Genomic DNA, 72,089 nt, shown 5'->3' on the forward strand with positions numbered 1-72,089 from the left:
GCAACATTAGGAAGTCATTAGTCTCCCACAAAGCCGAACTCCTTCGGTGCTATCTCTTTTACACCATTGCGAGACTCTTCATTTCTGAATGTGCAGTAATCCAAGCATGGCCAGAATAATGCTCACATTCATTACAACTCTTGTGATCAGTAAGAGCCCAACCCTGACATGCTTCCAAATACGTGATTGAATGAAGGCTGCCTCCAACTTGACAGAAACATCCATCAGTTCCCATGGTTTTGAAGTCCTTCATAGGAAAATGACTGCAGGAAATTCACCACCTTTTCATATATGCAAAAAAATAAATAAAACCCTGCGTGAATTTTGTTTTTACTTAGGATGTCTGAATAAATCCCTTTAAATAGACTCACCAGTCCTATATTTTTCATTACTGATTTACTATTTTACCTCAAGTGGTACAGCAATAATACCCCTACTTAATATTTATAACCATCTTCCACAACTGTGGAAATAAATTCAGTTTTTAATTTCTCCAGTAGCCTAGGTGAATTCATTTAAACTTATTCTCTTGACCTGTTTTTCGAATTTTATTCTTTTCTCTGAAGTATGTCGGATAAAATTCAAAGCAGCAGGAACCATCAGTTAGGTAGGTAAAAGCAACATGTTCTATGAAAACATTATTACAGGTGATTAAAGTGTTCTACCTTCCAAACTGTATCCTGTTCTAATTAATCTCTGCCTCATGATACTAATGTGTAGATGTTGTATATTCATTAATTCATTGTGAAATAGAAGCATTATTTTATAAATGATACACTCCTGGCCTTTAATTACATCAATCTTAAATGACAAAATATAAGATGGCTTTAGATACCATGAATAGATTAAACGAGAACATCCTGTTGTTCTCATCCTACACCCACTTCCAAAGCGGGAGCGGAAATACTGGGCAGACTGAGGTGAGCAGGAAGACCTGACAACCAGGAAATATTAGAATAGCTGAAAAAAAGTTGCTAGATTTGCTGAAGGCCTTGAATGATCTCTTTTTAAATCCAGAAGGCTGAGATCCTTATTTGGGCGATCAAGTCATTGCTCTGTGATAAACAGTTTACCTTAATGATTGACAGGAGTCAGTAAACATGATAAGGTAGATATATGAACTAAGGAAAATACCATGAACATGACAACCCGCTACTACCAATCCATCTTTTATCACTTTGATAAACCGTAAGGATTGTTTTTCTCTTTTGTCCTTTTTTGCTTTTCAAATGACAGAAATAATTTATTTTAAACATCTAGACAGTTTGAAGCAGCCCTATTCTGTAGAGCCATTTGTGAGAAGCAGCATGGCCTAGCGGGTAGAGCATGGGCCTGAGTGTCAGAAACACCTGGTTCTAATCCCAGCTCCACCGCTTAATTATAATAATAATAATATTATTATTGTGGTATTTGGCCAGCACTTAAAACAGTACCTGGCACAGAGTAAGCGCTTAATACCATCCAAAAATGCAGGCAGCATAATACCAAGAAAGGGGTAGTTTGGGGGCTATGTGGACTAGTGGGAATAGTGAGAAGCAGCGTGGCTCAGTGGAAAAGAGCCCGGGCTTTGGGGTCAGAGATCGTGGGTTCAAATCCCAGCTCCGCCCCTTGTCAGCTGTGTGACTCTGGGCAAGTCACTTCACTTCTCTGGGCCTCAGTTCCCTCATCTGGAAAATGGGGATTAAGACTGTGAGTCCCCCTTGGGACAACCTGATCACCTTGTAACCTCCCCAGCGCTTAGAACAGTGCTTTGCACATAGTAAGCACTTAATAAATGCTATCATTATTAATAGCACAGGCCTGGGAGCCAGAAGGACCTGGGTTCTAATCCTGACTCCACCATGTGCCCGCTCTGTGACCTTGGGCAGGTCTCAACTTCTCTGTGCCTTAGTTTCCTCATTTGTAAAATGGGGATTCAATACCTACTCCTCTTCCTACTTAGATTGTGACCCTGCATGGAAAAATGTCTGATTATCTCATATTTTCCCCTGAGTTTAACACAGTGCTTGACACATAGTAAGCACTTAACAAATACCACCTCCTCAAAACACTTGCCCCCACCCTTCTTCCCTCCCTGGCTGCCATATTATGTACATATCCATAACTTCATTCATTCAGTCAATTCACTCAATTGTATTTATTGAACGCTTACTGTGCGCAGAGCATCATCATCATCAATCGTATTTATTGAGCACTTACTATGTGCAGAGAACTGCACTAAGCGCTTGGAAAGTACAACTTGGAAACAGAGACAATCCCTACCCAACAATGGGCACACAGTCCAGAACTTATTTATATTAATGTCTGTCTCCCGCTCTAGACTGTAAGCCTGTTGTGGGCAGGGAATGTGTATATCAACTCTGTTGTACTGTAGTCTCCCAAGCACTTAGTGCAGTGCTCTGCACACAGTGAGTGCTCAATAAATATGATTGGTTGATTGACCATAATTAGTTCCAGAGGGAATTTGTTTTGGGGGAGGGAGGTAAATTTACATAATCAGGGGAATGAAAAAAGGGAAGAGAAAGGAGAGAATTTTAAGAGGAGAAAATATAAGACAAGGGAATGTACTACGTGAGGTGCTTGGTACTCTGCTTAGGAACATGGCTTAGTGGATCAACCATGGGCCTGAAAGTCAAAAGGACCTGGGTTCTAATTCCACCTCTGCCACTAGTCTGCTGTGTGACTTTGGGCAAATTACTTAACTTCTCTGGGCCTCAGTTACCTCATCTGTAAAATGGGGATTAAGAGTGTGAGCCCCATGTGGGACCCCAGTGCTTAGCACACAGTAAGTACTTAACAAGTACCATAATTATTTTATTATTTATTATTATTTTCTTATTAGTAAATGGAATTTAAATTGCATTTTCTGTGTGTGGAGCTGGGTCCCATAACCTTATGTCATGGGATGAATAGGCAACAAACTTTTCAGTCATGCCTGATCGCATTCCACTTTCTACCACATCCAAACTTCAACCAACAGGGAACTTCTTTGGGTTACCATTGTTAGTTTCCGGAAGTCATTCATTGACTTACACATTAAAAGGATTTAATATAGTAGGGAGATTCAACTTCTCTTATTTAGGTACAATTAGTCAAAAAAAGCATTTCCTTTGAATAACTAGAAGAGTAGAAAAGTAAAATATTGTTGATTTCTGGAATTGTGGGATCTCCTTTAGGTGCAGTTGGCTCCCTTTAGGTATTCTATGAGAGAAGTCAATTTCAGAAATGTATCGATCCCATTGTTTTATAAAAAATGTCTGCAAAAAAATTAGGGCAATTCTCTACCAACTCACTCAATAGCTTTTCAATTAGTCTTGCAATGTTGGCAGTTTTTTGATGCTTCCTGTAACAGTGTCATCATTTAGCTTTAAAACCATTGAATGCTAAAATGTGTTTTCATCATTTTCTCTATTCAAATTTATAATCTATATTATTAGACATGTAACCATATTTAAAAGATTACATGTTTTAATATAATATTCCTTTGTTATCTGAGAATACTGTACCCTGTCACTGGAAAATGCTCTTTTTATTTATGTATCTACTACATGTGTTTTATTAGGAAATTCTTAATTCTATTTAGTACTTTTATTCGCAGAGCACTTTCAAATTGTTTAATCTCAATTTTGCCCTCACAACACCTCTGTGAAATATGGAAAGGCAGGGGGTATTCACACCTTACAGATGAAGAAACTGTGGGAAAAAGTTATTTGCGCAGCAGAGCCAGGACTAGAATCCAGGTACTCCAACCTCCAGACTTGTGCTCTTCTAATACACCATGCTGACCATTGTATGATTTGCATTTCATTTTTCATCTTTCAAAATAATGTCTTGTATTAAGGTAATTATTTTTCTTTCTTGGGTAATGTTACTTGGGTCTTTAAATTATGTTTCATGTTACCATATTTGCAACATCAAGGTGAAATTAAGAAAATCTTATACAACACACCTTGTGCATTTGTTATGTCAATCGATTTTTATTATTATTTCATAAAAAAAGAGGAACTGGGTTTTCCTATAAGGAAATTTTCCAATTTGTAAAGATACAGTCCAGTCTCACTCTGTAGTTGAATCATATTGATGTTTGCAAATGAAATCATTTCTATGTGTTTAGAACTTCTTGATGATACTGACAATGATGTTGGCGATTCAACTTCAAATTTTCAGATTTTAATGAACTTGAAGTTAGTAATGTGGAAAAACATTTCATCCACAAATTCTGACTAGGGTTGACAGCCCAATCTTGCCTGCTGTTGTATCCCTCAGCCTTACTGTAAGCGTAGTATGGAAGACCACTTTTTTCCAAATTATTATTTGCTCCTCCTTAAAAGGCCCTACATGCACTTAGAGGACCAGTTTCAGGTTTCTCTCCTTTCCTTCCTTCTCCCACCTAATTGGGTGTGTATTGTGTTTGGGTGGGAAGGAAGCAGGCTTTCTGGTGATAAAGCAATACCCCTGGGAAAAGAACATTAACATGCAAAAGGGGTTTCTAAGCAGTATAAATACCTGCACACGACTTCCATGTGCCACCAATCCCTCACGATGTATTTATGCAAGTGGTAAGGACTGCATCGGCCATTGGCAATCTTTCAAACGCTCAGAGCTCTTTGGGACCGACCGATCATCTAGGTGAAGACATTCCTCCTTCCTTTCTTACTGGGGTTTTGGGAATGAGTTGCCAACCTTTTACTCCAGCTGATACATTTGTTCCTCTGAATTCGGACCCTTCTGCCGCTCTGCCTTTGATAATGCATCACAGTGCAGCTGAATGCCTGCCAGTCTCCAACCCCACCACCAATGTGGTTTCTACAGGTACTGATTATAATACTGCCTTTTGGGGCTAATGCTTTCACGGACTTAATGTATCCAACATTACGGACTGCTTAAAGCAGGAGGAATTGGGACATTTGTTGGGACATTTGACGGGCGGCTTGGGAACCATGAGTGGAAGATCTTGGGTACTGTAATTTAAGCAGAAAACGAAACTTTTTATGGTTGTGACTAGCCTCAACAAAAATTCCATAGGTTAAAACCTAAGGATTCTAAAGCACTAGAAAATGAGATAAAGTAGGACCAAGAAATATTGAAAAATACAGACAGAAGCATTAAAGTTATGCTTTTGGTTCGATAAATCAGTAGTTTGGTGTTACATTGCGATGGTTAGAGCATTTCTCATCTGGTTCTTTTTAGTAGAAAATTTCATAGTGCTAATTTACAAATGAGTTGGGATGATTAAGAATTTTAGAAGCCTGATGTTATTTCATGTTATATTTTGGACCTATGAAATGATTCAGAAAATTAATCAGTTGCCTCACTCTGGGTCTACACTCTATTATACTCTCCCAAGCGCTTACTACAGGGCTCTGTATGTATCAAGTGTTCAGTAAATGCCAATGATTAATTGATTGTGCTTTTCACACTTTATTTCAGAAAGCTAAAAAAGGAGAATGTTACTATTTAGAATGAGGTAGAAAAATTGAGTAGCTTCCATAAACTTTCCTAGCAGGTACTCATGAACAAGATAGATTATATTTTCGGTAAACAAATTTAGATTATCTTTAGTTAACATGAAACGCTCAGAAAAATAGACTCAGTAGTTTCTTAGGAAACAATGAAAGCCCTGAGTTTTTTTCAGTACTGCATTCCATTTCAAATAAATTTGACTCAGGTTTCACTCAGCCTTTCCTGGGACAATTCAGGTCAAAATACTGCCTTTAAGGAAAATAACAATTTGGAGTTTAAATAGCCCAAATTCATTGTCTATATTTATCCACTTCTCCTTGCCCATGTGCTTGTCACTGCAGGAAAATAAAATGCACCCCAACAAAGGATTATACTAAATACAAACACACACACACACAAAAAAGAAAAGTTTAACTAAATTTTTAACATGGGGAAATGCCCAAAATTCAGATTACAAAATAAGAATGAACGTATAGCTGAACTTTCTTAATGGATTTTTCTAAAGAAACTGTATCTTTATTTAATGAAGCCATCAGAAGAATTCATTAGTGCTAATGGAATAACATTTTAATTTAAATCAGTGCTTATTAATAAATTCATCTCAAACTATTTTATAAAGACTAGAGCAACCATATTTTATAAATAATGCAAATATTTTTAGATTGTACTTTGTAAATGTCTATTCACCATTGCTCTGAACTACTTACAAAATTACATTTCGTTTTTCTGTAGACTTCACCCGAATTTTTAATATTTGAATTGAGATGCAGAATATAATCCTAATTATGAAATTCCAAAGTACTTTCCTGAGTAGAATTTAAAATACGGAAATAGAATTTTAAGTACAAAAATACGAAAATTGATTGAGAAGATGGTAATACCTAGAAAATAACACGTGTTGATAAACTTTCTCCCCCAAATCCTTAGAGGAATGAAACAAGAGGAAAAATGATAGTGTACTGATAGGAAGGACTCTATAGTCTGTCCACACTTTTCTGGTTCTCTAAAGAAGGTCTGCAATTTTTCTGTTTGGGGAAAGAAAATCACACAGTGCTCAAACCCAGGTACCAAAAGTTATGGCTATGGCTTCTCACGCAGTTTGTGAAATCAATCAATCAATCAATCATATTTATTGAGCGCTTACTGTGTGCAGAGCACTGTACTAAGCACTTGGGAAGTACAAGTTGGCAGCATATAGAGACAGTCCCTACCCAACAGTGGGCTCACAGTCTAAAAATTCATGACAATTCAGAGACATGGAGCCACTCATTCATTCAATCGTATTTATTGAGCGCTTACTGTGTGCAGAGCACTGTACTAAGCGCTTGGGAAGTACAAGTTGGCAACATATAGAGACGGCCCTTACCCAACAGCGGGTTTACAGTCCAGAAGCCACTACTACTAAAGGGGTGGTCATAGTGATCAAGGTTTATAGCATCCACGAGGACTGGAGGCAGGTGAGTGTTAGCCTGGTGTGGGCAGGGACTGTCTCTCCTTAGTGCTAGATTGTACTTTCCTAGCGCTTAGTACAGTGCTCTACACACAGCAAGCGCTCAATAAATACAACTGAATGAATGACTGGAGTGAGGGGGAGTTTCGGGAAGGCCAATGCAATTAGGTACAACGGGGAAAACTGCTACCTCCTCCTCCTCCTGGAATGGTACCTTCCCAAGGAAGCTGGAGACCCTATTGTTAACAGCAGTGATGTTGTCACACGATACACCAATTCATACACCAGCAGATGTACACTTGTTGCAACTTTTTGGCTTTAGAATATGAAATGCATAATTGAATATCCCGCCAATATGACCAGTGAAAATAAATGATCATAATCATTCAAAGCCTTGAGCACCTCTTTTCCCCTCCATATCAAGGGTTCTGGGTCTTTGCCTGAATAAGTACGCGCTTAATGCATACGATTGAATGAATGAATAAATTAATTAAATTAATACACACATTGGTCATCCACTCTGTTTTCACTACCCTATGATCCAGCACTTTTAGTAGTAGAATGGATACAATTTGTTTGTTTTATTCTTACATCCATGATAGTTTAGTTGTTTTCCAAATGGCAATCCTCCCTTTTTTCATTCACTTACAAAAGGTTGTGATTAGGGAACCATTTTATGGCCCCTACTGATAGATGTATTGGTACCAGCAACTCAGTGAATCAATGCAAACAACTGAATGTGTGAAGTTCATTTTACTTACATACCCTACTTACCCTTCTAGCCCAAGTTATACCCTTCTTATGCCATAGAGCCGGTCACACCTCCAGGATGCAGGAAAGTTCTGTGTGCCATATTTAAATCTCTAATTGCAGTCAATGCTATTGAGTTTGGCTGCAGCATTAGCCACAAAAACTAATTCACCTTGCTGGTACTGGTAAATTTTATAGAGGTGTCCTAGGTATTTGAGCTTTATTCATTGCAGGGAAATTTGGAAAATCATTGTTTATATTAGTTAATTTCATTCAATCATATTGAGCGCTTACTGTGTGCAGAGCACTGTACTAAGCACTTGGGAAGTACAAGTTGGCAACATATAGAGACGGTCCCTACCCAACAACGGGCCCACAGTCTAGAAGGGGGAGACAGACAACAAAACATGTGGACAGGTGTCAAGTCGTCAGAACAAACAGAATTAAAGCTAAATGCACATCATTAACAAAATAAATAGAATAGTTTATGAGATTCTTTTGATGAAATTGTGAATTACCAAACAGATAATGTGATTAACATGCAACATGAAGAACAGCACAAATGTACACTTCTGGAATGAAATAATGTGTCACATTATCTTACCTGTCTCATCTGTTTTGCCTTTGGTCCAAACAAAATGTTCACATTTGCACTTCTCCTTGGCAACTCTGGGAAACGCAAAAGGACTTCACTATTCTGTTCCTTCTTGTCATTATGGAAACCAGCAATCGACCTATGGGGTGATGACAGGTAAGGGATGAGATTTATTTAAGGTAAGTTATTGGCAAGTGCTATCTTTGTGTATTAATGTGGTAGACTACCAAGCCAGAGGACATATTATCAAAACTACTGGATGAGTTTAGTACTGGGAATATGCAGTTGAAAAGTATGCAGCTCTTCCCTGGAAATTAAGTAATGAAGCAGGATTACAAGTATTATTGTTATGATGGTATTTGTTAAGTGCTTACTATAGGTCAAACACTATTTTAAGTGCTGGGACTAAAACAAATTTATCAGGTTGGATACAGTCCCTATTCAACTTGGAGCTCACAGTCTAAGTAAGAGGGGATTTAATCCCCATTTTCCAGTTGAGAAAACTGAGGCACAGAGAAATTCAGTGACTTGTCTAAGGCCAAACAGCAAGTAGTTAGCAGAGCCAGAATTAGAATGTAGGTCCTCTGATACCCAGGCATGTGCTCTTTCCACTAGGCCATGTTGCTTCCATGCAGCAGTAATATGCTCAGAAAGACAGATAGCCATGATAAAAAGACATTTGGCAACTTAAAAATGATTTTGGACATTCAAATTATATCACTTCTGCTGGCTCACTACCTGAGAAAAGTAGAGCAGCTTGAGAGACTCTATGCAGAAACCCACACTACTCCTCTTGCACGGTGGAGCCATATAAAATAGTGAGGCGTTAAGGCAGCAGCAATCTTCCACAGCTTTCCAATGGCCTTCTCTCTATAGCCCACAAGGAGAACAGAGCTCATCAATTCAGAAAAATACATGCTTAAGAAGTATAATTGCTGAAATGTGATCTCACTTTGTTACATGTTTCCCATTTTACTCTTACCAAAAGAAGACTTTCAGTGTGGTTGATGCTACTCGGTGAAACATTCACCTCACCCTAAAACCACATGTTGCTTAACTTAGGTAAACCCAGAGAAAGACAAACCCCTACCAAAGAAGAGAATTTGAGTCTAGGAACCCTTTCAGCACTAAATAATTTCATATCCCAGTGAAAAAAACTCGAGCGTCTTCAAGGGTAGTCAGTGGCTTATTCTTGAGAATTAGTAGAGCATTTTCAGATTATACTTACTTGAATCAGAGAGCATGGTAGCTCTTTCAAACAAATTTTGACATTTTTAGATCAACATTTACAGCGAACAGATACACATATATGAGGTGATACTTTTCTGCACATTCTTTTGTGACTGCCAATTTCCAATTAAAAATTATTTCTGCCAAAAAAAATTGAATGCTTTAAAATTGAAGTCATAGCATGACATTTTGAACCCATTTGTCTTTGGCTTTTCAGTACAATTCCAGTGAACTCAAAATTAGCCCTCCTCATCTCATATTTCAAAATCAAATTCTGCACAGCTGGTCAAATGAAAGTGTAATTAGGAGGCATTGGGGAAATAAATGTCTATTTTGAAATGTATGCTTTTAAAACTTATTAAGTGAAGTTGCATTAACAATGCTATCTGGCCCAGTAATTTCTAGCTACATTAAACTTTCATTTAAGTAAAATGATTTGTTCAATTCATTTTAAGCAGTTTTACCAGGCACAGAAGATTATTAAAGACATATTCTTAAAGATATCAATATGACTAACTAGTTCTATATAAAGTGGCATCATTTCAGGCATCTGTCATTTATTTATTTCCATTCACAGTTTTCCCTTTGAATAAGAAACGTGTTGAGATGTATTATTTCGCGCCCTGAAAGACATCTGCAAATGTTGGCAAGGATGTTACAAGAAATAGTCTATCTGAAATGTGGCAAAGTTAAGTTAGTGGCTATGATTAGTATGGTGAAGAATCTAGACGTAAAACCAGTATCCAGCAGCCAAAGTCAGGTGTTTGGGTTTTTTTGGGGGGCCTGAATTTAACATTAGATTAGATCCATTAGATCCCCCTGACAATCATTTTCCAGCAGACAAGGAAATTTGAATTTGATAGGATCGTTTTTCAGAAGTGAAACCAAAAATTTCAATGCTGGGCATCACCTTAAATAGAACAAAAAAAAATCTTTATTGCTGCAATGCACAAAAGTGATAGCAGGACAGGGTTCTCCCAAGCACCCAATTCAGTACTCAGTTAATACTGATGCTAATGAGGAGAGATGGCTATTGTGGACCAGGAATCTACCAATTTGTATGGTAATTTACCAAGCTCTCAGTACAGTGCTCCCTGGATGCAGTAAGTACCACTGATTGACTGATTAGGGATTACTGTGGAATTTGCCAGTGAGTTTGGCTCCTTGCAATTTGTAAACCCAGATAGAGAAAACCCCTTCTCTTTCTTCTATCAGGGCCACAGACCTGCTGAAATTGAGTTGCCAGATTTAGTACTTCAGCAATAAAAGGAAATCTATGAAACATTAATAGAAACACAGTTCTCTCACTTAAATCTTCAGTTTATTTCCAACATGCCATTTCCACATAGTCCTTCAACAGAGATCATCAAGTTGTCAGTCTACTAAGGTGATATTGCTAGCATCACACTCTATATGAAAATGAAGTTTCCAAGGAATCTATACTTCATGATAGTTCATTACTTTATTTTACTAGTGTTTATATGATTGCATAAACAAGACCCACTAGCTGAATATATATTGTAGAAGCACCTATTAATCAAATAGGACTCTAGAATGGGAGAGAGGGAGTGCACTGCAAATAGGATGATGTCAGAAGGAAGCTTGCATCCTGTCTCACAGCACATGGCTTTTCACGACCTATTTATTACTCCTCCGAACTCTGCTAGTGTTTAAGTTTTACCTGTTTAACTGTGATAAACCTCAGATGTTTTATGTGATAGCAATTCAGCAAAAAAACTCCTGAGGAGATTGTGGCGTGTAGTCATTTTTCAAGAAAAAAATAAATTAGCAGTGTAAAATGTAAGCTTACAGTTATCACAGGAATACTTTATTTGAACACAAAAATGTAGGAGAATTTACAATCCAATTATTTCTTGTAGAATTGTGTAGATGGGGGGTGGCCAAGGATGAGTCCTGTGAGGAGGAGAGGTATTAGAATTATACGATATATTCTCCCTGATGAATGTCTGTATCCTTTTTTAAGGCATCAAACCCACAACTCCCGAGATGTTGTCAGCTAGTCTGTCCCAGGGCCGCATGCTCCAAACCTGCAGTATGTCTCATCCCAATGTGGTGAATGGAGTCAGTGCCCTGCAAGGTGAGCCCCCTACTTGTCTCTCTCCTGAGATTTGAATTATGGCCTCTAAAAATCTCTAGTAAATACAATGCCTTGTGGACAAATGAACAGGGCCAAATTGTATGCTGGGGACCACCCAAATATGCCCAACAGATTTGTGCACTGCCAGAATTTCCATTATATTCAGGGTCCATAGTATTTACAAATATTTGTGAAACATTTTGCCACATCTATATCCTGCAAGAAAATATCTGTTCCTCTGCCACGATGGAAACACTTGTCGATTTAGATATGCTTGTCGGCCAAACAAATGTTTGGAACTGAAATATGCATGAGTTATTGAGGTGCTGAAACAGCTATTTCATGCTGTCAGTGTATATCAAGCTTGAGTGGAGGATTTCTATGCACAAGGAGCAAACTGCTCTTACTTTTAGAGCAGAAAAGAACAGTACAAAGAAAACAGTCAGCCTGCTTGGTACTGCTAATGTGTTTGCTCTGTGGGGCTTGTTTGTAAAAAGATCCACCAAGTAGTTGTCATCTAAAAGGGAAATGTTTTACTTTTCAGGTAAATTAATTTAACAGCTTGCCAGGAAATCTTTAGTCTGTAGCCATTTCTGGTACAACATGGTAGTTACATTCTTGTAAACTCCTGAGGACATAAAACATTATGTTGTTTCAACCACTGCTTCAATGGTTAAGGGGACGATAATAATAATAATAATAATGGCATTTATTAAGTGCTTACTATGTGCAAAGCACTGTTCTAAGGGCTGGGGAGGTGACAAGGTGATCAGATTGTCCCAACGCCGGTAGGGAAGGGGACCGGGGGCTCACAGTCTTCATCCCCACTTTACAGATGAGGGAACTGAGGCCCAGAGAAGTGAAGTGACTTGCCCAAAGTCACACAGCTGACAGTGGGCAGAGCCTGGATTTGAACCCATGACCTCTGACTCCAAAGCCCATGCTCTTTCCACTGAGCCACGCTGCTTCTCTAATGAGAAGATGATTCACAAACGTTAGAAATAGTATGCAGAGGGGGTTAGCAACCACTGGAATTCAGTATCAAAAACACACTATCTATATATTAGCATTTTACCAGGAACTCATTTGTAACAGCATAAGATCATTGCACTACGCATATGGTAACAGTGAATTTCAAACACAACTAAATATAATCCTGGGCAGAGACAAATTGCATTATAAGAGTGGCAGTTTCTTCCCCTATGCGTCTATCTGAATCACGTCAGGAAAACACATATTGTGCTTTGCAGATTTTCAAGAACTGCTTTCCTAAGGTGAGTGACAGAGTTCAGACTTATAGGACTAGGAGAAATCCTACTCTCCAATGGAAATGTGGAGGTTAGCAATGGTCAAAAGACCTTTCCACAAGCATTTTCTCATGGACAAAGGGTCAGTTTTTCCTCTGGTAACATGAAAAGTTGTAAAAAGTAACCTAAAAACAGGAGGGCATTTCTTCAAAGGATACAAAGAAGAGTTAGTACAGTGCTCTGAACAAAGTAAGTGCTCAATAAATAAAACTGATTGTTTGAAAGACAGGTAGCTCCTCTCATTTCATTCAATTGTATTTATTGAGCGCTTACTGTGCGCAGAGCACTGTACTAAGCACTTAAGGGGTGGTGTACTCCCAGCTAAGCCATCCTGAAAACAAAAAACTAGTAGTAATAATTGTGACATTTTTTAAGTGCATACTACATGCTACGCATGTAGTTCAATTGGATCTTGCATGGGCCTTGTCTCACATGGGGTTTACAGTCTATGTGGGAGAGAGAACAGGTACTGAGTCCTTGTTTTACAGATGAGGAAACCGAGGCACTGAGAAGCTAAGTGACTTGCTTAAGGTCCCACAGCAGGCAAGTGGCCAAACTAGGATTAGTAGTTTTTGCTGTTGTTCTGCAGATTTGTTACCTTGTCCAGGTCAATCGCTCACAAAGTAAAAGTAGAAATTTGGCAGTGGATTTAACCATTGGAAACAATCAAATCAGACTATTCAGGTTAGATGTATACATTTTTTTTGTTCCCTTTACCAGGTCTTTTTGAGATTGTATATGTATGTAAAAACCTGAATGTTCATAGGTGAATCATTATTTCAAACATTCACTTAAAAGGTGGTCAGGAAAAATGGCTTTTCAAAGTCAGAAATGTGTAAGATAATGCTAATTATCCTTTCCTGTCCTACCTTTTACTTTCTCATTATTCTAGAATTTACTCATTTCCGTAAAATGTAATATTGTTACTCACATTTTAAATACATAAAGAAATCACAGGCAACCATAGGCTCCTACAGCAAATCGCTTGTCATTCACAGGAGATAATTATTTTTCTTCATCTTCTCTAACATTGCTTGAATGTTAATTAAATCCCTTTGCAAAATTGTTCTTCACTGTGAGCCAGAATTTCTAAGATTAATTAACATGTACTTACAGACAGTGTAGTAGAAGCTACACTGATGAATGTCAAAGGTTGTTGTAAAGAACAAGACAAATTAAAAATGTGACATTCTCCTGCTTTATAGTACGCCAAAGTATGGCATTCTAAATTCATTCATTCAATCATATTTATTGAGCGCTTACCGTATGCTAGGAAGTACAAGTTGGCAACATATAGCGCTTAGAACAGTGCTTTGCACATAGTAAGCGCTTAATAAATGCCATTATTATTATATAGAGACGGTCCCTACCCAACAACGGGCTCACAGTCTAGAATCTAAATCTGTTACTGCCCTCTGCAAAGCGGTCAATGTCTCTGTGGAGCTGGAGTTTTCTTACTCAAGGATTACCCCCCAAGCAGCATGATCAGTTTATGGCTGAACCAAGCTTCTCTTTTATTTTTTTTTTTCTAGCTGCTGGTCCTCTCATCATCATCATCATCATCATCATCAATCGTATTTATTGAGCGCTTACTATGTGCAGAGCACTGTACTAAGCACTTGGGAAGTATAAATTGGCAACATATATCTCCCACACCTCTCTTCTTCAGCACGTTCTCCTGTGAGACAAGATTAACAAGAGTTTAAGGCAATGTTTCGTTGAGTTCAAATCTGGTCAGGGGGAGAGGGCAGAACACAGCCACAGTCTGGGTCCAGTCTAGCTCTGATGGAGCTGCTCTTTTGTGACACCTCCCTAACAGCAATGCATGAACTCAGCAACCTTGTGACAACCCAAGAACAGTGGTGTGTTAGGGGTTACCAAGTCTATCTGAGGCTGCTTCCTAGTGTAACTGTTCCTCTCATTCCCTCCCACTATAGGCCACCTCCAAAGGGTGTCCTAGGGTCCATGATATTAGCCCTCCCCAGTGAATAAATCATATCCCATCATGACAACTCTGTGCTAAAATATTTCCCATTAGCTTTTGGTGCTTTTCAACCCTTTTCTTTGTTCAAGGATTTTTTCCAAGGCAATTATTTACTCTGAAATTAGAAAGCAAATTTCTAATGCAATAGAGAACATACATTAGTTAAATTTATGTTTTCTAGGGACCTACAGATCGAGGCGGAAGTTGGCTGAATTGAAAACTTGTGTTAATTAGAATTTCAGAAAGACTGATTTCTTATAACCATCAGGCTTTGACTGCTAACTGTGCTAACATCTCTAAAAGATACCAGTTTCAGGGCACAGAGTCCAGTTGGATGCAATTTCCTTGGGTAAAGATACCACTTAGGAGGAAACTTGACCCTTGCTTTTCAGCCACCCTAATGCCTTTCTCCTAATGGGAATGGTCCATATCAATAATGTCCCATTACCATGGATAACTGGGTTTTGACACAACGTACACCCAAATGTGATGAATTTCTTGTATTACAATGTTCAGTGGTTATTTGTAATGTGCAATGTTGAGAGATTAATTTTGGCACCCTTCTGGTCAAAGTCAAAGATCTCTTTTCTAATCCGTATTAATGAATCCACTGCTTTTGTTAACTAACTACTCCCTCCTCTTTGAAATTCTCTAGTCTTAGAATTTTGCTGTCTAGAGCTTAGCACATCTCCCACCTCTTCATATTTACCATTTTTACTGGTTTGTCATCTTTTCCCTCATACTGAGTATCCTGTTAAGACACTTTTCAAATGCCACCTCAAAGACTCCCGAATCTACAGTTCAAACTAGAATATGCTACCTGCTATCCAGGCTAAAATTTCCTACTACTTATGAATCACCTCCACGTGGCTGTCCTAAAATTGTTATCTTACCTACCAATTTTCTCATCACCAGAGCAACATCAGTCTACCTGCACCCTAAAATGATAACCTTCCATAATCCTTTACTCCTCCCTTTCATTCACCACTCACATGCATTTTTTAATCAAATCTTGTTGATGCTTCAGTAGTATTTCACTAATATCCCTCCTGTTACATTCACCCCTATCACCACAACTCTGTCAAAACTAAACATTTTACACATAGTTTGTACAAACAGCCTTCTTACTAATCTTTCTCATCTTTTGCCTCTTCCTACCCTGCTGAAATTTACCCCTAAATCATCCTTTACAAATGTGGACCTGATTGTCTCACTCCACACCTCAAAGCTGCTCCCTACAGCTCATCATATCCAAGTAGACTATTGATACTGGGCTTCAGGCCTCCCTAACTAGCTTCTCTTCCCCCATTAATCCCTTACTCTCTCAGCTCCAGCTCAGCGAATCTCTAGGCATCTCTTATACTAATTCTCCTAACTGGGTCATTGAACATTCCCTTTCCCTCTAAATGGAATGCATACCCTCTCCCAAATCTGTTCCTCCTATCCTACAAAGCTCTAGTAAGAAACTCCAGAAGATTTTCTGAGTTGCCTTCATTCATCACACTAGATACATCTTTCAGGTAGCTAACCAGACAAAACCCCCCTTCTTAAGCCATGCAAATATATTTGGTATTTGTTTTTCTTGTTCTATTCTGTAGCTCCTGTACCTTTTGTCAGCTTTTACGTGTACATTTTGCCTGCCTCCCTGGAAGCAGCATGGATAGAACACAGGCCCGGGAGTCAGAAGGATCTTGGTTCTACTCCTGAATCTGCCAATTGTCTGTTGTGTGACCATGAGCAAGTTACTTATCTTCTTTGTGCCTCAGTTAGGTCATCTGTAAAATGGGGAACGAGACTCTGAGCCCTTTGTGGGACATGGACTGTGTCCAACCTGACTAGTGTCCATCTACCCCCGTACTTAGCACAGTGCCTGGTACATAGTAAGCACCTAATGAACAACAACAACAAAAAAAAATTTAGCTTCTCAAAATGGTCCAAATCTACTCTTTGGTAAAAAAAAAAAAACCCTACTGATTGCTGCTTCTAATTTTATCTGATTTTTTTTTTTGGCAGGCACCTTAACCCCCTGTCTTTATAAGTTTCCTGACCATGCCCTGGGTCACAGCTTTCCTCCCATGCACCAATCTCTCCTGGGAGAAGACCCTGTGGCTCTGGACTTCAAGCACGAATTCCGCAGGAAAAGCAAATCTGTTGAAGAATCAGTAGACATGGATTCGCCTGAAATCAGAGAACTAGAAAAGTTTGCCAACGAGTTCAAATTGAGAAGAATTAAGTTAGGTATGTGGTTTGCAGAGAAAAGAGATTTAGATGGTACAGCCTGTAAACTTAACTACAGTAGTTACATCACCATATCTCAGTATTCTTCTCTTGTAATTCTCCTCAGGGTTTAAATACAGTGTCTTCACTGCCCCAGTAAGTACTATTGGTGTTGACAGTTTTCATTTTAATGGGCCTAAAAGCTATCCATTCCCTATTTACCCTTTAAAGCTCTCAGAAATCTCACCAAAATCCTTACTTAGTGGCAAAAGTCATGTAATCAAAGAGTGACGTTACCTTGAGTCAGTGGCTGCAACACTCTTCTCCAAGAAGGAAGCTGATTTTGAAAAAAAATCAAATATAAGAAGGCATAAACATTTTAATAGATGTAATTAGTTTCTGCCTATGCTAAAGACATCATTCAAATATTTTGAATTTAAATATAATTGCAGATATGACAATTTCTTGCAGCTCAGAATGAAGTGGTTTCCTATTTTTCATCACCATTATTGCCCAACCTCTACAGCACAGAGATCAGCAATCACCATCAAATGATGGAAGAGACATGCCCTTATACAGACTAAAACATAGCATGAAATTATTATTTCCCGGTTTGGATTCTTTGGGAGAAAAATACTTTTGTTCCCAGAGCTATCAAATTGGTCACAAATACAATTCACTTTGTCATGGTTGAAATATAAATACTGGGCAAGGAACTGGAATTTGACTTTAAAAGTTATTTACTTATATACATGTAGTTCTCATTCACGTGAAGCAGAGGTATTGTTTTAGAAGGTGACTACAACACACGATGTTGGATTGAACATCGTGTCATGATAGACGTTTGAAGGAAACCACGTTTCTGTTAATAGTATGCTCAGCTTCTAAAAGGAGCAAATAACTCTATATGGCCAAGGGCCCAACTCACCTCATTTCATCAGAGGATCAGTGTTTCTTAATAAAAGTAGAATTTTTAACTCACATCTCTTCAGCTTATCAAAATAACCTGGTTAAAGATGCAGTAAGTTGAATAACTTCCAAAAATCTATAAGCTTTCTCAAGAACAGGTCAACATGGCTATTTTAAAGTGTCAAACTTACTCTTTTTTCTTCCTTCAGGATACACCCAAACAAATGTGGGAGAGGCCCTGGCAGCAGTGCATGGCTCTGAATTCAGCCAAACCACCATTTGCCGATTTGAAAATCTCCAGCTCAGTTTTAAGAATGCCTGTAAACTGAAATCAATATTGTCCAAATGGCTGGATGAAGCAGAACAAGTTGGAGGTACCAGAGATTGATTGTTAAGGTCTTTAGCCTCAAAAGTCACACTTTAGTATTTAGGAGGTGAAATGATACATCGGAGTTGCTCTTTCCCTAAAGGTAAAAATAGTTGATAGGGATAGACAAATTACACATTTGAGAAGGAAACACAGAAGATGTGTTTTCCTAATCCTTCTCCCCCCAGCTCTTTCTCCATCTCCCATCCTCTCCTCACCCCAAAAAGGGTTGTTCTGTTTTGACTTGGAGAAAATCTGGTCACTTTCCACATAACACTATTTTGGCCCATTAGAACCTACCATAATTAATCATGGGATTCCTGCCTTTTTTTTTTTTTTAATAACAGCTTTGTACAATGAAAAAGTCGGGGCAAATGAAAGGAAAAGAAAACGCCGAACTACCATCAGGTAATTATTCATTTATGGCATATAGCGATTGGTATTTTGTATTTTTGTAATGGTAAAACTGAGTACAATAGTAGACATAGTATGGGAAGTCTAGTTACCCCGAACTGTTCTCTAAGGACATTTATAAGAAACCCTCCAATCCATGGGCTTTTAGTTTGTGTTTCCGGTGATTTTGGAAAAGCCTCTGGTCTGGGACTTCTAGCCTCTTTTTAGCTTGGAGAGTGTTGCAGAATTAGTAACAATGTAGTAGAAGTGGTGAGGGCAAGGAATGTGTCTGTTTATTGTTATACTGCACATTCCTCAGTGCTCAATAAATATGACTGACTGAATGAATGGAGAGGACTTTTTGTCAGTCAAAAGTATTTATTGAGCACCTACTGTAATACAGTGCCAAGCACTTAGTACAGTGCCCTGCACACAGTAAGCGCTCAATAAATACGATTGAATGAATGAATGCAATAAGTTTTTGAAAATGTAAAAGATATGATCCTTGTCAATCAATCATATTTATTGAGCGTTTACTGTGTGCAGAGCACTGTACTAAGCGCTTGGGAAGTACAAGTTGGCAACATATAGAGACAGTCCCTACCCAACAGTGGGCTCGCAGTCTTGTCCACAAAGAACACTTCCCAGGCCAAGAGAGGTCATGTCAGTCAATAGGCTATTTTTCAAGAACCATTAACTATAAGAATATAAATAATTCCAGGGTCTAGATTTGAGGAAAAATGGAACGCAACGCTCCAGTGAATTTTACCAGAAGCATACTATTTCCTAGTATAACACCTAGTGTAACATCTAGCGGAGGATTTAGATTTAGAGAGTCAAGATTTTTTTTAAACGTGTTTTACATTGGGAAAATTAGGCCAGACTTTCATTGCTTAGTTTGATTTAGGTCAACAATATATTTCACAATTTGTGAATTTAAATAAATGATCTATATTCCATCTCCCAACATTACAAAGAACAGAGTGCCCTCTTGTGGAAAAACATCTGTAAAGAAACCCCAAAAAGTTTTTGTTCAGTTGCTTCATCCACGGCCCTTAGAAAAATCCGCAACAATTCAATTGGCAAAGAAGAAAGCTTAATGTTTCCGTTTCCCATATTATGATTCCGCCTTTAGGAGTGCATAGTGGATAGCATGACCGTGTTTTAAAATCTGAAAACCAACCTGTGTAAAAGCCTGAGTGCCCAAAAAACGAAAGCCAAAATTTGCTTTTTCCAGTATTGCTGCTAAAGAAGCCCTGGAGAGACATTTTGGTGAACAAAGCAAACCATCCTCTCAAGAAATTATGCGCATGGCAGATGGCCTGAATCTCGAGAAAGAAGTAGTGCGAGTTTGGTTTTGCAACCGAAGACAGAGGGAAAAGAGAGTGAAAACAAGTTTACACCAGAACACCTTTACCTCTATCACTAAGGAGCATCATGAATGCCGGTGATTTGCTCTGCTGAAAAAAAGCCATTATCTTTATCCTTAATTTTGTGTTGTTTCAAAGTGGACATAAGTTATTTGAGTTCCTCTTAATATTAGGGAGTTTTCAATTAGTAGACTTCCGCATGTATAAAATGTAGATTTATTGAAACAGGGCTCAGGTAAGGAAGTTTTATAAAGTTGATGCAAGATCTGGATTGGAGAAACACTATCAAGGTACAGGCTCCCTTTTCAAAATGAAAATACAAGAGTGGTTTGGGCTTCACAGAATATGTTCTTTACTGTTTCTATTTGGATTTGCCCATCAATTTGGTTATTAACAATAATAATTATGGTATTGTTAAGCGCTTACTGTGTTCCAAGCAATATACTAAGTGCTGGGGTGGATACCAGCAAATTGGGTTGGACACAGTTCCTATCCTGCAATAGGGCTCACAGTCTTGTTCTGCATTTTAAAGATGAGTTAACTGAGGCACAGAAAAGTGAAGTGACTTGCCTAAGGTTACACAGCAGACAGGTGGCAGAGCCGGGATTATAATCCATGACCTTCTGATTCCCAGGCCCATGGGCTATCCACTACACCATGTGTATCAATACCGCAAAGGCCCCTATCTAGCTATAAGCATCTGGAGTTAGAGAGAAGCGAGTCACCTTGATTCACTGTGGCCAAAAGTCACTGGAACAAAGCAAACCTATGTATATATCATATATATATGATATATCATATATATATGTAAGATATCAGTGACAATAGAATTAAGAGAAGACATTGCGGTGGAAGAAAACCTGGTCTCCTCTTGTGTCCCCAATCAGAATCAGAATTCTTGCATCCTGTTAACACTGCTCTCTGCTTTTAAGGGTTAGAAGATGCGGATTGATTTTCCTTCAATTTATACTTCACCTAGTGATGGTTCTACTTATTGAAAAGCACTTTTTTGAATTTAGTGGCAAATTGTCAATGCACCGTAATGTCATTTTGCTTTCATGTGGCTTTACTAAAATTTTAGAATATTTATTTTCTAAGTTATTTGACATCTAACAGCACTTACTAAACGAAGGCAGGCACTCTCAAGCTTTCTGTATTCATATATGCATATAGATATATTTTCGTTTTTCCAGGAAGGAAAACCATGCTAAAGAAAAACCTGGTTTACCTTTCATTTGTCAGAGAATAGTTCAAGCGCTCTGATTCTCATGATGCAGTGTGTACAATCAGAATCAAACGTTTGCTATATTGCTAGTGTTTCCATGTGTGCAGTTCGTAACAGATTGTTTCTACTCAGAAATACTGTGGGCATTCATATGTTATATGTCACAAGAGGCAAAATTGAATTTTAGAGCTATTATTTTTCTCATTAAATTACCACTATTACCACCAAAATTTAGGTTACGTTTTTGGTATACTAACACTCTAGATTGTTTTGGAGAGCCGCCTGCAAATACTTGCTCTACATAACTAAGAAATCACTTTCTTGGAAGATGAAAAATTTAGACATGAACTGTATGTAAAGAGATTATGGGAATAAAAGGCTTTATTGTATTTTTTCTTTTTACAAAATAATTTGTAAACAGAGATTCCCCCATAAGCAACAGAAGAAAGGATCCACATTAGTATATACAGCACAAATCCCAATCTATTTTGTGGTTTCTTCCTGGAAACTACAGTTGGCCCCTTACTGATCCAGAAAGTTACATGGACTGATTTCCCATACCGAATCCTCAGCTTTGAGCTAATTTAAAATGTGATTATGGCCAACAAGTTTCAGCACACCAAGCATGGTGGACAGGACAATCACTGAGGAAAAACCTCTTACCAGATGGTCAGAAGGGCAGGCAACCAGAAATAGATGCGTCAACTGGTCTTCTTTCAAGCCATTTTTCAAAACTACCCTATACAGGCGGACTTAAAAATTGTTTGTATGCTTAATCTTCCACTATGAACATTAAACACTACAGCATCTCCACAACTGACAAAAATAGTGCATAGTACAGTAACATACAAATCAAGTTTTAGGCAGGATCCTGGCAAAACTGTATTACTTTGCAATTAGTTGTTTGAAGTAGCTGGTTAGTTTAATATTTCCTATTTAACGGTGTGTGAATTCATAAATAATCTTTGCTTCATGGTAGTGATTTCAGTTTTCAAGGAATCAGGACTATGTGTGTCATCTGCAGAAAGGCACAAATCTGATGGGTGTTACATTACATTACGTCATTTGGTGCCCTTCGTGGTAACTTACGCTTAATCTAAAAGTAGGAACCCTGTAAAATAAAAAGGGGAATTTTCAAAAGGTTCTACACTATTAGGCAAACATTGATTTTATTCATGTGCACTCGGTATTTGAAGATCTGTAAACCTTTGATGCCCAAATTTATCAACGCTGGGTCTGCAAAGAAAACTATTATGAAACTTTTTAAGTCGGCTACAGAGAGGAACTTTCCTCTTTGAAAATTAAAAAAAAAAACTGCCAGGTCGACTCCCTTAAGATAAATACATCCATTCTAAAATAATCAACTATACAGTAGTAAAGGTAATGCTTTCATTTTTTTTTCCAAGCCTCTTCCAGTTAATGCCTGGTGGAGGGGAAAAATTCCTTAACATAGGCACAGTCTGGACTTAACCACTGACTTTAAATACTGTACCATGCATCAGGGAGATTTGCAAAGTTCCGGCAAATTAAATCCAAATTGCTTTTCTGCTGCATTATTCTTTGGCAAAAGATTTAAAACAGCCATTAAGTGTCAACAAATCCTCATTTACAGAGCCTGTTTTCCCCACAAAATCTATATAGTCTTGCAAAGAAAACTGCACTGTACATGTTGTATACTGACACCCATCTAAATAATTACAAATAGAAGATGATGGACATTTAGACTTTTAACTAGTCCACTCCCAAAGCTTTAAGTTGCCGTTCAATTTCTTCATCAGAAATGGTAGCAGCTTTTGATGACGATGTGGATGGTAAGCCTCTTGCAGCTGAGGGAGCTTTGGCCATCTATTAAGAAGAAAAATACAGAGAAAAATCTTTAAATTAACAAAAGGCTCAACTGGGTCACAAATGTTTCACACCTAAAAAAGTGACCTTAAAACAAAAATTGACATAATTCAAAGACTAGGTTTCTTTGATACCTTTCCAGATATCTCAATTCCAATTTCATCAAGCACTTGGTTCACAATGTCTTGGCTTTCTTCTTCATCATCAGATCCATCAAAAATATCATCCAGTGTATCATTTACTTACAAAGAAAAAACAAGAATAAAATTTTATTTCAAAACGATATAGTTCATGTGCAGTGATATGGATAATATAAAGCTGCAAGCTCACATTTACTAGTTGAATGTCATTGAATAATGACAATAAAAACTGTGGTATCTGTTAAGCACTTACTACGTCAGGCACTATATTAAGCACTGAGCTAGAGACAAGATGGGGATTACGATAACAGTGGTATTTGTTAAGTGCTTACCACGTGGCAAGCACTGAACTAAGTGCAAGAGTGGATACAAGATAATCAGATCCCACATGGGGCTCAGTCTAAATAGGAGGGACAGCAGGCATTAAATCCCCATTTTGCAGTTGAAGGAACTGAGGCACAGAGAGGGTAAGTGACTTGCCCAGGATCACACAGCAGATAAGTGGCGGAGCCAGGATTAGAACCTGGGTCCTCTGAAAGATCATCTGTTTATTTACAAGGATCAAAATTTGGAACTAGTTGTTCAAATCAATAACACAAGATGTCCTTTTCCCACCCAATAAAAGTCCTCAAGTTTTATGCTCATTTATATAGAATTGCAAAATATATCCATACACATATATCACAGTGCTGAGATTTTTTTTAAATTCATGCCATCCCTAAAAAGGTTAAACCTTTGCTTCTGTTGGGAAAAAAATGCATAAGAAAATAATCTTGGTATGCTCTAGGGATGTCATGAAGCTATTTTCTTCAAAACTGTTGGGTGGATTTTTTCTTTTAATAAACACAACGGCTTAGCCCCTTTTTAGAATGACCCACCTACTGAACTTCAGACACACTTGACTGAAAATGAATATGTTTCCTGAAAATACGGGTATATTGTAGACTATTTTCCCACAAACTTAACTGTAATTTCTTATTTTCCTGATATTCATTCATTCAATCGTATTTATTGAGCACTTACTGTGTGCAGTGCACTGTACTTAAAGCACTTGGGAAGTACAAGTCTGCAACCTATAGAGACAATCCCTACCCAACAATGAGTTCACAGTCTAGAACGGGGAGACAGACAACAATACAAAACATGTAGACAGCTGTCAAAATAACCAGAACAAATAGAATTATAGCTATAATGCACATCATTAACAAAATAAATAGAATAGTAAATACGTACAAGTAAAATAAATGGAGTAATAAATCTGTACAAATATATACAAGTGCTGTGGGGAGAGGAAGGAGGTAGGGCAGGGGGGGGATGTGGAGGAGGAGAGGAAAAAAGGGGCTCAGTGTGGGAAGAGCATTAGGTCTTACATGGGACTCACAGTCTAATTAGTTGGGAAAACAGCTATTGCATCCTCATTTTGTAGATGAGGTAACTGAGGCACGGAGAAGTTAAGTGACTTGCCTGAACTCCCACAGCTTGTAAGTGGAGGAGCACCGCCCCAAAGATAATTTAAAAGTATACTGTGGATCCCTTCTTTATTCCTAAAAACATTTTATATCCCCTCTTCCCCCCCCCACCAATTCTCCCCACCTCCTCTCACCCTGTTACTGGGGCCTCCTGCTATATGGCACCCATCTCTATTCCCCAGTATCCAAACTCTACAGCTCCCGACACCCTGCCCTCCTGCCTGGGAGTGAAGTGAGTTTATCAGTCCGTCTCCAATACAGCACCACATTAATGTTTATATATAAAATCAGGGGGCTGGGGAAGTAAATAGAACAAGGGGAAAATGGCCCTGTGCTAACTGGGCATAATTTCTGAGAAGGATATGGCTGTATTTTAAAAAAGGGTAAACAATACATTTAAATTGTGCAATCTCTGGACAATTTGCTTCCATTTTTTTTCAATCCAAATGGAAACAGGCTGTATTTGATGATGATGATGATGGCATTTGTTAAGCGATTACTATGTGCTGTTTGAAGCCATCCATTGAAAAAGAATGCATGAAACAGGACAGTAAGTCGTACCACCTGCTATTTATACTCCCTCTACAAATGGATGTCTCTGTTAATTTTAAGCTTAGTGGATTCTATTAGGAAAGAGGTTTAAAATTATAAAAATGCAAACTCCTGTCAACAAAATGCCAACATTAAAATTTTTTTATATTTGCCCCTTGGAACCACATGCTCCATGCAACCTAGAAACTTAGCCACTGATATTTACATTACTACCTAGGATTCTCTGAGATATAAGTAACAACATATATGACTCAAAGTTATGAGCAATGAATGTGACCACCAAAAATCCTGTATCACTTATAAAGCTACTGAAATGTTAATAAAAATTAAAGCTCTAAGATCTACATAATAGATTCTTTTTTCAGAAACAGAATATAAGAATCCTTTCATGAGAGAAGGGGAAGATTAGTGTTTTGATAAGACCTCCTCACACTTATGTCATCTGAGCCGTTGTTGCATAGGGACCATCTCTATATGTTACCGATTTGTACTTCCCAATCGCCTAGTACAGTGCTCTGCACACAATCAATAAACACGAATGAATGAATGAGTGAATGAATACTGCCTACGAATTTTCTGATTTCCCTCAATGGTATTTTTTGAGTGCTTACTAAATGTAAGAGCACAGTACTAAGTATTTGGGAAAGTACAATACAATGGAGTTGTTAAGCATTTAGTACAGTTTTCAGCTCAGAGTAAGCACTTAATAAATACCACTGATTGTACTGATCAATCAATCAATCGTATTTATTGAGCGCTTACTGTGTGCAGAGCACTGTACTAAGCGCTTGGGAAGTACAAGTTGGCAACATATAGAGACAGTCCCTACCCAACAGTGGGCTCACAGTCTAAAAGGGGGAGACAGAGAACAAAACAAAACATACTAACAAAATAAAATAAATAGAATAGATATGTACAAGTAAAATAAATAAATAAATAAAGAGAGTAATAAATACTGATAGTGATATGTTCCCTGTCCACAAGGTGTTTACAGTCCTGAGCTGGAGAGATTTCACTATCATTATATTTATAGAGTCCACATTATCAGGTGATGAAATGACTGGAAAAAAGGGGGTTATTTCCTACGGCATTTATATATATATACCCAAACGATTTAAACTTACTCATTTCTTCTGTCATTTCCATTTTCATGTTTTCTTTTTGAAAATTCTGCATTGTTTGTAACGTCTTCTGTGGATCCATCTTCTTGTTAACTGCTTGCATTGTCTTTTAGTGCAAAGAGAAGAGACATTTCAGATGTACAACCATAAAACAATTTACCCCCCCCCCATATTAAATTACAACATCAGTAACTGAAAGGAAATAAGTGGGATCAACTGATTTTTTTTTTAATGGTATCTGTTAGGCACTTACTATATGCTGGCACTGCTCTAAATGCTGAGGCAGATATAAGCTAATCAGGTTGGATACAGTCCCTGTCCCACATGGGGCTCAGAGTCTTAATGCACATTTTACGCAGCTGAGGCCCAGAAAAATGAAGTGACTTGCTCAAGGTCACACAGAAGACAAGTGGCGGAGCCAGATCCTTCGACTCCCAAGCCCATGTTCTACCCACTAGGCCACGATGGTTTCTCTATACAACAAGAATAGTTCAGTGGCAAGATTTTAAAACATCCTGATTCAAATATTCCTTCATTCAGAGAAGATCAATAAAAAAACCAAACAATTTACTAAAAACCAGTAAATTTTTAATGGCAAATAAAATAATTTTTTTAGGAAGAATGTGGTTTTGCTAAAGTGTACACCAATGTCCGGCTGAGTTTTTATATTCAAGTTACAGCTTTTCATATAAATTTACCTCCAACACTGAAGGCTTTTCAGATTAAGTCCTCCTTCTACTGGCCCGGTCAAGGTATCCACTTCAACATCTTAATTTATATCTAAGTATTAGCTATAGTCTAAATATAAGCAGCGTGGCTTAGCGGAAAAAGCCTGGGCTTTGGAGTCAGAGGTCATGGGTTCAAATCCCGGCTCTGCCAATTGCCAGCTGTGTGACTTTGGGCAAGTCATTTGACTTCTCTGTGCCTCAGTTACCTCATCTGTAAAATGGGGATTAAGACTGTGAGCCGCCCATGGGACAACCTGATCACCTTGAAACCTCCCCAGCGCCTAGAACAGTGCTTTGCACACAGTAAGTGCTTAATAAATGCTATTATTATTATTATTATTTTTGGGGACTTTTAATCCTGACTCATGCTATTACATACCTGTAGGTTTCATAATTTTACATTTGCATGTCTCAAGTGGATGTTAAGACCTTTGTCGGCCAGGGCCACTTTTCTGATTCCTTTTGTAATTTCCCTCCGTGCCTAGTACTGTTAATGCAAATTAGATGTTTAAATAAAAATTACTGGTGATAACTAATGTAAAAGTAGGTTCATATATTTGAGAAGGAAACCATGCCATCTTTCACAAATTTAAAATGCATTTCACTAAAACCAAATTTTTCTAGATGAAAACACTGTCAGATCTTGTATCAGACTATAGGAAAGTGGTTACAATTTGGTTTTTCAAAAGATCTCCAATTTTGGTAGAGAAAAATGCCAAAAAGCCTTTTGTAAAAATATACGCATATGTGTTCATAGTCCCATTAACAGAAATACATCCTTACTGTTTTATTCAGTAAAGCTACATCAACCTATGAGAATCACAGAGGAAGAACTAATAATGAGATATTTTGCAACCTAAACCCTAAACTAAATGAATGAGTTTGAAAGTACACTTTCAACAACATGGAACTGCATGTAATCAAATACTTATTTTAGGGAATGCAAATAAACAGTAGCTGCTCTGTCTAAATTATTTTGCACCTGAGTCAAATGTCATCATAAAACTCTTCTCTTGGGATCGAGTGGAATCGATTTTCTCAATTTTAATTCACCAGTCACTGCAGACTTTATCTACTGCTAAAAACATCTTCGAGGATGAAAAAAAATTTCCTGAAATGAAAAACACCTCTTACTTTTGCTGTAGTTGACATAGCTCCAGCCATCTTCATTTGGGAGTTCATCACTTTGGTTTGTGTAGACATAGAGGTCACTTTCGAACTTACAGCAAATGTTCTAGTCTTCTGTTTTCGCAGTTGCACTAGTTGCTTTGCTAAAACCTTGCAAGCTTCTTTGTTACCTGTCTTGGCCATTTTCTTAATTTCCAGCTCCTATTTTTGACATAAAAAGTAGCTGTCGGTCACTGTAAGGTTACGGTACCCAGTGTTTATTTCATCAAACGTAACGTGCGAGCTGATACTCCCGATTACCGGCCATAGGAGAGTGTAGAAGCAACCAGGTGGCGAGGTCCTAGTTTGGGACCCAAACTATTGTAACTCCCCCATCTTAGGGAATATTTTGGTGTGCTTCCTATAGAAGATCACTACTTCTACACAGCTCACACTCTACAAGGGGGATAATCATTGAGTACCTTCAGGTCTTCCCCCAAAGTATTTTCACTTTGCATTTTAAAAAAGTTATTAAAGTGTGTTAAACTCTTCAAGGAACACATTGTTTTCGGCCTTAAAAAACTTGAGCCATTTTTAATTGCTTGGTTACAATAGCACTAAAGGGAAAGGACATTTAATTTTTACAAAAATGGATGCTTTTTTTCCATGAGAAGAGGGCGCTCATTGGGTTAAGTTTAACCTAATTAAGGAAGTGTGCTGGACGGGGGAGGGGGGAGATAACTGATTTTGCTGAATAAATTTGCACACCTGATCCTGATAATCAGTTTTATATTTATATGCATCTCAGGCAACAAACTGCTTAGCATGCTTTCTTTGGATCAGCTGTTACTCAAGTGCTAACTCCCACACGAGCCCCAAAGAGAAATATACCTACTAAGCAATTAAGTAGTCCATTTTAAACCATTTTTCATTGTTTTCTAATCATTTGTTCATAAAACCCTATAAATATTTTAAAAGAGAAAACACAATCCTCAGCCAGTCAAATATATTACTATTACCCACAATAAATCAGTAACAATCAGGTGACTGGGAATTAACTCTCTTTGGTGTTTTCTGTGAATAGCTGGAATAGCCCTACTGGCCATAAATAGGGTTCTGATTTCTAGGATTTATATGTACGTCTATCTCTCTCTATAAATATGCCTACAGAGAGGGCTATATAAAGATATATAAACAGCAAGAGTCTCTTAAATCTATCGAAGGTATTTATTGAGTGCTCACTGTATGCAGAGCACTGTATTAAGCACTGGGAGGGTCCAAAACAACAGAGTTGGTAGACAGGTTCCCTGCCTGCGAAGAGCTCACGGTCTAGAGGGGGGATACTCAGTTCTTACCAAAAGTGTATTTTCATTCTGCCTTTTAAATTTAATACAACTGGAGAATTAGAGTTCTTCCAACCACACATGTCTATTTGGGTAGAGTGCAACCTGATATCTGCCAAAACAGACTTGAAGTTAACTTTTCTTTCTGGTTTAGTGCTAATTAAAAAAAAAAAAAAAGACTTGGATACAGAAATCAGGAGTGAGACCAGTGTTCCCACAGTAAGAGGGGACTAAACAGGGTACTCCAGTTACCATGTGCCCTAGTTTATTTAAAGCCTGCAGTAATAAGGGTGAAAAGGAAAGTTAACCCCATTACTTTATGGTGAGGCCAAATGCTTCCAGGGAGTTTTCTAGAAAGGATAAATATCTCATTCCTCAATCCTGCCCAATGAATCCACCTGAGAAACAATGTGATCAGGTCCGCTGAACAGACAGCAGTCTGACAGGTCCCAGGGAAAGGAGAGAACTAGTGAGTAGTAAGACTGCCGGTACAGAATTACTAGTATTCATGGCTAACCGGGCAGTCTGCTGAGGCAATACCGATGCTTGAACGCAGCCATCTTCAAAAAGAAACCAGGCCTGTGTGACCTCAACTAGATATTTTTTGGTCTTTCTCTGCTGAATTGCAAAAAAAAGTTCTTATAGCAAATAACCCTATTGTTCAGTATCAGCGTTAAAGAACATGGATTCCAAAATTTTCGATCCATCGCGAGGCTTCCTCAGTGCCATTACATCATCTAAAGGATACCTGAGGAAACTTGAAAGGAACAGAGAAAGTGATAGTCATGCCATTAAACTGTGCACTTTACAAACACATTCTTCAAGTCGGTGGAACAGGACTGCTTAATTTTAAAAAATCTGGTAAGGAACCAAATGAGGGGATATGCTGGATTCTGTCTGCTGCAGGCACAGAACTGTGGCAAGAGCAAGAAGAAGGCACTAAGTACAAAATTCAAAAAGTTACAATCACAATCCTTTGGTTTCCTTGCTGACCTGTAATCTCATTTCCCATTTGGTGAGCTATTTCCATACTAATTTCCTTTTTTTTTTTTTTTTAGTTAAAATGGAATTTAATGCTTTTCTTACCAGCTGTTTCTCCTGTTTCTCTAAAGCTGCTCGATCTCGGATTATGGCTCTCTGTGTACCTCGTAACTCTCGATTCTGTTCCTTTATTACATCTGAGACAATAATTAAAAAATCATATGTCAAGAAAATGGGAAAGAGTAAGAGGGGTCTGAGGAGGTCAGGATCTAAGGAAAAATTCATAGTGTTTATTATAATAATTGTCATAAAGTGTTTGCACAAGAACAAATATTATTAATGAACTTTAACTACCGTTCCATTATTTTCCTCCATTTCCAGTGTCCTATACAGATTCAAATTATTTTATTCATTCATTCATATTTATTGAGCAACACCTAAAGTCTAACTTTGTCTCTTATACAGGGTTATTTGATTTAGCAAGACCTGGGTGAGAAAATACACAAAAGATGGTATAACTTCAAGAATTTGGTGATGTAGTAGAAACTAATGACTTAAAACTATCCAGATGAAAACCTTCTGTGTCCTAAAAAACATCACTGAGTCTTTGAAATTTAGGGTTGAAAGCCTTTTTGCATCAGAAGGCAACAATGCATAGCCTTATGCTGAGGCCCCATAATTTCTGAACATACACATATTAAGCACATCTGTCTCTACAAAAATAAAATTGTGAGGAAGAGATATAAACTAAAAATGCATAATATGGCAAAAGGAATTTTGATTTCTATATACTCCATTCTTACAAACATTTATCCTGAACCTAACACTGTTTCTGTTCCTTAGCATAACAAAACAATGAAAAAAATTAATTACTGCTGAGTGCATGCTCGTTAATAGGCTGATTAATATTTAAACAGTTCAATGCTATAAAATGATGAGTTTAATGATAGTAAAATAGTCATAACACTTAAAAACACGTTATATCTGCAACATCTTTTCCCAAGACATATACAATGAAAATGTATTTTGTCTTGCCGGGTTTTTTGTTTTTTTTTTACTGTTTTTAATGTATTCACACTTCTTAAAAATAAGAAGGTTAAATGATATTAAGAGATTACTTGAGAGCCACATTTTTTCAAAACTCTAAAGACAAGCCATAGGAGATGCTGTCTCACATGGCATTTGACACAAGGAAGAAACCTTAAAAATGACTGCGAAACTAGGAAGGCAAAAATGGTGGAAAAAAATCAGACAATTCAGATTTGCAGCAAATATCATGCCGATTTTCATCTTAGGAAAGCGGCGTCACTTGCACGTGAAGGACAATTCCAGTTTAAGGCAGAATCCCATTTGCTTGCCAAGAGAATGGGAGTTCATTCCCACTTCCATTCACCTACTGAGTGGCAATCTTAGGTGTAACATAGTATCAATCAATCAATCTTATTTATTGAGCGCTTACTGTGTGCAGAGCACTGTACTAAGCGCTTGGGAAGTACAAGTTGGCAACATATAGAGACAGTCCCTACCCAAAAGTGGGCTCACAGTCTAAAAGAACTTCCAAGGCCAACTGTAAGAATTACAATGTGCCTTTAAGGTGCCTCTGAGTGAGCCACACTGAAAGTGTACCGTCAATGCAAAAGGACTGAACTGCTGTGGGGTACACTGTGTTTATATAATAATAATAATAATAATAATAATAATAATAATAATAATAATAGTATTTGTTAAACGCTTACTATGTGCCAAGCACTGTTCTAAGCACTGGGGGGATACAAGGTGATCAGGCTGTCCCATGTGGGGCTCACAGTCTTAATCCCCATTTTACAGATGAGGGAACTGAGGCACAGAGAAGTGAAGTGACTTGCCCAAAGTCACACAACAGACAAGTGGCAGAGCCCGGATTAGAACCCAGGACCTCTGACTCCCAAGCCCGGGCTCTTTCCACTGAGCCACGCTGCTTCTCTAACACAGTTGTGCTACGTGTTTCCAATCTAGTCTCCTCAAACATAAAAACCATAACTGCCAAAACACACCAAATACTTCTGTGCCTAAAGTACCCAAGACTTTTGGATTGCATTTAGATTTCTTATTAGGCTGTCATTAGGCCAGGATGACAAATTCCTATGGCATCCTGTTTAACAGGTTCATGTATAAGTTTCATAAACAGGTGGTCATGGATTCCTAATGAAAAAAAGAAAACTTAAAATATGTTCACTAGGAAAAAAAATTCATACTCCATATCCTTAGCCTTTTCTCAATTTAAGCCACAGCCTATTGTGAGGTAGAGTGTCTTTTCCTCATTCATCTGTATACAGTATAGTACAGACTGTACAGATTTATTCATCTTTGTGTCAATAATGAATTAAACATGAATTTCAATGGTTAGAAATGCTGTATTACTTCTTTATCTTCGTGTAATTTACATGAACAGCAGTTCTTACTGATACAGTGCATAACTCTTCCATCCAATCCAAAGGGGATGAAAAAGATTCAAATTCCCTCTCAGATAAATAAGAAAGATTATTTCTTTCATATTTCTATCAACAAGGATTTTATTACAACCAAAATAGGTGAAAAGACGACAAAGCAACAATAGCTCTTGTGATCAACAATCACCAAGTTAAAGATTTATCTGGAGACACATAAAGCAGCATTAAAAAAAACCTGATAGATAGCCTCATTACCGCTTAACATTGCTTTCCTGGCACCTGAAAAAAAAAAATCTTTCTTTCTATAAAATACGAGAAAATAAAATTGCTTCCATGGTATTACACCGAAATAATGAAAGAACAGGTTTCCTAGATGACAGACTGACAATATGAAACGCAAGGTGGGCAATCGTTCAAGTAGAATAAAAGCCTCTCTGCCTGCAGTGGCAGGGAAGACTAGAAGAGAGTGAGTTGGTGGAAACGTAGGTATCATTCCCCGCTGATTTCTGGGCCTACTTTGGATTTTGTAGTAAACAAAAGACTGTCGAGGTCAAAAAGTACCTGCAAGAATAAAGCCAGACTCGGTTATTGTTATCGCCAAAGCATCACTCAATATTTAAAACCTCTATCAATTGCCCCAGTTTTTCCAATTCCAAGCGAAGCAAATAAGTCTCTCGGGACACCTAAAGAACTGCGGTGCACAGCGCTGCAGATCACGTTCAACAGAATCCTAAAGCAAGAAATAAGTAGTAGAGATTCAAGTGTTACTGCCTGGTGTTCTCAGAAAAAGAAAAAAAAGAATTCAGTGGCTGTAAACCCAGAAAAGTACTATGGCTTTCTAAATGAACCCTGTCCCTTGAATATTTTCAGGTGTAAAACTTGCTAACTATATCCATCCCAACAGTGTTTACTCATTAGCTGTCCCTTCTTCCCTATGTCATAAATAATAAGCAGATCTCTCTCTAATGCTACTGTGAGATGAGGCTAAATTAGAGGAAAAACTGAATTTCCAGGTGGATTACGCGAACTATTTCCAGGTCTGGCGGGACCCTGTCGGTGCCAACCGCTGTCCATCCCCTATTGCTTCTTTGTAGTTGGGTGAGGAATCCTACAAAGACGGGATTCTTTGGTCATGAATTACTCGGTCCCACCCCCTTCCCCACCGAAATGTCAAATAAGAACGTTAAAAGATTATTAAATAAAAGTACTAATGAATCTTCCGGGTCCCCGGGGGGGCGTTCCTTTCATTCCATCGGCCTTGGAGATTTAGGTGTATTAATTGCCTGAAACTTGCCTTTCCTCTCCCCTAAAACTGCCATTAATTAAACTCCTAATCCAATACGACCGGGCAGGATGGATGGGTTTGAGTCCCCCAAAAGAGTTGGAGAACCGACGGGTTTGGGGAGAAGGGAGTTCTCAGTTTCACATTGAAGAAAAGGGGATGGCCTAGATTTCTTTTTCTTTTTTTCTCCCCCTTTTCTTAGGATATCCTTGAAAAAGCCCACTACTCTAGAGACCCGCGATGGGGGAAAGTGTCTCCTGGTTCACCCCGGGGTAGGGGACAGGGCCTTCACGAGTTGACTGGAGGGCAGAGACCCGTCTCAACTAAGTAGCCACTTGGCTAGCAGGTGTCCACAGCATCGAATAGAGAGAGAAACCTCCATTTGGGGGGCGGCACGAGCAGCCTTGGGGGGTGTGGGGGCCTGGTTTCGGCACCCGCGGTTCTTTCCGGGTCGTGCCTCCAGTGCCTGTTTGCGCCAAGACACTGCGGATTTCTTTCTTTTTTTCTTTTTTGTAATAAATCTGGGCAGCCCGACCAGAGAGCCCGCTGAAATGCAGCTCCAAGTCGAAAGAACCCAAACGGAGGGCACGGCCCAGCCACGGAAAGGCGGGGGCGGGTGTGTGTGTGTGTGGTTGGGATATGTGTGTGTATGTGTGTATGTGTGTGTGTGATGGGGGTGTTTGGGTGTATAAGTGTGCGTGTCTTGGGGGGTGTATGTGCGTTTGTTGGGGGGTGCGGGTGTATGAGCGTGTGTTTGGGGATGTATGTATGTGTGTGTTTGGGGGTATGTGTGTGTGTTTGGGGGTATGTGTGTGAGCTTGGGTGTGTGTGTGTGAGCTTGGGAGTGTGTGTGTTTGGGGGGATGTTTGTGTTTGGGTGTGTGTGTGTGTTTGGGGGTGCGTGGTTGGGGGGGTGTTTGAAGGGGTGTGTGTTTGGGGTGTGTGTGTGTTTGGGGGTGCGTGGTTGGGGGGGTGTTTGAAGGGGTGTGTGTTGGGGGGGTGTATTTAAGGGGGGTGTGGTTGAGGGAAGGGGGTGTGTGTGTGTGGTTGGGGGTGTGTGTGGTTGAGGGGGTGTGTATTTGGGGGGGGTGTTTGACGGGGTGTGTGTTTGGCGGGGGTGGTTGAGGGAGGGGTGTGTGTGTGGTTGGGGAGTGTGTGTGGTTGGGGTGTGTGTATGTGGTTGGGTGTGTGTGTATGTGGTTGGGGGTGTGTGTGTGGTTGGGGGTGTGTGTGTGTGGTTGGGGGTGTATGTGTTTGGGGTGTGTGTGTGTGTGTGTTGGGGTGTGTGCGTGTTGGGTGTGTGTGTGTGTGTGAGTGTGTGTCTTTCTGGGGGTGTGGCGATGTTTGGGGGTGATTGGGGTCGGGGGGTGTCCCTCCCGTGTGCCAGGGCCCTGGGGCCTCAGCGGGCGGAGAGCGGAGGGGGGCGGAGGGGGGCAGCGGGGGGCCCGTCCTCGGTGACCCGGGGCCCGGTCCCGCCCCCGGCCTCGCCCGCCCGCCCTCACTCACTCCCGCACTCACCGTCTACCGTCTTCTTCTTGAACAGGCAGGCCATGGTGCCGCCACGCCCGCGGGACCGAGGCCGGCCGGGGCCAAGGCCGGGGCCGAGGCTTCCGGCCTCCCCGCAGCGACGCTGCCGGACGGACGGACGGTCGGTCTGTCGGTCTGTCAGTCAGTCTGTCTGTCAGTCTGTCTGTCTGTCAGTCAGTCGGTCTGCCTGCCGGTCGGTCTGTCGGTCCGCGAACTCAGGCTCACTTTTTTGGGAGGGGGGGCGGGGGGCGGAGGCTGAAGGGCTGAGGTGGGCTGCCCGTCGCCCCGCCCCTTCCCTCCCGTCCCCTCCCCTCCTTCGGGCGCTTGCGCAGTGTGGCGAGTCTGCGCACTGACAAGGCTGAAGCAGCTTCCGCCCGCCCGCCTACCCGGACCCTCGGCTCATTCATTCATTCATTCATTCATTCATTCATTCATTCATTCATTCATTCATATTGATTGAGCGCTTACTGTGTGCAGAACGCCGTCCTAAGCGCTTGGGAAGCACAAGTTGGCAACATCTACAGACGGTCCCTACCCCCTCCTCCGGCGGGGCTGCCTCCCACACCTGGCGTTAATAATAGAATAACTATCATTCTATCTATCATCAGAATATCTATCTATCGATAACTATCAGAAGCAGCGTGGCTCATCATCATCATCATCAATCGTATTTAGTGAGCGCTTACTGTGTGCAGAGCACTGGACTAAGCGCTTGGGAAGTACAAGTTGGCAACATATAGAGACGGTCCCTACCCAACAGTGGGCTCACAGTCTAAAAGGTAGTCACAAGGTTTCTGCTGCATAGGGACGGGGCATGGACCTGGGAGTCACAAGGTTTGCTGCCATTTGTCTGCTGCATGGGGTTAGGGCACGGGTCTGGTAGTCGTCATCATCAATCGTATTTAGTGAGCGCTTACTGTGTGCAGAGCACTGGACTAAGCGCTTGGGAAGTACAAGTTGGCAACATATAGAGACAGTCCCTACCCAACAGTGGGCTCACAGTCTAAAAGGTAGTCACAAGGTTTCTGCTGCATAGGGACGGGGCATGGACCTGGGAGTCACAAGGTTTGCTGCCATTTGTCTGCTGCATGGGGTTAGGGCACGGGCCTGGGAGTCATCATCATCAATCGTGTTTATTGAGCGCTTACTGTGTGCAGAGCACTGTACTAAGCGCTTGGGAAGTACAAGTTGGCAACATATAGAGACAGTCCCTACCCAACAGTGGGCTCACAGTCTAAAAGGGGGAGACAAAACCAAACATACTAACAAAATAAAAGAGCCCGGGCTTTGGAGTCAGAGGTCGTGGGTTCTAATCCCGAGTCCTCCACTTTGTCAGCTGTGTGACTATGGGCAAGTTACTTCAGTTCTCTGCACCTCAGTTATCTCATCTGTAAAATGGGGATTAAGACGGTGAGCCCCCCCCGTGGGACAACCTGATCACCTTGTAACCTCCCCAGCGCTTAGAACAGTGCTTAGCACGTAGTAAGCGCTTAACAAATGCCATCATCATTATTATTATTACTATTATTATTATCATGATGGCATTTGTTAAGCGCTTACTACGTGCCAAGCACTGTTCTAAGCGCTGGGGAGGTTACAAGGTGATCAGGTTGTCCCACGAGGGGCTCACAGCCTTAATCAATCAATCAATCAATCGTATTTATTGAGCGCTTACTGTGTGCAGAGCACCGTACTAAGCGCTAGGGAAGTACAACTTGGCAACATCTAGAGACGGTCCCTACCCAACAGCGGGCTCACAGTCTAGGAGGGGGAGATGGACAACAAAACAAAACACATTAACGAAATAAAATAAATAGAATAGATATGTACAAGTAAAATAAATAGAGTAATAAATACGTACAAACATATACATATATATATATATATATATATATATATATATATATCCCCATTTGGCGTTCATTCATTCATTCAATTGTATTTATTGAGTGCTTACTGTGTGCAGAGCACTGTACTAAGCGCTTGGGAAGTCCAAGTTGGCAACATCCAGAGACAGTCCCTACCCCACAGCGGGCTCACAGTCTAGAAGGGGGTGACGGACAACAAAGCAAGACATATTAACAAAATAAAATAAATAGAGAAGCAGCGTGACTCAGTGGAAAGAGCCCGGGCTTGGGGGTCAGAGGCCGTGGGTTCAAATCCCGGCTCTGCCAGTTGTCAGCTGTGTGGCTTTGGGCAAATCACTTAAGTTCTCTGGGCCTCAGTTCCCTCATCTGTAAAATGGGGACTATGGGCCCCACATGGGACAACCTGATTGCCTTGTATCTCGTGGCTCAGTGGAAAGAGCACGCGCTTTGGAGTCGGAGGCCAAGGGTTTGAATCCTGCCTCTTCCACACGTCTGCTGGGTGACCTTGGGCAAGTTATTTCTTAACTTCTCTGTGCCTCAGTTATCTCATCTGTAAAATGGGGATGAAGACTGTGAGCCCCACGTGGGACCATCTGATTATCTTGTATCTACCCCAGCGCTTACAACAGTGCTTGGCACATAGTAAGTGCTTGATAAATACCAACATTATTATTATTATTATTATTATTATTATTATTATCCCCCCAGCGCTTAGAACAGTGCTTTGCACATAGTAAGTGCATAAAAAATGCCATTATTATTATTATTATTATTATTATTTTATTATTACCCCAGCACTAGGAACGGTGCTTGGCACATAGTAAGCGCTTAACAAATGCCATTATTCTCCTTCTAGACTGTGAGCCCGTTGTTGGGTAGGGACTGTCTCTATCTGTTGCCGACTTGTACTTCCCAAGCGATTAGTCCAGTGCTCCACACATAGTAAGCGCTCAATAAATACGATTGAATGAATGAACAAATACCATAAAAAAAAGGATGGGATGAATAAATTAACCTCCCTCCCGGGGAACCCGGCCTCTTTCTGGCGGGGGAGCTGTTCATCCAATTCCCGCTTCTGTCATGCCCTCAAAACGGGAGGGAAAAAAATCCGGTTTTACTTCCACTTTAAATGATGAGTCCATGATTTAACCTTGGCTTCGATATCGAAGGGGATAGACTGGCTTGTAAATCTCTGCCTTGTCAATATTTCCAAGGAAAAAAACAAAACACCTGCATTTTTTACTGCGGGCAAATCCCAAATAGTTTTCACCGTCCACTCCTCGCTGGCATTCCAATAATAATAACGAAATGACTCGATGGAATTGGAATTGGAATTGAACTTTTGTACTTCCCAAGCGCTTAGTACAGTGCTCTGCACACAGTAAGCACTCAATAAATACGACTGATTGATTGATTGATTGATTGACAACAAAAAAAAGCTCAACTCTAGACTGTAAGCTCATTATGGGTGGGAAATGTGCCTGTTTATTGTTATATTGTACTCTCCCAAGCGCTTAGTACAGTGCTTTACACGCAGTCAGCGCTCAGTAGATACGATTGAATCCAATGAATATTTGTTAAACACTTACAATGTGCCAAGCACTGCACTAAGTGCTGCAATCCTTGTGTCACTATGTCTCTCATAGTCTAAGGGGGTAGGGAGAGAGACAGATCTTTAGTTCCCAATTTATAGACGAGGAAGCGGAGGCAAAAAGAGAAGTTGTGACTTGTTCAAGGTTATACAACAAGTGGCAGAGCCAGCATTAATAATAATAATAATAATAATAATAATAATAATAATGGTATCTGTCAAGCACTTACTTTGTGCCAAGCACTGTTCTAAGCACAGAGGTGGACACAAGAATGTGAATCCTGGCCCACATGGGGTTCACAGTCTCGATCCACATTTTACAGAGGAGGTAACTGAGGCACAGAGAAGTGAAGTGACTTGCCCGAGGTCACACAGCAAACGAGCGGCGGAGCCGAGATTAGAACCCATGACCTTCTTACTCCCAGGTCCATGCTCTGTCCACTACACCGTGCTTCCCTATCGGGTTGGACAGTCACTGTCCCACATAGGCCTCACAGTCTTAATCCCCATTTTACAGATAAGGCAACTGAGGCACAGAGAAGTTAAGTGACTCGCCCAAAGTCACACAGCCGACAAGTGGCGGAGCCAGGATTAGAGCCCATGATTCCCAGGCCCGTGCTCTATCAAGTTAGAAACCAGGTTCCTATTTCCAAATCCTGTGTTCTTCCCACTGTCACACTTGCTTCTGTATAAAAAAGCTTTACGTTAATCCATCTGTGAAAAGAAGGAAATCATATCTGGGTAGATGTCAGGAAATAAAAAAAGCAATCCTTGGGTCAAGTGTTTTTTAAACTTCATTTAAAACTCACTTCATTTTAAACATTATGCCAAAGTTGTTTAAAAAATTATTTTCTAATTTTCAAGTCCTTTTCTATTGAAAATCCTTTATGACCGGCGCTTTAATACACACCTCCAATGGAGGGAAAATATTTGCTTGCTATCATATATGATGATGGCTTTCATTGGGTGTGAGACTGTTGATGCAAAAGGCCCGGAAAGATTGTAGTAATGATGTCCGATAGTATCAGCTAGCTGTGGATTTATGTGTTATGCCTCTAGGACTTTAAGTATTTGAGAAAATTTCAGGCTTCCTTTCTTCGCTTGATTTTCTACTAAGATGGCAAGGTCTGGATAATGTAGCCCTCAGGGCCATCCATAATATCATTACTAGTGAGAAGTGTATGTTACCGCTCATGGAAAAACTCTCAGAATGACTTATAGTTTTATCTAATTTCCACTACTTAGGGAAGCAGCATGCGCTAGTGGAAAAAAAAAAACACAGGTCTGGGAATCATGAGGTCTGGGTTCTAGTCCCAGCTTTATCATTGATCTGTTGTGGGTCCTTGGGCAAACCCTAAGGGCCTCAGTTACCTGACCTACAAAATGAGGATAAAATACCTGCTCTCTCAGCCTCTTGGACGGTGAGTCCTAGGTGGAACTGTAGCTGTGATCTGATTGTCCTGTATTTGCTGCAGCATTTAGCACATAGGAAGCACTTGATAAATGGCATTAGTATTGCCTTGTCTGAAGTTCTCATTTCTATTGCAGAAAGAAAGGATTAAAGAAGGAATACTGGACTAAGCCATCTGAGCTTCACTGCAATGAAAGACAGCCCTCCCAGCTGCGCCATGGAAATAAAAAGAGTGCAAGTGGCCACCAACCCCGGCCCCCCTCAAAAATGGGGAGTTAGCTTGTAAACTCCTTAAAAGTGGGGATTGTGTACTCAAAGCCTGCAAGAGGCCTTCTCTAAATCCTCATTTCCTCTTATCCCACTCCCTTCTGCACCACCCTTGTACTTGGATTTGTACTCTTCATGATATCAAATATTTCTTTCTGCACCAAATATTTAAGAGACATCTATAAGACTGTGTTGAAAATACAACTGAGACTTTTTCCTCTTGGCTGGGTCACCGCAACACTATGTTAGGAAATATTTGGACAGTGTTAACAGCCACTGGAAAACGTTTAGTACATATTTACTATTCTTTTTATTTTGTTAATGATGGGCATAGAGCTTTAATTCTATTTGTTCTGACAATTTTGACACCTGTCTACATGTTTTGTTTTGTTGTCTGTCTCCCCATTCTAGACTGTGAGCCCGTTGTTGGGTAGGAACCGTCTCTATATGTTGCCGACTTGTACTTCCCAAGCGCTTAGGACAGTGCTCTGCACACAGTAAGCGCTCAATAAATATGATTGAAGGAATCGGCCCCCCATCCCCAGGGCACTTATGTACATACCTGTAATTTATCTATTTACATGAATGTGTCTCTGCCTCTGGATTGTAAGCAACTGTGGGCAGGGAACATGTCTACCAACTCTTGTTATAGCATACTCTTCCAAGCGCTTAGCTCAGTGGTCTGCACTCGGTAAGCGCTCAATAAATACTAGTGATTGATACTGATTACCGACTCTAATGTACTTTGCTACATGTTTAGTTCAGTGATCTGCATACTGTAAGCTCCCAGTAAATGGATTGATCAACGGGGAGTGTACAGGCGAGAGGAGACACAGATATGCTGCCTCAGTTCATCCCACAGTCACTTAGAGAAGCAGCGTGGCTCAGTGGAAAGAGCATGGGCTTCGGAGCCAGAGGTCATGGGTTCAAATTCCGGCTCCACCAATTGTCAGCTGTGTGACTCTGGGCAAGCCACTTAACTTCTCTGGGCCTCAGTTCCCTCATCTAAAATGGGGACTGTGAGCCCCACGTGGGACAACCTGATCACCTTGTGTCCCCCCAGTGCTTAGAACAGTGCTTGGCACATAGTAAGCACTTAACAAATATAATCATTCTTATTATGGGAAGAAGGGCAATGTATGCACAGCAGTCTTTTAGACTGTGAGCCCACTGCTGGGTAGGGACTGTCTCTATATGTTGCCAACTTGTACTTCCCAAGCGCTTAGTACAGTGCTCTGCACACAGTAAGCGCTCAATAAATACGATTGATTGATTGATTGATTGATAGCAGGGGGGATATGTTACTGCCCTGCTCATGCCTGCTCTATATGGTATATGTCACTGCCCACATGCAAAATCTTGCTAAAATTAGCAATAGGAGGGGGCAACACAAGTGCCTTAGGTAGCATTTCCTGGTACATTGTCCAGGGCAAAAATCAAAAGGTTAGAGTCTCTCCAATTGAGGCAAAAAAGTATAAACTAGAGTATAAACTGTCTGGAATTAGATGTTTGGGTATGGGAGTCAGCAGACCCAAATTCTAGCTCAGTACTGCCAATTACCAGCGTTGTGACCTTAGACAATAACTTGGGCTCTCTGTACCTCAGTTTCCTCTTCTGTAAAATGGCGATAAAATGCCTATTCTTCCCTTCTCTTAGACTGAAAACCCTCTGTGAGTCTGTATTTGCAATATTGATCTTGCATCAATTCAGTATTTAGCACAGGGGTTGGGAAATAGTAAGCACTTAATAAATGTCATCATCATTAGTGTTGATGCCAGACCCTTCTAATTATGGAAATGTTAACTTTTTTTGCTTAACTGTCAGCAATATTTTAACACAGATTCCTACACATGAAATCCAATAACATGGCTTCAATTGTTTGTAAATTTCCAGACCTTGACTTTTTAAAGTTTATCTAAAAAAGGACACATTTTAAAATAATAATTATATTAATAATAATAATGTTCATATTTGTTAAGCACTTACTATGTGCAAAGCACTGTTCTAAGCGCTGGGGAGGTTACAAGGTGATCACGTTGTCCCATGGGGGGCTCACAGTTTTAATCCCCATTTTACAGATGAGGTAACTGAGACACAGAGAAGTTAAGTGACTTGCCCAAAGTCACACAGTCACACAGCAGACAATTGGCAGAGCAGGAATTTGAACCCATGACCTCTGACTCCAAAGCCCTTGCTCTTTCCACTGAGCCACACTAAGCGTTGGGGTGGATACAAGCAAATCAGGGCTCATGGTCTTAATCACCATTTTACAGATGAGGAAATTGAGAAAAAGAGAAGTAAATTGGCTTGCCCAGGGTCACACAGCAGACAAGTGGCGTAGCCAGGATTAGAACCCATGGCCTTCTTACTCCCTTTTGACTCTATCCACTAGGCCATGTTGCTTCTTGCAGAGAAACAACATGGCCTAGTGGAAAGGGCACAGGACAGGGTGTCAGAGAACCTGGGTTTTAATACCACGCTTCCTCCTGTCTGTTGGGTGACCTTGAGGAAGATGCTTATCTTCTCTGTTCCTCAGTTTCCTCAACTAAAAAATGAGGATTAAGATCTCATGAGCCCCATGTGGGATATGGACTACATCCAATCTGATTATCTTGCATCTGCTCCAATATTAGTGCCTGGCACATAGTAAGCACTTAACAAATACCATAAAAAATTGCAGTGCTGATTCAAAAGAAAAAAACAAGTAAATAGATGGTTCTTATCTCTGATTATACTGCCTCAGGTAATTGCAATAATTTTAGAGATAGCAAGACACACTCTACCACACCTCCTATTGTTTGATAGGATTTTCACACAGGTCAATGGTATTACAATTTGCTACTTTTCTCCCAAAGAAGGTACAGTGTAAACATATTTTGTATAGCATCAGATCTTGAGAAATTAGATGTGCAACATCTATATGCTCAGAAAAAAAAATTTGAATTTAAATGAGTCTTGGATTCTTGCCACCTCCTTTATGTCTCTTCAGCCCCTGTGTGCATTGTTCAATATGGTCTTTATAGAATTACTTTCAAATGAAATTTACATGGTTCAAAATATGGGGTAATGGGTTCTATTAGGGTGAATAAAGAGATTTCACTAAACATTTCACAGTTATTCATGAAACTAAGCAGCAAAATAGTAGTCCCAGAAAATACTAGACCACGAAATGGTTAACTATTGGTAATTTACTAAAACACTATTAAACACTATTAATTTTCTTTCTGTACCTATATAAGGTGGTCCATGTAAAGCCACATAAAATGATTATCTGATGCAATTTCAAAAACTCTTAGACCATTGAAAAAGAAACAAATCTCCAGGGATCGAGAGGACAACCCCCCCCCACACACATCCCCAATTTCATTTTTATATCATATATCTGATGCAACAACAATAAGGAGGTTGAATAACAATGAAAGGCTGTGCCAAACCATTGGCTCATTTCTAGGAGGGAGACAATGACCTGGGCCAGAGTTCAGTGTGTATGGGATGTTATTTAAAGAGCAGAATTCTGCCCTTAAATTTCCTCTGTTTCTAGTCCCTGAACAACGTGACCCTGGCACTTCCACTGGTTGATTGATTTCCTTTTCTTACACACACACGCACACACACCACACCACACCCCCTTTCCCCCCACCACCACCTACCTCACCCTCCAGTGAGTGAAACTTCATACAGTATCTTATTGCAACAGAAACCACTGTAAGGAAAGAAGAAAAGAAAAATTTTAAGCCTATAATAAGGACAGTCTCCAAAAAGCTTAGCTGCTGACTGCCAGAAAACAGAAGGAGCAAACTGGCCAGCCTATATACATGACAAAAATGTATAGGGAGTTTTATTAAATCAGAGGCTTAGGGAAGATGGCATGGCAAGAAGCAGAACTGAAAACAGCATGAAGTATGGCAAATAGCAAGCAATAGTTTGGGAAGTGGTGTGGTCTAATGGGAAAGAGTTCTGGGCTGAGAATCAGAGGACCTGGGTTCAAATCCCGGCTCCGCCACTCCTCAGCTGTGTGACTTGGGGCAAGTCATTTAACTTTTCTGTGCCTCAGTTACCTTATCTGTAAAATAGAGATTAAGACTGAGAGCCCCTTGTGGGACATGGACTGTGCCCAACCTGATTAGCTTGTATCTACCCCAGCGCTTAGTGCGGAGCCTGACACACAGTAAGTGCTTAACAAATACCATAAAAAACAGCAAAATCTAATAGCACTGCAGAGGTTACTCTGTGTATGCATTCTGTGCAACAGAAACAGTCATGTATATGGTTTCAGCCCACAGCTCAAATATTTCTATTGGCAGCATTCTGTGCAACAGAAACAGTCATGTATATGGTTTCAGCACACAGCTCAAATATTTCCATTGGCAGCATCATTTTCATTCTGGAAGGACATACAAATATATCCATATGGGTAATATATAAATATAAAAGTCAATATATCCATACAACATCAGAGTTTATAAGTGGCTAAAACATTTGTTCTGGCCTTCCTGAAAATAATTACAACCAATACAAACTTCAGAACTCCAAAGGATGAGAGCCTATAGAAAACATCAAAAGATAATAGGGGTGACCCAGTAGAAATTAATGAAGGCAATTTCCCTGGACTGCATGACTCGGTAGGCTAAGTAATGACTGAGACACTCTAAGACTAGTAGTTTTATTTCGTGTTCTGTGGTCTCGCTGTGTGACCTGGGGCAAGTTACTTGACCTTAGTCTCTTCATCGGAAAACTGGAGAGCCCAGGAGCTGTGCTTGATTAGCTGACTAATATCAGACCCCGAGAACTAAATGAAGAATGGAACTTCATTTCAGGCTCCATCATTGCTAGAGCTCTGACAGATGGGAATCATAGAAATGAATGAGGCCGGCCACTGCACTTCATTAAGTATCAGGGAAAGGAGTCCAAATGAGATGGATGGCAAGCTGAACTTTGTGAACCTCTTAAGAAAAACTTCTTAACAAGTGGTGCACATACCTAAGATGACATATGTTCTCTGGTCTCAAGATTACAGAAAGATTGTGGGAAACGAGGTAATCCAATTCATCTAACTGCAGACACAAGTTCCACGATTTAAGTTGGGTAAAATCAAAGGCAGGAAAAGACATGGAAGAGGATATGTATCTTTGCTTTAGAGAGGGACTGTGTTCCAGTTCTTAGTGACATTTAGACTGAGGCACACCGAATAACAGGTTGAAAGAAAATCCCGGAACCTACCCTTTTATGCTATTTGTTCAGCACTTTCTACATGTCATGCACAATTCTAAGCACTGGGGTAGATGCAAGTTAATCAGGCTGGATATAGTCCCTGTCCCACATGGGCCTCACGGTCAAGTAGGAAGGAGAACAGATACTGAATTTTTTGCAGTTGAGGACACTGAGGCACAGAGAAGTCAAGTGACTTTCCCAAGGTCAAACAGCCAGGTGGAGGAGCTGGGATTAGCTCCCAGGTCTGTGCTCTTTCCATTAGGCCATGCTGCTTCCCAGAAATCTACTTGTTTCTCATTAGCTAGGAACACCTGAATCACTAGCCAGCTAATGGAGAGATTTGATATTAATGCTTTTTATCACAAAAAGCCTTTTCAGCAATGTGGAGCTGGAAATCATTAGGTTGAGGTTGTGCCACTGGGGAATTTTCCAGTTGGATGACATTTTGTGTCAGCTTCCTAATTAGTCCAAAAATCTGCCTGATTGACTGTTGCAGTCTGGGAATGCTCATGGCCCCCATTGCCAAGCATTATAGGGCTCTGATAACAGCCCTGAGATCTTCCCACAGTGGCAAATAGAGTTGTTGGGGACAGAGTGGGGGGCAATGTAACAGGAAGGTGCAAAAAGTGGAATAACGTCAATCAGCATTTGGACTGTAAAGTGGAAATAGCAGGGCAGTGCTCCCAAACGATTGATAGTGGGGGTTATGCCACACAGGATGAACATCTTGGTGTTTAATATTCTACATGCCTTGAGCAGGTTCAGAGCAAAACCAGTGTTTTCTTTTGTGGGAAATTTATCCTGCAGAAAAACACATCTTTGCCGTGCAAATATGATCTAAACCAATGAGAAGACTATTCAAAGTACTGGCCTTGTCAGTAAGTTCAAAAATTGAATTCATTCTCTCTCTTTCTTCCATAGAGGAAGACCAGCAATAAAATGAATGAAATGAGCACTTATTTTCTTGACTGGTGTTAACTGTGAAAATAATAATAATGATAATAATAATAATGGCATTTATTAAGCACTTACTATGTGCAAAGCACAGTTCAAAGCACTGGGGAGGTTACATGGTGATCAGGTTGTCCCACGGGGGGCTCACAGTCTTCATCCCCATTTTAGATGAGGTAACTGAGGCCCAGAGAAGTGAAGTGACTTGCCCAAAGTCACACAGCTGACAAGTGGAGGATTTGAACCCATGACCTCTGACTCCAAAGCCCGGGCTCTTTCCACTGAGCTACACTGCTTCTCTATGATTTCAAAGTTTGGTATACACCTTAAGTACATGCAGTTCTGTTATAACAGATATTTTTCTCCACATGTTTTGGGGAGAACGGCATTAGGGAGTTAGGGAATGCTTATCCAATAGTGCATGTGCCCATTTGGATTTGGCAAGCCATGCTATTGGGAGAAAAGATTCATGCCCATGCACAAAGCAACGGGACAGATGAGCACTACAGTATGAGATTTCCAAGATTACAACCCCCACACTACAGGTAAACTGGGTGCACTTAATTCCTGATGTAGTTAAATCGAAGTTTTGCTACAGATTTCCTAATAATAGGAGACTACTGCTTGATTTAACAGACTTTGGTTAAAGCAGAAAAGATAGCAGAACAGGAAGGAGAAAAGAAGAGGAAATTTCCTAGTGATAGGAGACTACTGCTTGATTTAACAGACTTTGGTTAAAGCAGAAAAGATCGCAGAACAGGAAGGAGAAAAGCAGAGGAAATGCTTGTTGAGTAACATTAGGAAATGTATTTTTTTTTAAATGATGAAACATCCAAATTCATCAGTCCCTCTTGCAGAGCAAGCAACTAACAAGCAATCTCACGAAGTTGGAATGGAAAAAAAGCGAGTGCAATTTTCAAAATGAGTTTGAATCTAAATTTTAACAGATCACCATTCTCCCTACCTTTAAAGCCCTCCTAAAATCACGACTCCTCGAATAGGCCTTCCTAGACGAAACCTTTTCATTTATTCATTCAATCGTATTTATTGAGCGCTTACTATGTGCAGAGCACTGTACTAAGTGCTTGGGAAGTACTATTTTCCCTATCCCTCTGTGTCAACTGTGACCTGGGCTATGCACCCCTTAAGCATGGTGATACTCACCCCGATCCCAGAACACTTACGTTAAGATCTCTTATACTCTCCTATTTCCCCTATTCCTAATCTATGCCTAATGCCGGCTCTAGATTGTAAACTCCTTGTGGGGAGGGATCGTGTCTTCCAATTCGGTTGTATTATACTTTCCCAAGCTCTTTGTACAGTGCTCTGCACTCAGTAAGCACTTAACAAAATACCATTGAATGATTGATGAAAAGAAATTCATTATTCTAAAAATGCAGGTGATGTTTCTGAAAATATCTTGGATTGGACAGCAGTCATTTATGCTTAGGCATTATGGGGTAAGAAATCGGAGGGATGTTATACCCTAGACATGGAATATACTCTCACTCCTTAATTTACCAAACTTCGAGAAGCAGCACGGCATAGAGGATAGAGCATGGGACTGAGAGTCAGAAGGTCATGGTTTCTAATCCCGGCTCTGCCGCTTGTGTGCTGTGTGACCTCAGGCAAGTCACTTCACTTCTCTGGGCCTCAGTTCCCTCATCTGTAAAACGGGGATTTGAAACTGTGAGCCCCACGTGGGACAGGGACTGTGTCCAACCCGATTTGCTTGCACGCACCCCAACTCTTGGTACAGTGCGCTGCACATAGTAAGCGCTTAACAAATACCATAATTATTATTACTCCTTCTGCAGCATGGGATTTTCATTTCACATTGTGAATAGAACACTGCTAAGAAATTAGGAAATGTTCTTCCAACATCACACATCTGGCTATGAAATGATGTTGAAAAAATGTTGGTGCACATACATGTCGTGACAGCCAAGGTATGTGAGCTGTAATCTGAATTTTCCCTAAGGCAGGGTTCGCCCAAAACACAATCCCTATGTTAAATAACTGAGTGTATACATTATAATAACATTCTGGGGTTCAGCTATACTACTTGGCTTGCGTGAGCCGTTATATCTCATTTCAAGCATTTGCTCCGCATAAATAAGCATCCTTATCAAACTTACAAGTGTGTCTTGAAGATTAAATATTAAAAATCATTGAATAAATGTTAATTAATTTCAGTGCTTAGGTCATAAGGAGAAAGATAAGTAAGGTAGAAGCTGAGTGAACTGGGAAGGCTCACTAATGAAAATTTGTCCAAATCAGCTAAAATCTAGGGGATAATCATTTCAAAGGTAGCGTATTGGCAGGTGCCACTTATTTTATTTTCTCCAGTTGCTAGAAGTAAAGCTGGATGCAACTCCACAGAAGTGTAATAGGTGGGGAAGCAAATGCTCACTTTATGACTGCCTATTCCTTAAAAGATTACAATCATACAATCTCACCTCCAGAACTAGGGATTCTGCCACTGGTCACCACACAATGCCTGACCTCAAATTCTTTCTTCATGTCTCCAGCTCAGTTTAATTGCTCTTGCAGCCCCTTCTGCTGTCTTCTTGGTACATCTCTAAAGGGTGGCATTTTCTTCCATATTATTATGGCTTTTGTTGATTCTGGGAAGAGAGAAAGACAAGATGGAAATCAGTATTTCTGGACCATTTAGTTTTTTTCTCAGGGACCATCGTTTTCATTCTTGGTCAATCACTGATTGGGCTCATTTAAATTCCTTTTTTTTCTCCCCTCTCTAAATTTCTTTTTTTTTCTCGAGTAAATTAGCTCATTCTCTCCTAATTTCCTTATCATTAAAACCATTCTTAGGTATTTGCATAACATTAATTTGCATAGTTTCTTGTGTCAGCATCTATGCCACATTTTATTATTCCAGTTTCTTTTTTCTTGTCTCCTTGCCCTTTGCTTGCGATGCTCATGTGATATGAAAAGCACATTTCTAATGCCAAAGGCACACTTCATATTGGAATATGTAAGTGCACCACTACTATTTAGGGAAAAGAGTCACTTAATAAAGAAAGGAATTCCAACTAATGGTTTTGAACCAGAGCCAATTCTTGATCATCTGTGGTATAGGGAAAGGGATCACGTAGATAATTGAAATCCATTAATACTGAAGTTGTATTTTAACCTAGTACAGTATTTCACACATTTGCCCCACCAAAACTTTGATCAGAATTGCTCTCAAGTATGAGAACTGATCATTTAGAGTTCCATCTCTTTCTTTTATCCCTGTCCCTTTATTGTAGCTCTTTAATGGAAGCTTTCACATGACTAACAGGCAGGTGGCAGAAAAGAAAGAGAGAAGAAACAAAAGCCTTCACAAATAGGATCAGCAGCCCCTGTATTAGCACCCTGAAAAGGCTGAAAATCTTGAATTAATCCCTGGCACTCTGGTTATGGGACTTGGTAGTTGGGACTCGGAGAGATCTCTGGGCCTCAGTTGCAGGGGATTCTGCCAACTCCCATATTCTATGTGTCCCAGAGAAGCAGCGTGGCTCAGTGGAAAGAGCCAGGGCTTGGGAGTCAGAGGTCATGAGTTCTAATCCCGCTCTGCTACTTGTCAGCTTTGTGACTTTGGGCAAGTCACTTCACTTCTCTGTGCCTGTTACCTCATCTTGAAAATGGGGATTAAGACTGTGAGCCCCACGTGGGACGCCCTGATCACCTTGTATCCCCCCACCAGTGCTTAGAACAGTACTTGGCACATAGTAAGCGCTTAACCAATACTACCATTATTATTATTATGTCAAACTATCCCAGGACAATGTCACTGCTGCTGAGCCGCAATGCAGTGTAAAATACCAGATCTTCCTAGCATGTCTGAGGGTCAACCTGACCTCTCTGGGCCTTCTCTGATCCTCCTGGAGTTGACATAGTCCTCTACCCTGAATCATAACTGAGAGTTGACTTTACAAGTATTGAACAGCAGGTTTGTAGGAAACACTACAAAAAGAATATTGCGCTGGCAATTATAATAATAATAATAATGGTATTTTTAAGTGCTTACTATGTGCAAAGCACTGTTCAAAGAGCTGGGGAGGTTACAAGGTGATCAAGGTTGTCCCACGTGGGGCTCACAGTCTTAATCCCCATTTTACAGATGAGGTAACTGAGGCACAGAGAAGTTAAATGACTTGCCCAAAGTCACACAGCTGACAGTTGGCGGAGCCTAGATTCGAACACATGACCTTTGACTCCAAACCCCGTGCTCTTTCCACTGAGCCATGGTGCTTATAAACTGATAGCTAGTGCACTCACTGAGCAGGAATAGTTAGTTTCCCTTTGCTACTTAACTTTCCAATCCTATTAGGCCTCAAATAGCAAATGGCTAAATTAGATTGATTCCCTTTAGTAATGTTAATTTCAAGAGTATTTTGTTTTTTATGGTATTTGTTAAGCACTTACTGTGTGCCATGCACCGTACTAAGCACTCTGGTAGATAAATCTCATCTGGTTGGGCGCAGCCTATGTCCCTCATGGGGCTCATGGTCTTAATCCTCATTTTATACATGAGGTAACTGAGGCACAGATAATTTAAGTGACTTGTCCAATGTAATGCAGTAAGCAAGTGGCAGAGTCAGGATTAGAATCCAAGTCATTCTGTCTCCTCCGCCCCTAGAATTTGTCTTTCTTCTCACTGGAATCAATGGGAGAGAGAACTTCTGCTGTAGAGGAAAACATAGGGTCATTAAAATTTCAATAACGCCCCTAGGCAAGCTTGAAAAGCTTGAAACAAGCTGTTGTTTGATTGCAAAGCCTTTGTTTGAGGGCTTCATAGGAACAAAGACCTCTCCAGAAAATAATTAATAAATCAATAGTATTTACTGAATGCTTGCTCTGTAAAGATCATTGTACTCAGCACTTAGAATGTGCGGCTAATGTGGGATAGGGACTGTGTCTGACCTGATTAGCTTTATGTACCTGAGCGCTTAGTATGGTGTCTGGAACATAGTATGTGCTTAATGACTGTCATGTCAAAGAAATTAGTAGATGTGATCTCTGCTCTCAAGAAATCTTCAGCCTAGAAAGGCAGGGCCACACAAAAATAAATTACAGGAAGGGGAAGCAACTGAGTATAAAGATAAATATATAAGTGTGGTGGGGATGGGGTGAGTACTACTTAGGGGGCTCGAAATAACTCAAGTGCATAAGTGATGCTGTAGGGAGAGAAAATAGGAGAGGAGATGAGAAATTAGTTTCAGCTTCTTGGAGATGTGATTTTTGAAGATGTGAACACATTTGCCTGGCAGATGTGAAGTGTGAGGGAATTTTTAAAATGAAATAAGAGTATCTGGCACCTTTTTCTGAAAGCTGTCCTTTACGAGAAAGTCTTATTTCACTTGCTGCTGGCTAGGACACATAATAGTGACTGCCCTTTTCCTTTCCAGCCAACTGCTGCTCTCCTGGTCTCACAGCCCACAGTTGAAAATTAATCTTCATTCCATTGCTTAACAAAGTCATCAATGAATTGAGAACACTGAAAAATGATAGAGCTTCCAGATCTCATGATAAAACCTGCCAAGGTCTACAGTGGAAAAGGGGTATACTGCTTTTGTGCCCAGGCTCGTCCTCTTCCTCAACATACTGAAGAAATGCCACAAAATTTCAAGGATGCCACTGAACAAGAAATAACAATAATAATAATGTTTGTTAAGCACTTATTACATTCCAAGCTCTGTATTAATAATTCATTCATTCATTCAATTGTATTTATTGAGCGCTTACTGTGTGCAGAGCACTGTACTAAGCGCTTGGGAAGTACAAGTTGGCAACATATAGACATGGTCCCTACCCAACAGCAGACTCACAGTCTAGAAGGGGGAGACAGACAACAAAACAAAACTTATTAACAAAATAAAATAAATAGAATAGTAAATATGTACAAATAAAATAGAGTGATAAATCTGTATAAACATATATACAGGTGCTGTGGAGAGGGGAAGGAGGTAGGGAGTGGGGAATGGGGAGGGGGAGAGGCAGGAGGGGGCTCAGTCTTATTATTATTATTAATTAATTTTTTGCACATAGTAAGCACTTAAATACCAACATTATTATTATTAATAATAATTGTTTAACTAATTAATTATAATAATTCATTCATTCATTCAATAAATACGATTGAATGGGTGAATGAATGAATTATTATAATTACTCAATTAAATAATTAATAATAATAATAATGATGTTGGTATTTGTTAAGTGCTTACTATGTGCAAAGCACTGTTGTAAGTGCTGGGGAGGATACAAGGTGATCGGGCTGTCCCACATGGGGCTCACAGTATTAATCCCCATTTTACAGATGAGGTAACTGAGGCACAGATAAGTCAAGTGACTTGCCCAAAGTCACACAGCTGACAATTGGCAGAGCCGGGATTTGAACCCATGACCTCTGACTCCCAAGCCTGTGCTCTTTCCATTGAGCCACGCTGTTTCTCTACTCCCAAGTCTTGGGATAGACCCAAGATTAATCAGGTCAGACACAGTCCCTATCCTACATGGGGCTCACGTTCCAAGTAGAATGGAGATTGGATATCGAATCCCCATTTTACAGAAGAGGGAACGGAGATACAAAGAAGGTAAATGGCTTGTCCAAGGTGTCACTCAGCAGGGAGGTAGTAGAACCGGGATTAGAACACAGCTCTTCTGATTCCTAGGTCATGCTGTTTCTGCCGTCACCATCTTGAAAATGAAGACTAGGAAGCCAATATTTGGCCCTTGATTTAAAGAGCTACTCCTGGAAAAGAATGGATAGCAATCACTTCCACATCACCTTAGATTTTAAACTGCTAGGTGGTTCTTCCTTCGTTCTTTTGTTAAACAATAAAAATGAAAAAAACAACTTGTTAAATGAAACACAACACTAGCGGAGTTGTTTCATCTATGAGGCACTTGTTTCGTCTATGAGGCACTGCTTAAGGGAGTGGTGACTTGGAGGGGGTATATTTTTGATGGTAGGGTTTTGAAATCTAGTTTCAGGCAAATAACACTAACATAAATGACTTTGTCCAAGGAAAAATGACTTTGAGAAGAATGTTGCTTATATTTTATCATTCCTTACAATAAACGCATAAAGTGTTTGTTCAGTAGGAGAGCTAGTGAGTGATGGGTGAGGGGGAGAGAGAGTGTTAGAGATAGAGAGACAGGAAGAGAGGAATGAGAAAGAGATTGCTTGGGGAATATATATTACGAACTGCTAAGTCAATAGGGACCTCTGCTAAATGCTCTTACAATCATAATAGCCTATCATGTTAATTCTAGCCTGAAGCTCTGTGACACTTCATGTTCATAGATAATGGGGACAAGGCTACTCTTTTTTTTTTTTTGGTTGAACAGCAGATTCTTTCCAACCATGTCAAATAAATTAAGCGGCTTCGCTAACAATAACAAGAAAAAAGAAGGCTTGGGCATTGTTGGAATTCCCAGTAATAATATGCAAGAGTTATTACCCTTGGTACTTGGTGGATTATTTATAGCTAGCAAAAATAATTTTGATTGAATATTGGCTTGTAAAAATATTCAAGTACACTCAACCAGATTCAATCTCAAAATTCTACCTGTCCTAGGAATCCCTATCCCGACCCCAGAACAATAGCGTTTAGAGTCAATTACACAAAACCCCACTATTTTACAGTGAGCTAGAATTTGTCTTGAGCATATACTCAAGCTAAACGTATGCTAGTAATTTTAATATACATAATTTGCCATGTTGACTCCATTATTGATCATTATTCATTTGAAAGAAGGGACTATTTCACTGAAAACTGCATTGGAATTTCCTTGGGCATTCATATTCCACTCGCACGGACAAAAAGTAATTTCAGACTACTCTTGGTTTACCTGATGATTCATATACTGGCTTTTCAATTTCAATATTCTAATGGCTACCTAGGATCAAAGAAAGAAAAGGAAGAAACTGGTAGACTATGAAAAATGTTGAAATAGGGGAAAACTAGGATTGGTTTAATATTGTTGTCATCTTTGGAATTGATGTCTTCTTGGATGATATAAATGTTGCAGGCTTTACTGAGCTATGAGGTTAAAAAAATACTCCAGGGGCTAATCTACCAAAAAAAATATACTGGTGCATCCACTCTGAGACAGGGAAACCACTAAAAATCAGCTTTCATAGCATATACGGTTGGAAAAATCAAGCAGACTGGAGTTGGATTGGGCTCTGAAGAGTTATGAAAAAAATTCCTGGCTTTATTTTATCGCTTGATATCTACCAGGGCAGCATAAAACTCGTTATGGAAAAACTCAAGGGGTAAGGTCTCAGAATTCTGCTTCCTGAAGGAGATTTTCTGTTAGGCAAAAAGATAGTGTAAGAGTGTTTGGAGATGACTATGAATCTAAGTAACAGAATGAGTCCCTCCTCCTTCCATTCAGAGCCATTGGTAGAACAAGTGGCCTCATTTTGATTTTCTAAGGATTTTAGTCAGCAGAACTGTGTTTCAGTAGCTGATTCGGAGCTGAGGGAGTTTTTTCCATTGTAGCCCAGGGCTTTTGATTCTTTCTTCTTAGCATCATTACCAAGTCATGACCCTACTGCTTTCCCTATTTATAGGTGGAAATATACGTCACCACTTAATCTTACTCTTATTAATGATAAGGACTCCCCCTCCCCGCTCCCAGTACCCACTGCCTGCCACTCATGGAGTGACCCTTGGTACGGGGATATCCAGAAGCAGAGTTGGGAACAGCCTAGCTGTTGCCATTCTTCCTTCTGTCACCTATCCTGCCACTGGGCACTGTGTGAGGTCAAAGCAAAATTCCCCACCAAGTGAGTCTTTGCCAAATTGCAGCACTCACCTAAATAGCTTCTCAGATTAACTGAAAAATATTCTTAGAGAGCTTCTAAGAATAATAAAAAATAAAAATAAAAAATAAAATAATCTTACCCACTTTCTAAAGCACTTTGAAGCACTACTTTAAAGCACTACTTTAAAGCACTCAGTCACCTTGTCCTCTTTTACCTTACCTCCCTAGTTTCTTACTGCAACCTAACCTGCACAATTCACTCATCTAGTGCCAACCTTCTCACTGTATCTCAGTCTCATCTATCTCGCAGCCGACCGCTCACCCACAACTAGCCTCTGGCCTGGAATGCCCTCCTTCTTCATATCCGAAACGATCACTTTCCCCACCTTCAAAACATTATTGAAGGCACATCTCCTCTAAGAGGTCTTCCCCTACTAGGCTTTCATTTCCTCTTCTCCCACTCCCTTCTGCATCACCCTTATACTTGGATTTGTACCCTTTATTCCTCCCTCAGCCCCACAGCACTTATGTACGTTTCTGTAATTTATGTATTTATATTAATGTCTTGTCTGCCTCCCTCTGTAGAGTGTAAGCTCATTGTGGGCGGGATGTGTCTACCAATTCTGTTATATACTCTATTCTCCCAATTGCTCAGTACAGTGCTCTGCACACAGTAAGTGCTCAATGAATACGACTGATTGATAAAGGAGAGTCAATTCATTACAATTTTTCCATTTCTTCCAATTGCCTGATTCTTTCAGTAAGTCTGGTTCAATTAAGCCCATTTTAATGCTGGGTAAGTCACTTGACATGATTGTCTGGAAAATGATACCACGTGGCCTACCCAAGATCAGCTTGCCAGTGTTTGAAGAGCTGGGGATGGACATCAGAAGTGGTTTCTCTTTCCATGGTTGAAACTACTGCATTCATAGAAAGCAGAAGTTTACGTGACAGAAAGTGTTCTTTGAGTTGACTGAATGGTTGGCCTGCTGCTGGAGGTATGTCCATTTCAAGCTTCTGACTCTGATTCCAGCTTGCTTTGTTCAATTTGTACGCTGATGTTTGTAATACAAGCTGAGGTTTTCATTCCTATTTCTGCTGACTTGCACATTTCACATAATAGGCATCTTTATTAAGTGCCTAATCATGACCAATTCAATTTGCAGTGTTTGCTAAATTCTGAAGCTGATGGTGAATTTGAAATTCATTTTTGTGCTGGTATCAATTAACATTTTGTTCAAGTGTTCATTAAGGCCATTTTTTTTAATTGAGCAAAGTGGCAAAAATGGCAAGAACTACTTTGGTAGAAATAAAATGTTGCATCTGGAAACTGGGAAACAATAGTATTGGTCGCAGTTCACTATAACCAAACAATGAAGTAATATGATCACTTACATGCATTCCTGTTTTCCTTTTGTGCCTCAGCCCAAAGGTGATGCTTGGGGTGAATTTAAAATAATTATATAACAAAACACCAAAAAAACTTCAAGTTCCAATTTCATGTATATTTACAAAAATAGGTCAAACCTCTAACATCTCCATATAATCAAATAATTTATTAGGCTTGTGAGGTTAACTGCTTACAGCTAAGCAACTTGTAGCTTAATTGCTTCTCATACTACTGTAGAGTTAAAAATGTCTTTCTGGCCTCTATACCCAAAGCAAGAAACCCAGCCTCAGGCACTGAAAATGCTGTACATGAAACAGTAGGTAGCATAATTCAGCCATGTCAAATTAATGTTGCTATCCTGGGAACAGAGATAGCATAATGAAGGAAGAATAAGGACATTTAGGAGAGAAAGTCCTTCAGTAGGACATCTCTTCTGATTTCAATTCATGTTTGGAAAGCAAAGATTTATTTTCCATTAAAAAACCAAAAAATATCTATAAATTACATTATCTGAATGGCTAGAGATGCCTTGCAGATTCTTTCTGTTATTCATATTGGCTTTCAAAGGAGTCAGTTAAATATCCACTGAGGGAATTTTAAAAAATGTTGTACAACTTGATAATAGAAATATTGAATTGTTCATATTTCAGCAAGCAGATTACAAAGCATAAATATATTCCTAAACTATTCCCTCGATTCCTCCATGTTATTGTGGATTAAAGGTTTCTCTTCCTGATTAGATAATGGTTTGACAGGGGGGGAAACACAATGATATTTGGTTCCTGAGGATTGGTAGATAACCTGAACCTTGTTGAACAAAGAGCCTCATCACTTGAGACATGTAAAACTTATCATGGAGAAGAACTGTGGAATCTCCTGTAGGGGAACACTCTTCCCCATATTCAAAACACAACAAATCATTTTGCAATCCAGCATATAAATTTACATGAAAAACGACACTCCTGGCAAAATACGGAATATTCGTCCAGCTTTCACAAAAATATGCCCTAGATTTCAGAGGGGGATTGCAGAAGGAGGTTTTCCAAACTGCCAATATGGAGTTCCAGAACATTCTTCAACTTATCCTTCATACAACTAACACAACTTGAAAGTTGTTTATTCATGAGTTGCATCTGTGTTCAAAAGCAATCTTGAACCCAAAGCAATCAGGATTTGAGGAGAAAAAAATTAAACTCTATTATTTGTTTTAATCAGCAATGGCAAATGAGATATGACCTGTTCCAGATATCTGGATTTCCTAATGTGATGGAGTAAATAGATTGTTGTTCATACAATATTAGATTAAGCTCATTTCCTAGAGTGGGGAGGGGTGACCGCAGTATAATTAAAAAGTTGCCACAGTATGGCACTGGCATAACAAAATAACATTTTCCCCGATTCTTATGTTCCTTTATTTAGGAAAGTTCAATTTCTGGACTGCCCAACACACCCCTTGGCCAGAATTAAGGAGGCAGCAGGGAGATTTGGGGATGATATGGGGATCGAGTTAGGGCAGAGTGAGAATGACGGAGAGTAGGGAGGAGAGACAAAGAAAAACATCACACTCACATCTCAAGATATGCCCTTATCCTATTCCTCAATTTCAGGATCAAACCCTGTAAAGAAATACATTCTTTTTACTCCCATATGCCAACACACTCACCTTCAAATAAACCTTTGACTTGTTGACTCTGTAGGGTGTGAAAATTACTGACCTATCATCCATCCCGGACTCCTGCTGATACAATCATTTTAACCAGATCTGCTCAGCCATAACAACTATTATGCTCTGCTACAGATAGTCAAATCTAATATGAGAAAACATGAATTGGGGAAAACATATGTAGGAAATCAAGTAGATACAGCCTGTGTGTGAGAGACTGCAGGTCTCCAGGCTGTTAATTCAGGACCAAGGTACAACAAATTATATTTTGGTATAAATTTTGTTTTATTCAAAAATCAAAGTTAATTACAGTTACACATCAAGGTTTGTGTTTTTTTTCCTTACTGAATGATACTCTTCTGATAGAAGAGACATGTATTAGCCCAAGGAGCTAAACATGAATAGGTACCATGCTTCTTTCCTTTTTTTTTTCATTTGGCCTGAGGTGCCTTTTTGTCAAAAAAACCTTCTCTAGAAATGTGTTCACTTTGTTAAGTTATAAACTACTAAGGCAGAGTGTGTATTTATACTGTGCGTAGAGTGGAGCAATCTAAAGACTTTAAGTCCTAGATGACGATAATAATAATAATAACGGTATTTGTTAAGTGCTTACTATGTGCCAAGCACTGTTCTAAGTGCTGGGGTAGATACAAGGTCATCAGGTTGTCCCAAGTGGGGCTCACAGTCTTAATCCCCATTTTACAGAGGAGGTAACTGAGGCACAGAGAAGTTAAGTGAAAAATGGCAGAGCTGGGTTCAGAACCCACGAACTCTGACTCCAAAGCCCGGGATCTTTCCACTAAGCCACACTGCTTCTCCGTGGAGATGGACAACTTGAATGAAAGACAGATACAACATAACCAGGCCACCTAGGCTTGGTCAAACTGATTGACTAGTTTAAACCACACTCATTTCTTCAATGTATTTGTACCATTTGTCTTACTAAGAAAAAGTGTCAGGGTGAAGCTCTTTATCTTGGGCCTCCATGTTTATAAAGCACAGTTGGCTCACAACAAGGAAACAGCCTTCTCGTGTCTAGGGGGTATTCATTCATTCATTCATTCAATCGTATTTATTGAGCGCTTACTGTGTGCAGAGCCTGTACTAAGCACTTGGGAAGTACAAGTTGGCAAGATATAGAGACGGTCCCTACCCAACAACGGGCTCACAGTCTAGAAGGGGGAGACAGACAACAAAACAAAGTTACTAGGGGTAGTTACTAGGAAAGAACTAGACTGTACCCCTGACCTCAATGCACTTATCCAAAGGAAAACAGTTGGAGAAAGGGAAGGGAAGGGAAAGTAGGAAGTTGGAGAGAACAGTAGTGAAGAGAGAAATATTGCCTTTCGCATTTTCGTCCTCTCCCCCCAACCCCATTACCAGCTAGATCACATCTATTTCCCAAATTACATGGGGAAGTCTTATAGGTTCTTGGTCCCAGTTTCTTTGTGACTGGGCCAAACTTTGTCCCTTGTTTACAAAGGAAGACTCCCTCAGCATACACTTCGAAATCTTTATCTATGAAAAAGGTTTCTGTAAAAAGTACAAGTACCAAAAAGAATGTGGATGCAGTTGTATCTCAAAATAAGCATTGTATCTAAAACTTCACTTACATGTAGGTTGTCAATTTCAAATTTAGAGAGCCATGATACCACACAAGCACATCACTGATATTTTCCAAATTTATTTGGAATCTGGCTGAAAACGCAGGAACTTGGCCTTAGTATGTATTACTTGCTTAACTCATTCTATAAAACAACATTTGTTAAAGTGTCAACCACAAACATAAAAGGAATTCACACAAAAATTCAAGATTAAAAAAATGCCGAAAAACAGGCAGATAAGCATTTAGATCTTCATTTCCTAACATCTGCTGTCAAAATGAACCTTATCCATTGTTAAGGATTTTGCTTTTGATAATTTCTGTCGAGATCGGCAAAGAACAAACATACTGCAACTAATTATCTAATCTTCATCCCTGGGGCTTGATTTTGATCTCTTGTGTTCTGAAAATATTGCCATACATCTGCTAAGATTATTTTCTGCTTATTTTGGTGTGCTGATTAACAGAGTCAGGTGGTTATTTTTTAACATGTCCTGACCCAATTTGGAAAAATTAGTTTGTCTGATTTCTTGAACAGAATGGATAGTGTTTAAATCCAGGTCAATTCTTTTTACTAGTCTACTATAACTCTTCCCTAAAATCCTCTTCCCTTGGCATTGTGATTTATTCCCCTGCATTTTTTTCCTCTCTCCATTCTTTGTGGTGGTGTCTGTCCAACCCTGGAGCCAAAGATCCTGTACCCACAGACTCCTGACAGGATTCCAGGTTGGGCAGATTATTATTATAAATTGGTGGGCAGATTATTATTATTATAAATTGGTGGGCAGATTATTATTTGTTAAGTGCTTCATTTATTCATTCATTCGATTGTATTTATTGAGCATATTTATTGAGCATATTTATTGAGCACTGACTGTGTGCAGAGCACTGTACTAAGCATTTGGGAATTACAAGTCGGTAACATATAGAGACGGTCCCTATCCAACAATGGGCTCACAGTCTAGAAGGGGGAGACAGACAACAAAACAAAACATGTAGACAGGTGTCAAAATCTTCAGAACAAATAGAATTAAAGCTTGTTATGTGTTGCTTGTTATGTGTCAAGCACTGTCCTAAGTGCTGGGCAGGTTGTATCAGTAAGACATGGGGCTCTGATCAGTTCAGAAAAAGCCTCCACTAGGCACTCCAAACATGAGCTTCCACGAGCTGAATTTCTCCTAAAAATGTTTTTTTTTATAAAGAGTAAATTCATTTCTAATCCTGGCTCCACCACTTGTGTGTCGTGTGAACTTGGGCAAGTCACTTCACTTCTCCATGCCTCAGTTACCTCATCTGTAAAATGGGGATTGAGACTGTGAACCCCGTATGACACAGGGACTGTGCCCTACTCAATTTGCTTATATCCACCCCAGCGCTTAGTTCAGTGCCTGGTAAATAGTAAGTGCTTAACAAATACCACGACTGTTATTGTTATTATTATCCACAGCCCAAGCCCAAATGTTGGAAATTGCTTATATTGCCTATGTAATGTGTCTAGGAAATGCTTAAATCTTTCTGCCAATTTTATGCTGAATCAGCCTGGCCATACTTCTCTAAAGCATTGTTTAAAGTAACCAAAAGGAGATAAGCAGGCAAATTCCACATCCTTTAGGAAAACAGGAAAAAAACTAGAATCCAGGGCTAGAGTATCATTTAATGGTTTCCCTCAACTCAGCTATTGGCAATACAATATTTTTTCTCAGCCTCTTATTAAAGAACTTAATAGATCAAAGTTAGGCCATTGAGGTCCTGATAGTAAAGGTGGATCTGTTGTTGCTCTACCTTTCACCCTAATCTGAATAATTTGTTTTCTTCATTTCATTTTAAGGACATAAGGACTATACTGAGTCAGCCTGGTAGTCAGTCTCTAGACTGTAAGCTTGTTGAGGTCAGGGATCATGTTTACCAACTCTTGTATTTTACTCTCCCAAGCACTTGGTACAGTAAGCATTCAATAAATATTGAGTAAGCATTCAATAACTATTCAACACAGTAAACATTCAATAAATATTACTGATTGTCAGTAGGTCAAACCACACTTTTAGTATGATAGACTGTGTATCTCAATTCATGGGAAGAGAAACTTACAATCCTAATATCTGCCAATACCACTCTGTGGGCCTTCCACCCATGAACCTATCTTGTCTGCTGTGTGTCCTTGGACATGTCACTTAACTTCTCTGTGCCTCAGTTACCTCATCTGCAAAATGGGGTTTGAGATTGTGAGCCCCACGTGGGATAGGGACTGTGTCCAACATGATTTGCTTCTACCCACCCCAGTGCTTAGTACAGTGCCTGGTACATAGTAAGCAAGTAAGCACTTAACAAATACCACAATTATTATTACTATTATTACTATTAAATTTATCTTCTACTTTTTAAATAGTTTTGCTACATCACCTCTTGTGGTACTGAACTGTCATTATTACTCTCTGTGTGGGAAGATGTATCTACCACCTCTAACTTTCTAGTATGCAGAAAATCATGGGTTTTATAGTGCCTTTGATTTCAAAACAAACTTCAATGTAGGAAGCAAAAGCTGAACAGTATATTATCAAAAGAAAATTCCAAATACCCAACTTTCCAATCACCTGGGACTCCAGGGGAAGCAACAGATGGTAGGAGGTAGCTCAGGCCTGGCCAGGGGTGTTCGCTAAATTGAGTACTAATTATCACGAACTATTACACATAAGCACTGCACGTAACTTGTCATTTGAGTATTATGTTTATCACCAATGTTATCCTCTATCTGCAGGCTGTTTTCAGAAGCTAAGTACTGTGCCAGAACTATTAACCACTTCATTTAGTCTAAAGTGGAAAAGGGGCATTTTTAAGCAGAAAGGCATAGAGATGGCACTCATATTCATAAATTAGTTATGGGGTGATGAATCCTTACATTTCTAATTTAAATATTGTATTTTGAGGGCAAATGCAGATTATGTTCCATAAACTGGGCCTGGATTTGATCTGAAAGTCATCTGCTGGAGGAAAAAATGTATCCTGTATCCTAATTGGGAAACAGGTTTTATTTCTTGGGGCAATTTTTTCCCTCCCCCCAATGGTAATGCTCCATTTGACACCAGTAGAGTGGAGCTTTTTGCTTTGATATTACCGAATTTCTCTGATCTCTACCTGTATTGAAGATTAGCAGATTTCAAAATGTACTGTAAGTTCACTGTGGACTGGGAAAGTGTCTACCAACTCTGTCATACTGTACTCTCCCAAGTGCTTAGTATAGAGCTCTGCTCACAGTAAGCATTCAATAAATACGATTTCTTGATTGATATTAGAGGGAAATTTGAATAATCACAGCCAAAAAGAATTAATATCTACCTATTCCTACTTAATTCATCCAATTATGAACTCTCCATACCCTCATTTGGCACTGGGTGTTTTTTAATAATTTTTTTCCTTGACAACTACACTTCATAGTGAAATCAAGAAGAAGGTCAATGATGAAATTCAGAGAAGCCAATCAAGCACCCATTCAAATAAATAATGTGGTTTGGAGGGCAGGAGAAAGATTGGGAGTGAAGTTAAATTTGAGAACTGTCTACAGACAAATCTAATGGGAAGCTATGAAAATGGAAAAGATTAAATAATAAAAAAGTGAGGCCCATTACAAATTGAGGGAGAGAACAAAGACACCCACTCATCTTCAGAATTTCAGAGACTGAAAAGAAGTGAATGAGGTTGGCTAAATATTAACTGCTAGTGAGGAAGAAGATTGGGCAGGGTGATTATGGTTAAAGAAATAAAGGAGGATTGAATTATGTGAGGTAGCCCAGGAAGGGCTAGTGAATTGTAGCATGAATATTTTCTTTCTCCTTTTGAGATAAAACTTTGGAAAAGTCAGCTTATTTCAAAAGTTTAATTGGTAAGCTATGTTTTTAAGAAATAAAATATGAATTTAAAATAGCATTAAGGTTTGTTTTATATACTTGGGTGATACATTTTCAATTTTTTATAGTCTCAGATATTGTACTTTGTTACCCCTAATTGTCAAGGGGATTCTGCTTGATTTTTATATAGATTACAACATAAACATCACAGGGTTCACAGAACAAGATTTATATAAGCCAGAGAAACCTTTACTATAGTTTTTAATTATGAGCAACTACTAAAAGTACTGTCAATACTGGGCAAAGAATTATGATCAGAGCAAATCTATTAGTTTATAACTAAATCTGGTATCAGGATGTTTAGCTATTTTTAGACTGTGGGCCTTGTGTGGAGCAGGGACTGGATCTGATCTAATGATCTTGTCTCTATCCTAGCCTTTCAGGTATTGTGAAAGCACATATAGAAAGTGCTTATGATTATTATGATGCTTAGTTTATGGTACTCAAATCCAGTAAATCTACTAAATCTACCAAATCTACTAAATCTGAGACTCTCGTCTCATAAAACTTTTTGCTAAAAAAATTTACATAGATATAACTGCTCTGCACCTTAGAAAATACTTCCGTATCCTTTAGGGAAGCAGCATGCCATAGCACAGAACTGGTAGAAGGTCATGGATTCTAATCCTGGCTCCGCCACTTGTCTGCTGAATGACCTTAGGCAAGTCACTTGACTTCTCTGTGCCTCAGTTACCTCATCTGCAAAATGGGGAATAAGACTGTGAGCCCTGTGTGGGACAGGGACTGTGTCCAACCCAATTTGCTTGTACCCACCCAGTGCTTAGTACAATGCCTGACACATAGTAAGCACTTAACAAATACCATTATTATAATTATTATTTAGACTAATTTATAAATGGAGAAAATTTATAGTTTGTTTTATGTCTGCTTTACACTGACATTTTTTCTTAAAAATTTATACTTTATTAAAATAAGTACCAAAAGCCATCTTCATTGGCATGGTTCAGAAGATACTACAAATCATTATTCAACCCACATTTTTCTTATAGTTATGAAACTAAGTATTGCAATTCTGTTTCCTGCTGGTTTTCCTCTGTTGCTTGCTTTTTTCAGTCTTGCATTGATACCTGCATTCTGTCCTATAAATATCATTTGAATCATTTTTCTCTCTTCGTACCTCATCTAGTTTTCTTCAAGTATTTATTCCATTTATTTCAAGGTTAGTTGTTCCTATTTTTAAATGCTCCCCCCGTCCCCCCTCCACCCTGGGACATTTCCATCTAATTTCCATCTTTCCTAAGCACATGGTTCCTATCTCAAAAGCAATCCCTATCACAGGATTTGGCACCATCACAAATTGCTGTTTCATTTCCATGCTTCCCTTTCATTTCTGAACTTGGAGAATATTTTGTGGAGCAGAACCTAAATTTTTTTCAAAGTTATCTATCTAAGCTCAAGGTTCAAACAGCATTATACATAATGTTTCCAGTTGTTTTTTAGAGGCCAAGTGGAATACGCTTAGGCCAGTGCTCTACACAGAGTACGCAGTAAATCCCACTAATTGATTGACTGATTGATTAAATGAATCTTCATTTGTTTGGAAGGGCCACTATTTGGATATTCTTAAGCATTTGAGTTTTGGGGGTCCTTTTTAGCTTTTTAAGTGTTTGCCAGACTTTTAAATCTCATATTTTTGCATACTTTATTGTCTTTTTTCATATGTTCATTTTTCAAAAGCTGGCTGAGATTATATTCAATATGCAAGTCCTTTACATTTTCCGTTATAGTTATCTCTTGAGAAAAATGACATATGGCTTCACTCCAAATCTAGTATCTATGGGCAGAATCTTAGTTTTAAAAATCTATGAGCTATCATCTTCTGGACACTTCCTAACTTTTTAGCAATAAAAACAGACATTAAAAATGTGGGCTTTGAGAATGGTAATCAGTATGTCACCACTGGGTCCCATTGCTTGGGAGACAATGTAATTCAATTATAATTGGCAATCTTAACAATGCTTACACTAAGTTACTGTTACCATTTTATATCCATTCTATATCAAAGGCATGCCCATATTTGGTATTCATAAGATAAAAGTAGTTTTATCGGTTTTTTAATTTAAAACATATACATTAATTGTGCCAGGTTCCAACATTCACTTCTGTTTATAAGATCTCAGTTGACAATTAGAATTTTGCTTTCTTTCATTCTTTGGTGTAAAGCAGAGATTACTTTTAGTCCCTTTCATAGGTTTTGTGCAGATATGAAAGTCAATTCATTTGGAGATTACAGAAAAAAATGTCCAATTCTTACATGTGAAAATCTCTCAGTCAAAGGACTTGCCACTTCTATCTGTAGAAAAATCATGATCTGTAGTGATAATCTTCCCAAGTACATCCTTCCATACCTTACATCCTTCTGTCTGAGATTCAAATCACAGCACCGTTGTTCAGAGTTGTGCATCACTGATATATATATACCATAATTATTTTTTAAGTCAAGGGACTGGATGATGGAGCTACTCGGATGTTTATGGGAAAGATCCTCATTAAGCCACATAGCGGCTGCTACATCACACAATATGGTAGCACCATGTTGTTTCCGGACTCTGCGGCCAACTGTATATTCTGGAGATGTGATTGCCTTCTGTGCACCACGTATTTATCCTCTCACTGTGCCTATTATGGAATTATACTATTATATTGTCCATCTTAGGTTCAAGACTGCCCTCCATATGTTTACAGTTCTAAAAGTTTAAATGCTCATAAAAAATAAGAAAAGTCTAATCTCTTGGGGATTGCAGGTAAATAAATTCCTTTCTAGAAAAGCTAGATTACCTCTGTGATCTCTTGTACATGTTGGCCTGTGGGGTTGATGAGTCGGTGTTCACAGCTACTGCTGGAAACCTCTGTTATCGTCCAAGACTCAAGGCAAAGGCCACTCGAGGAGGCCAAGACCCAAAGTGATTTTTCATGGCCTGGGTGACCTGCATTTAAGGGCCCAGACTTACTGGGTGTGGAAATCTGTCCCATTAAACTCCTCAGTCACTTTACTGGAATGAAGAGGTTGTCTGGCTCAACCAGTGACCATAAACTGGATGATCAAAAATAAAAATTCTCCTTGCACCCTTCTGAGTTGCCCATAGAAATTAGAAAAAAAATTGGATTTCCATATTAAATCATCTGGACTATGTTCCCTCCATCAGTTCGCCACAGTTGCTAATTTACTTTTTTTTCCCCCACTTTGGACTGGGTACCATAAACTTATGGCCCAGCCAACAGTACCACCCCACCCCCTCAATTTATAAGATGATACTAAAATGTTTTTTGATGACGAGATGTTTATTTACTATACCCCACTTTAGCTATAACATTTTGGCAGTGTGATGATGTGTATTTGCAGCATTCTATGTAGTGCTCCTCCTTGGCCTACCGAGGAAAGGAATCTCGGTGTGTCTGACAGCACACTGTATGCTAGTGTGTACCACCAGTGGAAGTTACCAGCTGCCTTCACACTGTCCTCCGAACCACTTTCATCCATCACAGGCTACAGACTCCCAAGTAGGAGAGTCACATGAAGGTGATCAGACCAATACCCTGAAACATTTGAATGTCCTGAATGTGTCAAAGGCAGCTGCATTTGGGGTTGGGTCTTGTTACGCATGTGTAACATCTGTTTCTTTTTTGCTGAAATTATGTACAGTGCTAGTTTTTAGTTAAGAGCAGACTTTCTATTGTTTCATAAATTATTTTGTTGTTTGTACCAAAGGCATTTCTATTAATTCAATGTGGCAGAAGAAATGTTCCATATGGAACACACGTGACTATTGTTTATTGATCTCTCCACTGATTGGCTCTGCATCTCTCCAGCCAACGACCACATCAAGCTATTTGACATTCGGCCAAATAACTGAAATGGGATTGTGCATACCTATTATTTATATCCTTTCGTCTTGAGACCGTATTTCTGGGAGGCAGAGGGCATCAGAAAGTATCTGCCTTTGACTATGGCTCATTTGGAAAATGAGCACCACATGTGCCTTGCCCCTGCTACTCCCATGCTTAGAAAGCAGAGTTTCTCTTCATCCCATTTTACTGTGCCTACATCCATCCTGGCCTCAAAACCACTTTAGTGTGTATTTAGGTTGCAGGGGCATTTTACCCTCAAATAGATTTGAAAGGGATCTGAAAAGATCTGGATTCTTTTGGGGGTGTAGACATAATCATAAGGATCTGAATCTGCATTTTTCAGGCAGTGCTTTACCAAAAAAGATTTAACCCTTTTTGGATTTGATGAAAATATTCCGGATCATTTCCTATCCACCAAATTCATGCTCATATAAAATTTTCAAATGCTTTGTGTACATTTCAGAAATTCATTCGGATAGCCGGATACTTTTTATATCATGAAGATACAATTCAGGCCATCTCAACCATGGCTCTTGCAGAATCTTTTTTATGTAAAAAATCTGGTTTAGGGCAGGTGGCATAATAATCACTCAGAGTTTTCTAATTGCTCTAGATCATCTGGGTGGCTTTTCCCTGGTCCAGAGTGTTGGATGATTCATTTGATGTGACTGTAATGCACTGATTAATTAGCAGTGTTTTTGGAGTGCTTACTATGTGAAGAGCACTGTACTTGGGAGAAAACCAAAGAGTTCAAAGAAATGATCCCTGCCTCAGGAAGCCTGCAATCTAATAGGAAAGATGGAACAAATAAATTACAGATAGGGAAGCAATAGAATATTTAAGATTTGTACATACATGCTACTGGGGTCAGGGTAAATCATAGGTGTAGGTGTTGCTGACAGGCTGAAGTGGCTGTTGGGAAGCCTAGAAAATGGGGAGAATAAAGATTATTCAGGAAGGTTTCCTGGAGGAGATGGAATCTCTGAAGGGCTTTGCAGATATGGAGAACTGTGAGCAGGAGGGAATTCCAGGCAGGGAATAGGTCATGAGCAAGAGGCCAGTAGAGAGATGAGGTGGGAGAGAGGAAAGTGCAAAGTAAGCGTGAAGGGAATAAAAATTGCCAACTGAGGTGCAGTGGAAGAAGAAAATGGATAATCAATGGCATTTGAGTGTTTAATGTGTGCAGAGCACTGCAGTAAGCACTTAGGAAAGCACGCTACAATACAGTTGGTAGACAACAACCCTGCTCTCAAGGCACTTACAGCCTAGAGAAGAGATCTGACTGAATGGTTTGAAACCAGTGGTCAGGAATCTGCTTGCTGTGAAGAGGAATGGGCTGCCACTTGATGTTTTTGAGGAGTGCGAAGACATTTGCAGTGACATGTTTCAGGAAAATGATTTATGTAGTTGAGTGAAGAACAGATTGGGGAGTGCAGTGGCTGGAGGCAAGGGGATCTGTGACGAGTCTGAAGCAGTAGTCAAATTGAGACTAGTGTGATGTCTGTTGGAGGGAGAGGAAGGGACGGAACCTGGACTTGTTGTTGTGAAAGAAATGATAGAATCCAAAGGCCACAGTGATTGATTTCTAGTTTTGAACAGCATGGCATAGTGGATAGAACACAGGCCTGGAGTCATAAGGTCATTGGCGCGAATCCCCTGTCCATCACTTGCCTGCTCTGTGACCTTGGGAAAGTCACTTCATTTCTGTGGGCCTCAGTTCCCTTATACTGTAAAATGGGAATTGAGACTGCAAGCCCCACGTGGGATAGGGACTGTGTCCTACCCAATTTACTTGAACCAGCCCTCCCAGCAGTTAGTACTGTGCCTGTCACATAGTTAGTGCTTAACAAATACCACAACTGTTATTAATTACTACTGTCAGTGACTTTGCATGGATACTGGGTTTGGGTGACTGAGGAGATGGTAACAGGTGCTACCATTTTAGTAGTCTCCAGCATAGCCAGTAAAAGAATGCAAACTTCTGCATGACTTCATACAGCATTTCATGCCTAATCAAAAATAGTGAAGGAAAAGTTCCCCTGCAAAGTGGAGACAGCTATGGCAGATGGAGCTGGCTCCATTGTTTCCAGACACCCCAATGTCCCAGCATGCCAAGGCTTTGAAGCTGCCGCACTTGATGTAGAGCAAGCTAAAATTAACACAGCTAATATTTGTGGTTTAATGCCCACAGTATTTCACTGGAGAAATTCTGAATTGGCTTAAAATTTCTCATTTTTAAATCATCTAAATCATAAGTACAAGCATGACCAAATTGTTTAACAGCCATATGCTGAGCAAAAAAAGCAAAACCTAGAAGCTAAAGTAAACTTTGTATCATGTGCTAAAATGGCAGTCTTTTGCCTTGCCCAAAACTAGGTCAAAGCTTGCACGTTACCCAATGGAACAGTTTCTTTAGTCATTTCACTAAGGCTGTGTCACTACGGATAAAGGAAATATGCAGGTGAGGAACATCTAGAAAATACCAATAGAGCTCTCTTGCTCATCAAATAGAGCTTTTTTTTTTACTGGAATTATCTAGACAATTGTATCACTTCCTTATTTTAATTGTATTGTATTAACACAACCGGAGTATATGTTTTTCCCTGAGTGCATTTTCCAGTCAGTACGATTAAGCTCTGATTCCACTTATGGTTATCACATGGTAATCTTCTCTAAGTCTATGATGGTCACTTTATAAGAGGATGGGATAAGGGGCAGTTAGAGACCAGCTCCTATTTCTCAAAAACAGACCCTATCAAGACCAAACTGTCTCCACATACTAAGAGAGGTGATCTGAACTGGTGGGATCTGTTAGAGGATTACTTTCAGCCAATCTGAGCCCATCTCAAATGGACAGAAAGGATGTGCAGTCAAGTAAGAACTGATTAAATCCATTTGGAAACTACCAGATATGATGGATCAATTGGATCCCCCATTAAATCACAAGCTCATTGAGGATAGGAAACATTGGAGAAACAGCAATGGGTTAGTAGAAAGGGTATGAGCCTGGATCAGAGGAGCTGGGTTCTAATCCTTGCTCTGCTACCTGCCTGCTGTGTGGCCCTGGACAAGTTACATAGCTTCTCTGGGTCTCAGTTTCTTCATCTGTAAAATGGGAGTTAAATTCCTGTTCACCGTCTCCTTAGATTTTGAGTCCAGTGTGGGGCAGGGATTGTCTGACTGGGATAATTTTTGTACAGTGCTTGGCACATAATCATAATAATAATAATGATGGCATTTATTAAGTGCTTACTATGTGCAAAGCACTGTTCTAAGCACTGGAGAGGTTACAAGGTGATCAGATTGTCCCTCGTGGGGCTCAAAGTCTTAATCCCCATTTTACAGATGAGGTAACTGAGGCACAGACAAGTTGAGTGACTTGCCCAAAGTCACATAGCTGACAGTTGGCAGAGTCGGGATTTGAACCCATGACCTCTGACTCCAAAGCCTGTGCTCTTTCCACTGAGTCATGCTGACATGTAGTCATAGTCATAGTTAATGCTTAACATATACCAAATAATAAATTATTATCATTATTATTATTATTATTACAGTGTGTCATGTTTTTGTGCTACTCTCAGAAACACTTAATACAGTGCTTAATAGGGATGAATCACTGGAGGGCAGTGTCATCTGTGAATGGATATGAAACCTAATAGGATTAGGATATGCTCCAGAAGGTCCAAGAGATACATGA

General features: G+C 39.6%; 2 protein-coding genes across 3 annotated transcripts; one reads left to right on the forward strand and one right to left on the reverse strand.

The window, feature by feature from the left end:
* Positions 1-4,667: 4,667 nt before the first annotated feature.
* On the forward strand, positions 4,668-20,214 carry POU1F1 (POU class 1 homeobox 1). Of its 2 annotated transcripts, none has more exons than XM_038766320.1 (6): positions 4,668-4,809; positions 8,268-8,414; positions 16,891-17,115; positions 18,213-18,377; positions 18,718-18,778; positions 20,001-20,214. In XM_038766320.1, exons 1-6 carry the CDS (start codon positions 4,671-4,673, stop codon positions 20,212-20,214), a joined length of 951 nt encoding a protein of 316 aa, XP_038622248.1. In that variant the 5' UTR covers positions 4,668-4,670. The 2 variants fall into 2 exon arrangements, with proteins under 2 accessions (XP_038622248.1, XP_038622247.1); XM_038766319.1 differs by having other exon boundaries at positions 4,671-4,812; positions 8,349-8,414.
* A 1,507-nt stretch (positions 20,215-21,721) lies between these two features.
* Positions 21,722-36,017, reverse strand: CHMP2B (charged multivesicular body protein 2B). The gene is made up of 6 exons (XM_038766295.1): positions 35,873-36,017; positions 30,750-30,841; positions 28,348-28,542; positions 26,489-26,591; positions 23,338-23,444; positions 21,722-23,203 (listed from the first exon to the last, which is right to left on the reverse strand). The coding sequence occupies exons 1-6, from the start codon at positions 35,904-35,906 to the stop codon at positions 23,090-23,092; spliced, it is 645 nt and encodes a 214-aa protein (XP_038622223.1). The 5' UTR covers positions 35,907-36,017; the 3' UTR covers positions 21,722-23,089.
* Between the last annotated feature and the right edge of the window lie 36,072 nt (positions 36,018-72,089).

Source organism: Tachyglossus aculeatus, chromosome 24, assembly GCF_015852505.1.
Source record: "Tachyglossus aculeatus isolate mTacAcu1 chromosome 24, mTacAcu1.pri, whole genome shotgun sequence".
Taxonomy (NCBI): Eukaryota; Metazoa; Chordata; class Mammalia; order Monotremata; family Tachyglossidae; genus Tachyglossus; species Tachyglossus aculeatus.

What these genes read in the sequence shown, in the direction of transcription:
- POU1F1 (XM_038766320.1), top strand. Translation starts at nt 4,671, where the DNA reads ATGAGTTGCCAACCTTTTACTCCAGCTGATACATTTGTTCCTCTGAAT. An exon ending in GACCTATGGGGTGATGACAG is followed by an intron (nt 8,415 to 16,890) that starts GTAAGGGATGAG and finishes TTTTTTTGGCAG; the next exon opens with GCACCTTAACCCCCTGTCTT. An exon ending in TGAAGCAGAACAAGTTGGAG is followed by an intron (nt 18,378 to 18,717) that starts GTACCAGAGATT and finishes TTTTAATAACAG; the next exon opens with CTTTGTACAATGAAAAAGTC.
- CHMP2B (XM_038766295.1), bottom strand. Translation starts at nt 35,906, where the DNA reads ATGGCCTGCCTGTTCAAGAAGAAGACGGTAGACG. An exon ending in AGAAACAGGAGAAACAGCTG is followed by an intron (nt 28,543 to 30,749) that starts GTAAGAAAAGCA and finishes TGTCAAAAATAG; the next exon opens with GAGCTGGAAATTAAGAAAAT. An exon ending in GGAAATGACAGAAGAAATGA is followed by an intron (nt 23,445 to 26,488) that starts GTAAGTTTAAAT and finishes TTTCTTTGTAAG; the next exon opens with TAAATGATACACTGGATGAT.